Source organism: Scyliorhinus canicula, chromosome 15 (assembly GCF_902713615.1).
Source record: "Scyliorhinus canicula chromosome 15, sScyCan1.1, whole genome shotgun sequence".
In the NCBI taxonomy this organism is placed as follows: Eukaryota; Metazoa; Chordata; class Chondrichthyes; order Carcharhiniformes; family Scyliorhinidae; genus Scyliorhinus; species Scyliorhinus canicula.
This window is the reverse complement of record NC_052160.1, coordinates 13,836,228-13,902,452: the sequence shown is the minus strand read 5'-3', so window position 1 is coordinate 13,902,452 and position 66,225 is coordinate 13,836,228. Positions and strand designations below refer to the sequence as shown.

The window sequence follows — 66,225 nt, the reverse complement described above, 5'->3', positions numbered from 1 at the left end:
GTCTGGAAACCTTTTATCTCGGTCAATTTTGTAGTCTTTAGCATTCCTGAGTAATTGGGTCAATTTTAATATCCGTAAAGACGAGCAACTGTTGTGTTTTGAACAAGCCTTGGACAGCTTCCAATCAACTGGGTCGTTCCTATTGGTTCGAACTAATAGGGGTAGCACAGTGGTTAGCACTGATTCCAGGTTCAATTCCCCGCTGGGTCACTGTCTGTGTGGAGTCTGCACGTTATCCGTGTCTGCGTGGGATTCCTCCGGGTGCTCCGGTTTCCTCCCACAGTCCAAAGATGTGCAGGTTAGGTGGATTGGCCGTGCTAAATTGCCCTTAATGTCCAAAAAAGGTTAGATGCGATTATTGGGTTACGGGGATAAGGTGGAAGTGAGGCCTGAAGTGAGTCGGTGCAGACTTGATGGGCTGAATGGCCTCCTTCTGCACTGTGCTTTGAACTGCTGTCAGCTGAGATGCAATGTTTAGTTTGGCTTTTTTAAGGGGTTAGCATTCACTCTGTAATCAATATGATTGAATGTCTTTGTGGCAGGTTCATATTTACCAATTTTATTGCCAGGTGATTTACTTATCGAGGTGATTATTTTTTGCTGCATCATCATAGAATTTGCAGTGCTGAAGGAGGCCATTTGACCCTATCCCCATCAACCTTTTTTGGACACTTGAGAGCAATTTAGCATGGCCAATCCACCTATTCCGCACATTTTTGGACTGTGGGAGGAAACCGGAGCACCTGGAGGAAACCCATGTAGACACGGGGAGAATGTGCAGACTCCACAGAGACAGTGACCCAAGCCGGGAATCTAACCTGGGACCCTGGAGCTGTGAAACAACGGTGCTAACCACTATGCTAGCGTGCTGTTTAATAATGCATGTTGGTACTTTTATAGCTTGAGGGATTTGGGTTATGTTATTTGTATTCATGTATGTATTAAATAAGCTGCTTCTCATCATTTGAAGGTAATTTTGACTGACCTTGAAGGCGAACCCCTTTGATCAATATAGCTTGATGTTTAAATTGAGATTAATTTGATGTCGCCTATTGTGATTGATGAGCCATCGCAACTCTTCCCATATCTGCCCTGTCCTTGCCTGTTGCACACTGACCCAAACAACACAAGAAGCTTGAATAAAATTAAGATTAAAGAATTGGATAAAAGGAAATTGCTAAGGGTTCAGTTGCACGGAGTGCTTTTGATATGCAGATTACCAGAACAAGGCGAACAGATGTTTACTTAAGTGAGTTGGAGAACAATAGGGCACAGAATTGTCGGAGTTGAGGATATGCGAGGGTGGGGTGGTGGGGGGGGGGGAGAAAAGAGTTCAAACGGAGAGATAAAAATGGATATCGCACTTGCAAAACTAGTTGTTTAGATAGGACAAGATCAAAAGGGATAAAACTTATCCGTGGCAGGGTTTAGTCATGTACTGCAGGCACACAGCTGACGAGCAACCAAGATCAATGCCATGCCCAGCCGGAAACTGAGTTGTCCCGAAAGCAAGCTTCTGTGCTGAAAGCCAATGTTGAAACCTCAAAACTCTTGAGAGTTTCCCAAAATAAAGTCATGTGCGGTAATTATTTGCTAGATTTTCCTCCGAGCTAAAACTTGTAGGGTGTTGATTTGGGAAAGGAATATTCTCAGTTTGGAGAAATAGATGGATCTGGAATGAGGTTAACTCAAGTACATTGTGTGTGTGTGTGTAGCCATTATTGCAGTTGGTTGTAATTTTCTTCTTTATTGTTGCCTTGTATGTTTTACAGTTTAATAAATATTCTTTTATTTTAATGATTACAACAGGACTGGATCTTTCCTCGCATTTATGTACCAAATTGCTAAATAAACAATTAGGAACCGGATTTCCAAGTTACCCTTCTGGGTTAGGGGACGCCCTCGCATCAAACATCAGGTTCTTTACAGTGCTCTCAATTCCTAACTTCATATACAAAGCTTAAACGCTTCGCATCTCAACTGAAATGCTTCATTCAGTCTGCCTTTTCAGTCTGTCTTCACGATTGGAATTTTAAGCTGCAGAAATGTTCTTGATTGATTTTGTCCAATTAATCTTTCAAGATTTCCCACCGATGCTTAGTTGAAAGTGGTTTTAATGTTATCATCCCCACTATCAGAATAGAATCTTGGCCAATTCGGAGGAGGCTCCAAATTTGCAGGTTCAGCTAATCTGTACGTGAGATATCTGGCATCTTGCCCAAATAAAGGTTCTAACATGGACAATTTTAATGACTGTTGATATGCAAGTTTTTTAAGTTTTGAAGATTTTATGTTTGCTTCTGTAGTAGTGAGGATTTCGTTTTCCTGTTTTTTAAATACAATCAAATGCTTCTGGCTCCTGAAGTGAGTGGATATATGGGATTGCTTGATTTCTGAATGATGAGGACAATTCCCAAATCGGAAACTATCCCGAAACTGATTTTCTTTTTAATGGCCATATCAACTGAAGTCAGTTGAGTTTCCAGCAGGAGAGTACAATGTTCAATCAATGCTAATAAAGTGTACAAATCAAATAACAGAGTAATGTAAATTATGCACCAAATGTTTTGTTCATGTTTGTTGCATCTTTTGGGGATGAGGAGATATAGTTCTTTTGAATGACCTTCCCCAAGCCGTCCTCCCCCAAGAAGGGAAGCATGACTATGATGGAGACCATATATTTAGCTACCTTTCCTACGTGCCTCCTTCCTTCTTTTCCTAGCACAACTAACCATGAAGTCACATTCTAGTTTCTCTTTTACCTTCCCATATGTTCTCTCAAAGCTTCCCTTATTCATGAGACCTGCCTCCTGCTCTCAACCCTATTCCCACTGAGCTTCCTTTGCGGCTCCCATAATAGCTCACATTGGGCATGGACTACTTTTCTAATCTGTCATCATTTGTCCCTTCAAACAAAAAATTCACGCAACTGCTTTGTTGCAACTGCAACCCACTGTACTTTCCATCAAATCCGTGAATGTATTGTTGTCGCTCCAAATCATCTCCCTCTTTCCTACAGCTCCATGTTTGCACTCCTCCTCCAATCAGGTGTCCATCCTCACCACAGCATTGAAATTGCCCTCATCAAAGTAAAGCTGGTCCAGAACCTTAATCCAAGTCACTGAAATTGGCCCTCTTCTGGTTGACGTTCTTCACCTTTTTTTAGAATAGATCATAGTCCCTTTTCCATAAATAGGTACGGTAAAGTCGCCATAGTTCCAGATGACCATTGGCTGCTTTCCCCTTTGAGGGGAGAGTGCTGATTGGTGATTTACCCTGAGGGTCACCACACCTCAGGCAAGGTTGCGAAGGCAGGGCCTTCATGAATAACCGTAAGTACCATAAACCTAAAGTGACCAGTATTTTCCAAATGTACTCACTTCAATCCTCCAAACCCGACGTAGAACTGCTTCATTTTCCATTTGAGCTGGAAACATGCTGATCAGGAAAGATCGCTTGCACGTGCTGAAGAATTTCTCTCTCCTTCTTGCCCTTCACCTTTGTTCACCTATCTTAATTGGAATAATTAGCACTAATATATATATTATATCAAGGAATTTTGAAAGAAAAAGCCTTTTTAGAATTGGTTAATTTGAAGGGGGTGTGGGACAGTGAAGTGAGGGGAATGACGCTGCCTGTGGCTATGGCTCATGTTCAACCCAGTTCCCAGGTCAATTGTGGTGGCAACTTGTAACCCATTTCCACCCCCCACCCACCCCCCTTCACTCGAGTGAGAGGCCTCTGTTATCTTGTAGTTAGTTTGCCTGGCAGGCTAGGTAAAATTGCAGACACACTTTTCCCTTTGCGGCTTGGAATGTTGTCCTTGACTGATCAAACTTATGCTGCTTTGCCGGGTTCATCATTTGTCTAGTTCTACCTCACTTTCTCTGTACCGTGGACTTGTACATCAATCATAGGCTCATTGTGGTAACTTGAGCAATTATTCTGTACTTAACTCTGATTTTTATTTAATATGACTGAGTAATTGGCAGCCCAAATAAAGTTTGGTTCGTTCTTCCTTTCCATGTCTTGTTCATACTCAGCTGTTATGATTTTCAAAAGATTGGGAGTTTGAGTAGAATGTGCTCGCAAATGTTTGTATGGTGTTGTCCTATGTTAATTGTGTGTAACTTCACTGATCTGCTATGGTGATAGGAGATTAGTGCAGTTATGCTGTGCTGTATATTATTGGGTGGCACAGTGGTTAGCACTGTTGTTTCACAGTGCCAAGGTCCCAGGATCAATTCCTGGCTTGGGTCACTGTGCGGAGTCTGCACGTTCGCCCCGTGTCTGCGTGGGTTTCCTCCGGGTGCTCCGGTTTCTTCCCACATGTCCTGAAAGATGTGCTGTTAGGTGAATTGGACATTCTGAATTCTCCCTCTGTGTACCCGAACAGACGCCAGAATGTGGCGACGAGGGGATTTTCACGGTGACATCATTGCAGTGTTAATGTAAGCCTACTTGACTCCGAGAGTGAAGAGGGTTTTCCTGGAGCGAGGGAGGGATAGAGGCGGGCTGGCGCTGCCCAACCTTTTGGGGTACTACGGGGCGGCCAATGTGTCAATGGTGCGTAAATGGGGGGGGGGGGGGGGGGGGGGGGTGTGGAAAAGAATGGAGATGGCGTCATGTAGAGGTACGAGCCTGGGTGCCTTGGCAACGGTGCCATTGCCGCTCTCTCCTAAGAGGTATACCACGAGCCCGGTGGTGGCGGCGACCCTAAGAATCTGGGGACAGTGGAGATGGCATAGGGAGGAAATAGGGGGCTCGATGGAGGCTCCATTAGGTGGAAATCATCGGTTCATCCCAGGGAACACTGATGGGGGATTTAGGGGGTGGCAAAGGGTGGGCATCAGTAAATTGAGGGACCTGTTTATTGGCGGGAGGTTTGCGGGCCTGGGGGAACTGGAAGATAAATTAGGGCTCCCCCAAGGGAACATGTTCAGATACTTGCAGGTAAAGGTGTTTGCTAGGCGACAGGTAGAGTAGTTCCCTTTGCTGCCCTCGAGGGGGGCGATGGACAGAGTGCTTTCGGGGGTGTGGGTTGAAGAGGGGAAGGTGTCTGACATTTATCAGGTAATGCAGGAGGTGGAAGAGTCGTCAGTGGAGGAGCTGAAGGCTAAATGGGAGGGGGAACTTGGGGAGCAGATAGAGGACGGGACCTGGGCAGATGCCTTGGAGAGAGTCAACTCTTCCTCCTTAATGTGCGAGGCTTAGTCTCATCCAATTCAAGGTGCTGCACCGGGCCCACATGTCCGGGACTAGGATGAGTATGTTCTTTGGGGGTGAGGATAGGTGCACCAGGTGTTCGGGGAGTCCGGCGAATCATGCCCATATGTTCTAGGCATGCCCGGCACTGGAAGGATTCTGGAAGGGGGTGGCGGGGACGGTGTCGAGGGTGGTTGGATCCAGGGTCAAACTAGGGTGGGGACTCGCGATTTGTGGAGCCGGGAGTGCAGGAGGCGAAAGAGGCTGGTGGCCTGGCCTTTGCGTCCCTAGTAGCCTGGCGGAGGATCTTGCTGCATGGAAGGATGCGAGGCCCCCAAGTGTGGAGACCTGGATCAGTGACATGGCGGGATTTATAAAATTGGAGAGGGTCAAATTTGCCCTGAGAGGATCAATACAAGGGTTCTATAAATGGTGGCAGCCTTTTCTGGACTTCCTGGCTCAAAGATAGGTATCTTGGTGAAGAGCAGCAGCAACCCGGGGAAGGGGGGGGTGTTCCTTATTGTAGTTTCTATTTTTTTTACTATGGTTATGTAACTTAACATTGTGTTAATTTAAGTTGTTAATATATTGTGTTGGTCATTGAGGAGGGGCGAATGTTTAGGATTGCTATTATTATTATTGTTGGTATTTTATTATGGTTCGATGTTGTATAAATACAAAATTTTTCAATAAAAATTATTTTTTTTTAAATGTAAGCCTACTTGTGACAATAAAGATTATTATATCATTATGAATGGAGGATGTTAAAACTTGTTCAAATCATTTGCTTATCCATTATTAGAAATGGAAGTTAAACGGCTGTAATGGGTTAATAAAATAAACTTGTTTAAAGTTCACACAGTACAAAAGGTTTCAAGTGCTACTAACAATATGTCTAACTCTAAACTGAGTAACATAGTTATGATCAGGTAACACGTACAAATTATATTCTGTTGCTAACCTTTCTATATTTAAAAAAGTCTACTGTTCATAAAAGGCGTAATGGTTAAATGAGTAAGTTCGTTGATCTGTGTATTAACCACTTTTGTCCAAAACTATGTCCGAATTTTCTGAAGTCATGAAAATATACAACCTGCGTGAAATGTCTGGTCCAACTCGTCGATCCACCCGTTTTCCTGCGGCATACACTTTAACCTCTGATACAAGATTCTGCTTCTCCCATTCTGAGGTGCATTGTCTGTAAGCCTTTTGAATGCATAATGTTAAGGTACAATTGTGAATGAATCTTTTTAAGAAGAACTTTTTTACCTGCATGAAACTGGAAACTTTAACCAAAGTTTTTAACAGTTACAAACCGGAATTGACGGAACATGGAAATGGAAAAGGAGATGGTACAAAGTTAAGCAATGTGGGAACTGTTGCTCCATTGGTGAAGGTGGAAAAGGATACAAGAATGATTAGGCGTATTTAGACAGATGCAGAAATGAAAACCGAAAAGGAGGGTCGTCATGATCTGGAACATTGACCTTGTTTCTCTCATCACAGGTGCTACCTGACATGGAGAGTATTCCAGAATGTTGTTTTTAATTTTGGGAGTACCAGGATTTCTGCAATATGCCCAGCGTGGCTTTCTCCACCAGCATGCTTTCAATCTTAACAAGACCGTGTTGCATTTAATTCTAAAAGTTGAAATGAGCCAAGTACGTAATGAAAGAGCAGGGGACGTCAAAAACAAGTGACCATCGAAAATGAGATTTGGTAATTATTGACCAGGGGCAAAAACGGACAAAGATAAAAGTACACGACAGAAGACAACTGAACCAATGGGTTGATAAAACAATGGACAAATTGTTGGAAATCTTAATTATCTTCATGGTACAAACTGCAGTGCCAAAAAGCTGTTTCTGGAGTAGAGAAATTAAAAAGATGCATGACAAATTTCACTTGAATAACCAAGAAAATTAAGCTCAAGTACAGAAAATATAGAGCAGGAAAATAAAACAAAAGACTGAGCATGCATGAATTGAAAACTCGGTAAAGGAAGAAGGGTGGAGACAATTGACAACAAAGCCTTATTGAAGACAAATTAGGAAAGATACAGAATATATCTAGAACACATCTGTTCGTGATGTGTTACGGGAGGGGGCTGAGGGTCACTTTTTTTCTCTCAAAGTTCTGGAGTTTGCTAGTGGGCTGACTGACTTGGGAGAACATTCATGTTCTTTTACAAACCCTCAATTGGGCCACAGCTCTGTTCTTTTGGCCACCCTATTTGTTGAAATGGCATGTGAAGGCATACAGTGAAGGTTCACTCGGGTGATGCTAGGGAGGGAAATTATAATTGACAGACTGGCGAGGCAGGAACTATTTTCACGAGAGCAAGGAAAGCTAAGAGAAGTTTAATGGATACCTTTGAAAATAGACTGATTTTAATCGCTGAAGTATACTTCATTTAAGACCCTGCTCTGGATAAAGGCATTGGAGGAACTGCTTGCAGCTTCTCAGATAATGCAAAAATGCATGCAAATTCAAGGATTTTTTTTTGAAAGACAACCTCAATCCGATATAATGGGGAGCAACTCAATGTGGATGGAAGTGCTGTGTACAACCCCAAATGGGGCTAACACCCAGCGTGTGTGTGCCATGCAGGATTCCAAACTGAAGTCTACTGAAAGGAGAAAGATCCTTGGTGTCACCATAAATGTGCACAGTAAGAAGTCTTACAACACCAGGTTAAAGTCCAACAGGTTTGTTTCAAACACGAGCTTTCGGAGCACGGCTCCTTCTTCAGGTGAATGGAAAGGCTTCCTTGGCCTGAAGAAGGAGCCGTGCTCCGAAAGCTCGTGTTTGAAACAAACCTGTTGGACTTTAACCTGGTGTTGTAAGACTTCTTACTGTGCTCACCCCAGTCCAACGCCGGCATCTCCACATCATGGCTACCATAAATGTGATTTGAGGTCAGTTCAAAAATAAATAAGGTTTAGTATTTGTCCATGTAACTAGTTTTGAAGTTGGGTTAGAGAACTGGATGACAATGTAACTTGGTGTACAACTGGGTTTGATGTTGGGAGTTTTCTCTCTCCGCAGAATGTCATTAAACAAACCCTGGGTGTGTTCCTACGATCAATGAGTGCAGATTCAAAAGAGCTGGTCGACTTCAGAGCTGTGATTGGTATCGCAGCATTGTAAAAGTTGGTGAGTATTGTGTAATCTCATGATTTGTGATCTGAACTTGTTTTTGATTTGTCTTTGGGGACCAGAAGAGGAATTGCCCAGAACACCAGAGGGCTGTGGATGCTTAGTTGACTTTTGAGTGATTTAGATTTTATGGGCGCAAAAGAACTCGAGAAATAGGTTAGGAAAGGCAGGATTTAGAAGAGCAGCCCTGACCTTGTTGCATGGCTGAACAGGCTCGATGGTCAAATGGCATACTCTTATGCTGGTGGGTGAAAGCATGGCAGTCATGATGGTCAGTGGCATCATGAATATGTGGGATAGGCTTGATGGTCCAACTGGTCTTTCTCTGTAACTCTTTTTATACGTTTGAATGGGGCAATATAATTTCTTCTAGTTGCAAAGTTGGTGACCAGGGTTCACGGAGTGACAGAACAATTTTCTTTGTGCCGAATGCTGTTGCATTGTTTGCCATGCCACATCAGACGGTTGAAGCAGAGTTCACTGTATCTTGGGGGAACATTCGAATATGGGGTGGGGGGGGATCAGGTATAGTCTTGGATTGCTCTAGCCAAGGCTTGTACAGACATTGCGCTTGGTGATCTTTTCTGCAAACCTCTACTTTATAGGACTAAATTATTTCAAGAGTGCAAGTTTGCAACCTACACCAAAAGATGTCTAAACTTTGAGGAAAAATTAGATGGTGCATTTGAAAACAAAATGTACACTGGATGGCAGAACTTTCAAAGTGAATCGGAGTAGAAAGATTTATAAATGTTTAAAGTGGTGGATGGGTAGGAAACTAAAAACATATGCTTGTGTTTTTGAAATTAAACCATAATAGCAGAGCCAAATTTTAACCTAGACTCCAGCTAACAAAATGGAATATTGTAGTCTGTTTAGGTGTTGTACTTTCAGGAAGGGTGTCTCTGCCATTGAGTGGGTATGGATGACATTTATTTACAGCCACTCCTATCTAGTGCAACTTTATTTTAGAAGGGCTCTTTCTACTCAAACAAAAAATTGAAAAGATATCAAAGTTTTGATCATTTAAAAGGGGGGTTGGGGCTGGTGGGGAATCTCCTTGCTGCGGAGTATAAATTTATGATCACTAGGAGGGCAACGTTAGGGCGCTGGGTTAATGCAGCAAGTTGTTAGATGCAGCATGCCCTACCAGAATGCTAAGGGAAGCGCCAATAATAGTGTTTAAAAGGGAAGTAGATAAATATTTGCAAACGGGTAGAATCATTTGTTCAGGGAGATGGGTCTTGGGCATCTCTGAGCTCAGTGGTTATGTTGCAACATTCTACGTTGGCACAGAAATGGCTATTTTCTTCGCTAATGACTCACCCTGTCATTATTTGTTACAGCTTGATGAAATGAGGATATGTATTAAATTGCTTAGTCTAAAATTAAACAAGTTTCCAAACATTTTTAATACTGAAAATACAGTACAACCCCAATTATCCCCCAAAATGGAGAGGAGTCCGAGGAGCATGGTCCCTCTAGAAATTCCCAAGTGCCATGATTTGGTTAACTCCGTTATTGTCGGGACAAGCTGAATGAAAATCTATTGCTGTCAATTGGAATAATTGAATAATTACATTTTGAACATAATTGAGTCCCTTACCACCCCCCTACCCCCAAGCCACGAGCTCCTGATTGATCGATCAGCCATGATCATATTGAATGGCAGAGCAGACCTGAAGAGCAGAAATGCCTATTCCTGCTCCTATTTCTTTTCAATTCATAGATCCATTTTTAGCATTTGTAGGGAAGATCAATGTTTTTCCTTTTTATTTAATTTTATATCCTTGGCTTAAAGCTAAAAGTTCAGAGCGGTTTGGATAGTTGTCCATCTGATAGGGGCAGCACAGTGTCTAGCACTACTGCCTGACCGACACAGGGACCTGGGTTCAATTCCGGCCTTGGGTGACTGTGCGTTCTCCCCGTGTCTGTGTGGCTTTCCTCCAGGCACTCCAGTTCCTCCCACCATCCAAAGATGAGCAGGTTAAGTGGATTGGCTTTGCCAAATTGCCTCTGGGGAGGGTTACGGGGATAGGGTGGGGGATTGCACCTAGCTGGGGTGATCTTTCATGAGGGTCGGTGCAGACCCAATGGGCCGAATGGTCTCCTGCACCTTAGGGATTCTATACTTACCTGGCTGGATCAAGAACCTCGACGCGAGGTTGACATTTACTTAACCCATGTTTAGTTTACTGCCAGGAATTGGAGTTAATTACATGGAAACTACTGTAGATAATTGAGGTTTCACTAATTTTAATACCTTGGCAAGATGATGAATGTAAAGTATTAGTGTGAATGGGAAGAAAGAGGAAAATATCATCATAGATATGAACAATGAGAAGAAGAAATGGCAGATATTCTCCAGCTGCCATTACCCGTAAGAGCAGTTTTGGTGTAGGGTAGGCTTGTGCTATAGCCATTGCCACTGGTTGGGTGATCCTGTTGAGCTGCTGAAGCTGTTTTTTCCATAATTTCAGGAGGCCCTTTCCATCCTTATCCACTTTGACACCAGTGGACCACGTCCCATCAGGGCAGAAGGAGAAGGTCATTTTCTCGGTCTGCTTTCTAAACAAAATTTCTTGTCAAAAACAGTTGCTGTTGTGGTTTTAAAAACTTTTTGGTAACACATTTATTTTTCATTACTGTCTTTGAAATTGAATCAACGTCAATGCAGCATGGAATGAATCTGAAAATCTTATTCCATTAACTTCTTTATCGAAGCAGTAGAATTGGCAGAACTGTAAATAAGCCACCCATTATGATAACGGGCACCACCCGTTGACCACATACAAGATTAAGAGCAGGAATCCGGACTAGATACTAAATGTCATCACTAGTGAGGAAAAAATTAATTGTGTGTTGCTTGATCAACTGTTTGATTAATGGTTAAATATTCCTTCCACATCAACTGAATAATCTAATTGAATAAGCCAGGGTTTATCATAGAATCAACAGTGCCAAAGGAAGCCATTCAGCCCACCGAGTCTGCAACGGCCCTTGGAAAGAGCAACCTACTTAAGCCCACACCTCCATCCTATCCCAGTAACCCCAGCTAACATTTTTTTGGACACTAAGGGCAATTTATCATGGCCAATCCACCTCACCTGCATGTCTTTGGGCTGTGGGAGAAAACCGGAGCACCCGCAGGAAACCCACGCAGACACGGGGAGAACGTGCAAACTACGCGCAGGCAGTGACCCAAGCCGGGAAACGATCCTGGAGCAGCGCAGCGCCGTGCTAACCGCTGTGCTCCCATGCAGCTTACTTGGGGAAAATAACAAAGCCAGAGTTTGGGTTGCTTAAGTATTTTTATAAGTTCTTCCCTCAAATGTAATGCTATCTGACAAAGATTCCCTTATGGAACACCAGCGTTAATGGAGCATAAACAAGAGAAGAACAAGCATTGGAGTCACCCTTTAGTGCTGATTTTGATCTTACTGTATTCACATTTGCCCTACATATTTATGGCATTGGGTCAAATTCTGCAGCAGTATAAACACAATGGACCTCCTGACCCCAAATAAGTTGTACCAGTCATTTTCTGAAAAATGAAAGTTAGGCTATAATTTGTACCCAACAGAGAAATTAACGTTCTTCAAAGTAGCTGTTTTTAATAAAAACTGCGCCTCTCCATCTCTGGCGTACAGCTGTCGGTGGATATCTATACTAAAAAGTGAAGCTGAACTTACTTGAAAGGGCATCGAGCTATTGCCTTTGTGAGCGTCGCCACATGATCAGCAAACTGTTGCCAGTCATCCAAAAACCAAACTGTTGTGTGTGTTTGCAGCTGTAGGGCCACCTGCACCTGAACACAAAAAAACAGAAGCACAAGGACAAGCTAGACAAGAGCCAGACCGAAAAGAAGATGGACAGGAAGCTGCTGCCATTCCTCACTTCCATCTGCTGAAACGCGCTTAAAATATTTCAAAATGGAGTGATGGAAAGACAACAATTGCCTTTGATACTTGCAATTTACTGGATGCTTGATGTGCATTCCAGCAATCTGAGCTGACTGTAAACCGGACAATGATTAGATAAAATTAAAGCAATTTGTTGTGAATACGCAGCAACTTGTACATCTTGAGCACCATCGTTGGGCTTTCTGTTGCAGATTTAATGGTGATAAACATTTCAACTTGCTTCAAATTTGATGCATGAAGGCTATAAAAGAAATGTGGTGGGCCAAAGAATATCAGTTCCAAGTCACTGATTCTATGCTCGCTAATGGGAAGCTGTGGTTATGTAGGGAATGTGGGTCAGAGATGGGCTTGAAAATTGATCCTGACATTATAGTCCAAGTCTCCTTCAAGCTTGGGATCTTGCTGGGAATATGGATTTATTTTCAGTATTTGGCTGCCACTGTCATATGTATATTAACTGGCATGTAAAGAGTTAACAAGTTAATGATAATGATTCATACCACTAGAGGGAACCACAGAACAGTCATATGATATATATATCATATATGTGGATTCTGGGATTGGAAGATGATTAGGAGTTGAGTTAGGAAGAGTGTCAGGAATAGAGAGCAGTTATATCCTTGAGAGTTCTGTAAGTTAGAGATCGCATAGTTTTATACAATAACCTACTTTAGGAATGTGAACGAATCTTAGTAGTGTAATAAATTTATAGTTTTTTTCGTTAACAAAGCTTTGTGTTTTTTATTCAACACTACGCATCCGAGCCATCCAGGAAAAGCAGAATAGAGAACACATGGTACCAGGCGTCTTAAGAGTGGATTAGTAAGGTTTAGGGAGAAAGGAATCTCCATGCGAAGAAAAAAATATGCGAAGAAAAATCTCAACCAGACTCCAGTAACAATAAGACTCCAGCAACAACCAGAATCATCACAGAAAGGAATACCCAACCGAAACTTCATGGACTGTCTGCAGTTTCCAAAGACCATTCAGCATACCGGGTAATGTAGATGTAAACTGGAAAATATTCAAACAAGAGCTTGAACTGTATCTCTCATCCTCCAACCTCCAAACTGCCAGTGATAAGTGGAAAAACCGCTTTATTAATACTAATGGCTGGACAACAGGCTATAGAAGTGTATAACTCATTCCACTTTGAGAATGAAGGTGAAAAAAATAACTTTGAAGTAGTCCGTAAATAATTTTATCATTGTGAGCTTAAAAGAAATGAAAACGAACTGCAAAAGAAACAAAAAAAAATAAGGCTGGAAGATTCGATTAAAATGTCCCATGCGACTAAAGAATCTAAAAATAGAAGTGCCAAAACGGTGAATCAAAGTTATTTTTAAAAATTTGCCTCCGTGAAAGCTGTGGCGCAGTTAAAAGAAAAAATGTGCGATTCAAAATTTTACCGGTCTGCGCATGTACGGGACCGGTTTGCACATGGGCACATTGAAAAACGACATGATCCGTAAGAATATCTTTCTGCGCGCGCGTAGAAGATTGCGCATGTGCACTTGAAAATAGGGTGCACTCCGGACGAGGATCGATTTGCGCATGTGCAATCAAAGTTTGAACGTGACGTCACGGACATGATGACGTCAGAATGTTGTGGACACGCCCACTTATAGAAAAACTGCCCAGAAATCGGAAAAACAAGTTTTAAAGGCACAGAACAAAAGTTTTTTTTATGTTTGCAGCATGCAACAAAAAGAAAATGTTAACAAATCTAAAATTTAAGATAAATCCTACATTGAAGAATATTACTCAGATATTAGGTTACGATGATTATTCAGTTCGTAACAAGATTGAAAATCTAAATAGCACTCTACTAATGGTAGATGAATCCAATAAGTTGATAGAATTGAATACCGTTGATACATTGGATAGCAGTAACCTGACAAATGAAAGACCAGAAGAGGAAGATACCACAGAGAGAGCACTGAAAGACTCCAGAATGGAATCACTGAAAGACTAAGATTATGATGGTCTATCTGGTTTATTTGATTAATAAAACAAAGAGTATGAAGGTCTGTGCACTGTATTTGCGAATAGTGACAAAGTGATCATAAATAGTATACAAGCTGTGCAGGACAAAAAGCGAGACTGACACAACCTGAGATCATTCAGTGCAGTGAAACATCAGATAATACAAAGGACACTGATACTAAAAAGTTTGAAAATGGATCAAACAATCCAGCAGCAACAGATCTTGAGAAAGAGAAACTATGGAACAACAGACTGTACACGATGGTACGACTGAAACCAAAAGACAATTAAACAGCACAGCCCAATGCAATGGCAAGAAAATGTTGAAACCTGCAGTCACACTTGACAGACCATACGGTATGGAAAGAAGTCCAGATGGCAACAAAAGAAGGGACTGTAGACAATACAAAATTCACGCATAATGTCACCAATGTCAGGAAGAACAGGACGTTGTTTAGACAAAAAAGTCATGCCAACGAATTTAATGAGTTCTTTTTGCTCAAAGGCCAAAAAAAGCAAACCAGTTGTTAAGGAAAAGGACAAAATTGACACCACAAACACAGGAAAACAAGTTAATAATGATTCATATCACTAGAGGGAATCACAGAATATCATGGGGATTCTGGGATTAGAAGATGATTAGGAGTTTAGAGTTAAGAGAGAGCTAGAAGAGGGCCAGGCATAGAGAGCAATTGGATACTTAAGAGTTCTGTAAGTTAGAGATAGCATAGTTTTATATAATAACCTTCTATTTTAGGAATGAGAATCTTAATAGTGTAATAAATGCATAGTTTTGTTCGTTAACAACTTAGTGTTCTTTATTCAACACTAAATCATCCGAGCCATCCAGGTAAATCAGAATCGAGAATACAACAGCCACCAGTAATTGTCCATCCCTAGTTGGCCTGAGAAGGTGACTGACGTTCAAGAACAGCTGGGGGCAGTTTGATACAATAGAGTTGCTTGTTGCACCACGAGTCAACCATGTTGCTTTTTTTGGTTCTGAGCTTTATGCTGGGTTTGTAAATTCATGCTAAAATGTGAATTCTTTTTCAACAACTTGCCTACATAAGAGATACTTCCATCTTGCACTTCTACCTTTCGGTAATCTAATTACAACCCTTTTCCTTTTTTTTTTAAAAAAAAAATTATTTACATTTAACATCCTAAACCTTTGATTGTTACAGGTCAGCAAAATATGTTATGCACACACCGAAAGTATACAGAGTTTCAATTGAGCTTGTTTACAGAACAGGAGAGCACGACCCACAGTGTCTTAAAAAGAATAGGATGAAAGCAATTCAACATGAGGTGGCATATGAGTGTTTAAAGCATGAGGATAAATGAAACTCCGAGGAAAGCAAGTAGTTTAATTGTTGAGGTATTGAACAAGTAAGGTTTGATATGAAAAAAGTTGTTTAATTCAAGACACCGACCCTATTCCTCAAATGATTGTCAATGCTTCATGTATACACTCACAGCAACAGCATGGACCAAAGTCCAATCTTAATCCATCTGATGTAACATAATGTATGACACGCAAGGAGGTCATTTGGCCCATCGTGTATGCTGGCCAAAACAGTCATCCAGCCTAATCCCACTCTTGATCCTTTTGGTGCCAAATGTTACAACACTTCCAAGTGCATATCCTGATTTTTTTTTTTTTAATCTGATCGAGGTTTTCTGCCTTTCTGGTAGTGATTCCAGATCCCCAAAACCCTCCTGGGTAAAAAATTTATTTCAACTTCCTCCCTCTAATTTTTCTACCAATTACTTTTAAATTTCTGTGCGCATAGTTTATTGACCTTGAAGGGAAAATACAACCTTCCTATCCACTCTGTCCCTTTCTATTTTATACACCGCAATTAAATTCCCCCTCCTTCATCTCTGTTCCAAAGAAAACAACCCCAGTCTATCCAATCTTAGCTAAAATTCTTCATTCTTGACATCGTCCTAAACCTCCACTGTCCTCTCGAGTGGGATCATATCCTTCCTGTAATGTGACGACCTGAACTGAACACAAGTGCTTTAATTGGGCTCATATAGTTTGAGCATAATTTCTCTGCTCTCGTACTCCCTCAACAAAGGAAAGTATCCCATATGCCTTAACCAATTATCTACCGGCCTTACTACCTTAGAACATAGAACATGCAGTGCAGAAGGAGGCTATTTGGCCCATCGAGTCTGCACCAACCCACTTAAGCCCTCACTTCCACCCTTTCCCTGTAACCCAATAACCCTTCCTAACCTTTTTGGACACTAAGGGCAATTTATCATGGCCAATCCACCTAACCTGCACGTCTTTAGACTGTGGGAGGAAACCAGACCGCCCAGAAGAAACCCACGCAGACACGGGGAGAACGTGCAGACTCCGCACAGACAGTGGGGAATTGAACCTGGGACCCTGGTGCTATGAAGCCACAGTGCTATCCACTTGTGCTATCATACTGCCCCCAGTATCTATGGGCATGGTACCTCTTCAGTATCCTACCAATTAATGTATATTGCATTGTGTACCCTCCCCAGATGCATTACCTCACTGCATCCCCTGATATGAATTCAATTTAGTACTTCTCTGCCCATCTGACTAGTCCATTGATAGCTTCCTGTGGTCTACAGCTTTCTCCCTCCGTGTGGAGTGAGGGGTGTTATGGGAGAGCCTCATTCATTATTGGGAGAATGTTATCAGATGTAAAGATGCAAATACAGACCTCATCCAAATCTGCACAGGTTAATCCGAGTTCCCTGCTGACCCAGGACTCCGAATCTTCAACCCTATTAATTTCCGAATTCTTCGGTCGTTTCACAGGACTGTAAAGCCCCTTTTCCCTAAATAATTTGACAAAACAGTTACTGTTCTCTGGGAGGTACTCTTGTGGTGCTTGTATGCAGTCCTAAATGAATATATACTACTTGTAGTTCCAACAACACACACAGTTTTTGAAATTAAATCAGTCTTCAAAATATAGCTGAGGGCATTTTCTATAGAAAGGGATTTCCTCCAAGCTGACTGCCTTGGTTGTGAACATGTACTTTCCAAAGTAGTTATTGAGTTGTGTACTTCTGATAAAAATCAACTCGCACTCTCTCATGTATGGCTCCCTGTATGATATGGCCAGACGATCTAATTATGGAGCTTGTCACAACAGCACCTGAGCCTATCTTCTCCTGACATGTAATTCTGTCCAGAAATTGGGGTTTAAACCAGCAGCAGGAATCCCCAATTCATCCCCTACCATAGGCTGCAGATACTGGATCCAAATGTGTCACCTTCACACCGCACAAAATATAAAGCTAATCTCAGATCTTCCTGGTCTTTAAGGCTTATTTACATTTTGTCCTAAGATATCGGTAGGAAAGAATGGGAATCCCAAAAATATACAAAATTCCTCTCTGTAGTTGATAAACCCATTTTAAAAAAATAATCTAGAGTACCCAATTCTCTTTTTCAAGTTAAAGGGAAATTTAGCGTGGCCAATCCACCTACCCTGCGCATCTTTTTGGGTTGTGGGGACACGCAGACACAGGGGGAATGTGCAAACTCCGCACGGACCGGGATCTAACCCGGATCCTCGGCACCGTGAAGCCCCCACAAACACATTTCATGGCGGTTTCCTGCAAGGGTTGTGCGTGTAAACTGCTACCCAACACCTTTTGTGATTGCAAAGTGCCCATTTATAAAGAGAATGTATAATTGCACACAACATTCAATGATATCTACTTAATTTGGTTACGTGTATGAAATGTTGGGAGATTGATGGGCCGCTCTCAGCCAGGACAGCCCTAACGTGAGAAAGCTGATGTTGATAGAGGTCTGGTGCCAACACTGATTTGATTACATTAAATTCTTAATTCCACATGCTGGGGGAAGTAACGGTTTGCCCCATTAAAACTATAAATTAACAGTAGGCAAGTTAAAACGGGCGGCACAGTAACAGTGGTTAGCACTGCTGCCTCATCATGCAGGGACCCGGATTTAATTCCGGCCTCTGGTGACTTTGGAGTTTGTGCATTTGACTGTGTGCGTGTGGGTTTCTTCCGGGTGCTCCAGTTTCCTCCCACAGTCTAAAGATGAGCAGCTTGGGTGCATTGGCCATGCTACATTGCTCCCTAGTGTACAAAGGTTAGGTGGAGTTTACTGGGTTACGGGGATAAGGTGGATGCGTGGGGTTAAGTAGGGTGCCCTGTCCAAGTGCCGGTGCAGACTCGATGGGCCAAACGGCCGCCTTCTGCACTAAATTCTATAGGTTTGGTGTTTCAACAGTTGAAATGGCCATTTGTTAACCAGCCTATTCTGTGGGCTTTATATTAATAGAATGTTTCCACATGTAACATTTCATGTAACCTTTCTCCTAATTCATCAGTTTTAGTCCATTCTAGTTGTGTAAAATTGCCATGCCAAGGTAGCAGCTGGGGGAGACAATGGTGTAGTGGCATGTTGGGGCATAAAGGATATCAATCATTCCTCATCGTCGCAATGGAAAAGCAGAAAATCTCCATTATTCATCAAACCCAACATGGGTGCATTTAACTATCATGAGTTATGGAAAATGTCCTCCACCATTTTATGAAGCACAGGTCAAACATCACCCAAAAACCATGAAAAGTGGTAGATGTACCCGCTACACCAAAGCAGTTTTCAAAATTTCTAGAAATATTTTTATTCTATTTCCGTTTCAGTTTGGAACATGGGGGCTATCTGTAATTTTGGCAACAAGTCACCAATAAAGCCATCAGTTTCGTTCACTTTACCTTGTGTAAGTATCCAGTCCAATGACAGCTAATGTGGCTGCTCGACGAAGTTGCTTGTCCAGTACTCTCATTATAAAGCTATCAAATGTTTCACAAATGTTTTCTGTGAAAATTCCCTTCATTTTCTGACAAAGGAAGAAAACATTGCTTTAAACAGATTATTGTAAAATAGAAATGTTTCAAAAATAATGTGATGGTGTTTTATTTTAACTTTGTTTTTGAAGTTACCAAAGGAATACCATACTGGATAATAAGTGTTCCAACTTTTTAAAAGTTTTAAACTGTTGTTTTGGAGCCCTTGAATCTCCGCCACAATACGTAAAGCAGATTTGTGTGTATTTTACCCATTATATATTCAAATTGTTACTGATAATAGAAAACACTTTTGGCATTTGGTGCAATCTGCCCACCAGATTCCTATAAATTCAGTCAATGTTTTCTTTAATCCCAACCTTTTCCTCAAGAACTGAAATTTCTAATGTCCAAAATTTGAAGCCAGCTGGTTCCCTTTACTGTGTTTTGTTAACAGTTAGAAGAGGCCAATTCTATTAACCTATGCCAGGTGATTTATAATTTCTAGCTTCCATCAGAGATTGAGAGAGACGTACCTAGGAAGCAAAACAGCCAGTTCTTTTCAAAAATAAAATTAGACTGGGGGTAAACAAAAGTTGAACTTTTTAGAAGAGTCTTTGAGGCAAACCAATAGGACGGTAAAGTAAAAGGGCAGAATATAGAAGAAACTAGTTGAGAGCATTCTAGCCTTTGTCTACCTTTTAAGTGGTGTCAGCTACCCAGGTATCTGAGGGTCAATTGACTTTAAAGCAATGTGTAATGCTTTTTTAAAAATGTTTCCAATTAAGGGGCAATTTAGTGTGGCCAATCCACCTACCCTGCACATCTTTGGGTTGTGGGGGTGAGACCCTCATAGATACGGGAGAATGTACAAACTCCTCACGGTTAGTGACCCGGGGCTGGGATCGAACCCGGGCCCTCAGTGCTGTGAGGCAACAGTGCTAACCACCATGCCGCTCATGTACAATGCTATTGCACAGGTTAATGCATCTTTAATTGCACTGTTTATGAATTCATGACCCATGTCTTTTTAATTGACTTTCAGAACACGACAAAGCAAACCAGGAGAAAGAGAACCAACACAGCAGCATTTAAAGTGAGTTGAGCAAAGGTTGGACGTTAACTAGTAACAAGAACATGAGAGGGACTGGGGAGGGCCAAAGCCTCATTGGAATGCTCTAGAAAGAAAGAGCGCACCAGTTTCTTGGCTGAAGCCTGGGATAAGTTACTAATATTAGTTGTCAAGGATTTCATATCACCAGTCTACAACAAAAGCCTTTTTGTATTCCCTCAGGTGCAGCCATTAACTGTCCCAACAGTCGAAATAAACAAATGATCAGAACATTAAATACTTGAGCAGAAAGGACCATTGTGTGTGAGGTGCTATGACCAACTGCGACGAGGTGAAGTGGCTCCCTTCTCTTCAACCTTCTCCGCTGGTCACAACAAAGCTTTAAGGTTCTTTATTTTTCCCCACAAGGATGTGCCTTTTCCAACTCAATGTATTTAACTACTAAGTTGTGAGGAGGCAATTAAACAAGTCAAAGAGCAAATTTATTAGGCCCTAACCCAAAAAAATAATACAACATCAAGCTCTCATGCAATCATTTGGGCCCACAAACTCCAGTATTTATACCTGCATATATGTAGAAAGGGAATATAGAATCCAGAATCTCTAGGGCAGAAGGAGGCCATTCAGCCCATTAAGTCTGCACCAACACTCGGGAGAGTACGCTGCTGGGCCCAGCCCATCTCCGTAACCCTACCCAACCCGTACATCTTTTCAACTAAGGGTCAATTTTCGAATGGCCAATCCACCTAATCTACACGTCTTTGGACTGTGGGAGGAAACCGGAGCACCCGGAGGAAACCCACACCGTCACGGGGAGAAAGTGTAAACTCCACAAAGACAGTCACCCAAGGCCAGAATTGAGCCTGGGTCCCTGACACTGTGAGGCAGCAGTGCTAACTATTGTGCCACTATGCTGCCTCAATAAAACAGATAAAAGAATATATGATTAACTGTCTGTTGGTTGTTCTTGAAGCAGATTTTAAAAAGGTGTGGCTGATTTGAGTTCGCTGGTCTCCTGGATGTGGTCAGATGTAGATGTTGCAACAATTACAAGATCTCTTCACTAGTTGGTTTCTGGTAAGAGATTGCTTCTCAACCAGGTGATGCGCTTTTTTCCCCTATTAAGGGGCAATTTAGTGTGGCCAATTCACCTACCACACGGACAGTGACCCAGGGCCAGGATCAAACCCAGGTTCTCGGCGCCATGTGAGACAGCAGTGGTCTGGGAGATATTTTTTTTTTTTTTTTAAGTGTTCTCGAGCCACATCACAGGCTCCCGTGAATCACTCACAGAACATGTTTACAAAATCTAACATGGAGATTTACTGCCTCGGTTAAATCTCTCCTCGATTACTTTCACGGGCCCTCTCGCTGGGCGTCCATAAACCAATTTAAATGGAGTAAAACCAGTGGACTCATTGGGTGAGACCCTGATAGCGATCAGCAGAAAAGCTACTCCTTTATCCCAGTCATGGAGATACATCTGGCAGAATGCCTGATCTTCGTTTTTAGGGGTTGATGGTACTGCCTGTTAGTGCCGATAGTATGCTGATGATTTCAACTGGGTCACGTGCAGGTTATCCATGACCTGCTGGAATATTCAGAATTTGAAATTTGAGTTCCTGCTCTGACTACATTTTGACAGGCATTCCATACCATGTAAAGAATTGTTAACTTTGCCCCCAACCCCCACCCCACCCCCACCATTTTCACATAGTCTCTGGGGAATGGCCTCTGTGAAGAGGATATCCACATCAATTTTTTTTTTTAAACTTTTTTTATAAATTGAGTACCCAATTTTTTTTTCCAATTAAGGGGCAATTTAGCGTGGCCAATCCACCTACCCTGCACATCTTTGGGTTGTGGGGGTGAAACCCATGCAAAAATGCAGAGAATGTGCAAACTCCACACGGACAGTGACCCAGAGCCGGGATCGAACCTGCGACATCGGCGCCATGAGGCAGGCAGCAGGGCTAACCCACTGCGCCACCGTGCTGCCCTTGTAATCACATCCATGATGGTGGGAATTTACTGCAAGCTTCCTTTTTGTTTCGGACAGGGGCCCCCACTCAGTCCCACTGGTGCCTTGATCAAGGAGCAATACAGTAGCACAGTGGTTAGCACTTGCGTCACTGCACCAGGGACCCGGATTCGATTCTCGGCTTGGGTCACTGTCTGTGCGGAGTCTGCACGTTCTCCCCGTGTCTGCGTGGGTTTCCTCCGGGTGCCCCGGTTTCCTCCCACAAGTCCCGAAAGAAGTGCTGTCAGGTGAATTGGACATTCTGAATTCTCCGTGGACCCAAACAGGCGCCGGAGTGTGACGACAAGGGGCTTTCACAGTAACTTCATTGCAGTGTTAATGTAAGCCTACTTGCGACACTAATAAAGATTATTATTGGTTGCCCAAAAGTCAACATGGAAATCATAGGTTCAGGGTTTTATTGAAGGCTGTGGTTTACCCCACAACCTAGCAAGTTCTGCAAAACTTTACCACATCCTTGTGGAGGCGTGGCAGTATAAATGCTGGCTCATGTGGGCTTGGCCTTTTTGTATACAATTATGCCCCGCCATCAGGATTTTGTGTGCCATAATATTTCACCACGGTACCTGGTCAGCACCTGGTGGATCCCTGTCTACTCCTCGTTTGCAGGCCTGTAGGGTTATCCATCTGCAATGCCACTTCAGTCTCTGATGGAGTTTGGTCACAGTCCAGGTCACCCCACAGTCGGAAAGTGCCAGGCACTTTCTCCTGCAGCCATTCTGTCTCACTGACCTTGGTCAGTTTCTGAGAGCACAGGGGATGCTATCGCTTTTGATCCTGCCAGATCATTGCCGAGGAGCTAGGTGACCCTGCCCCAAACGCAAGCTGGCGGCAATTCCCACCATCACCAGTCCTGTGACAACGTTGCACTTTAGGTTCACCCCAGTATAAGGGAATGGGCATGTATTCCTTTACTCCACTCTCTGGTGGAATGAGACAACTTTTACTAGCAGTGGTTTCGCTGGCCCCTATATCCCTCAGTATCACTATAGGTTTTCCCGCCTCATTCTGGGGAAATGTGGGCAGCATCTTCCATTTGATACAAAACCCTTGTAAATGAGGGATTTAAGTCACCCACGCTGACAGCAGGGTATCTATAGGGATTTGCTGCCACAGTTGGAGCCATAGTCTTGTCTTTACACTTGTTATCTGACTTCCATTTTCTGCATGGGGTTTGTGTGCCCAAACAAATCCCACTGGCTTTTCCCGTAACATTCAGCCCGTGTCCTGCCTTGTAGGACACTGGCGTGGCTTCACTCCTCTTCCCAGTACTATCCTTTTTAACTTGGGGAGGGCCCCTCTGCACTTCCAACTGTTCCTTCTCTCCCATTCATGCTCTGTTTTCTATCGCTCTCCCACTTTCTATCCTCTTCCGTTGGATGGGAGTGATATGGGTCGAGTTTCCTTTGAGATGGGGGTTTGTGGACAAGCCCATCATTGTCAGCTAGAGTTGCTGCCTACCTGGCCCCTGTCACACTCGGTCTTATCAGGGAGGTTATGGAGGTTTTGAACTCCTCTGAAAACTATTTCACCAAGCTTTTAATAGGTGGCCTCCACTTTTGTATCCCCAGTGAAAAGCGAGATGCGTAAACTGTTTAAATTTCAGATGCGTCAGGCCATTTCCTAGGGGCATGAGATTTTGGATGACATGCCTCCGGCACTACCTGGTAACCCTTTTTTTGCTGCCTCATTGTTCATTGCACTTCCCCAGGCAAGATGGGTTAAACCTCGTGAACTTTTCCTGTCTGCTTACTCTGCAACAGCAGTGTAGAGCTGTTAGCAATAATAAGCCAACTAAACAAAGTTTTCTTGAGTCAAAGAACTCTTATTAACCTCTAAATCTGAGAAAAATTATAAATATGTAATGTCAAGCATTTGTACCTAATGCAAGTCTGAATCAGAAATAAGGGGAGTTGGAATCAATTTTTTTTTAAACAGGTAAAATAATATACAGTTAAGTGTCCTTTGTCCTTGAGGCATAGATTTTAAACCTTGCTGCTGATTTAGTTAAACTGTTTTTTTGGATGCAGCCACGTGTCGAGGACGTTGCAATTATTATAAGATTTTGGTTCACTGGTAGGGCTTTTGTTAAAGTTGGCTTCTCAAACAGGTCAACACACTTGTTGGATAAGAGAGGGAGAGAGAGCAGCTTTCAGCCTGTTTCCTCTGCTGAAGACTTCTTGGTACCACCTGTGTCACTTCCAATCTCTCAAATGGTTGGGCTGTCTTTCTCTGTAATACTTCACCCATTGTGTATTTCCACAAAGTTTGCGGTATGTTTATCTGTGGCAGTCGTTGTTTCAATATGCAGTACTTTGCATTTTTAATGGACCATAACTTCCTAGCTCCCCAGTGTCTCATTGGGGGGGAGGTGCACTGGGAATCCCTCTTGTAAGTTCGCAGATAAGGGTTTGCTTGGCAATTGTCCAGAAGGGCTAACTTCCCCTGGGCAATTGTGCTGGGCCGGGAACCATCCAGCAGAAACTATTTAAATCACTAACTTCAGAGGGTTCTACTAGTTTTGTACTCTTAGTTACTCTGAAAGAGTTGGAAGGAAAAAAGCACTTCTAACTTCAGAGTAACTATTTTAAACACCAGACCGAGCTCCGCATTGTACATCACCGCCATTCCCCCTGCCCCACCACCCATACTCCCCAGCGGTGTGGGATTCCCTGACACTCCAACCTGAACGGCATACTCCCGATATCTGAGCTGGTGCCATAAAAAGGCGGCGTGTCCTCCTTTACGCTGTTTGCACTCTGCCCCTGGATTCAACGACATGCTTCGTTTTTTCAGTCTCACCTGGCCTAAGTCGGGAAGGACTGGCGCTTTACATTTCAAGCGCAGCTAATTTTCCACTCCAAGGAAGTTACAGTCCACTGTCTCTTGCTCAGATAGAATTTTGATGGGCGCCTTGCTTACAGGAAATGTCTCTCTTCATACTCCCACAGAGAGTGATTTGTTTTCTCTCGCCTTCACCTTGGAATGTGGACTCGCCATTTAAGCCTTTTCTCAGTTCAAATTGCAAAATTTACTGTCGATTGGAAGTTGCAAAGTTAAAGATTCTTTCTTTACTAAAAGGGGCCTTGTGACAGAGGCATTGCCGTCATATTGTATGCCAATGATTGATCTATTGAAACTCCCATTTGAATTCTCGAAAGAGGTGAAAGAAGGATGTCAAAATAGACGTGAAAGAGTTGAGAGTTCAAGAGCCACTCCAAGGGCATAGAATCTGTGTGGATTTTACCCATGGTAATAATGGAGTAATAGAGCATTCGTACCTTGTAACTATTGTTCAGATACTGTAACACATCACTTGTGCTAAGTATAGTTTAATCACTGTTACGAATATGTGCCAAAATTAATTAATTGGTTATCATCGGTAATCAGAAATTTAATAGTAAAGAGCAAGTGGGAGTGGAAGGAGATTTAAAGAGTGACACCCAAACAAGAGGGAATTAGTCAGTTGAGCAAGTAGTTCAAAAGGAAGCGGTGGTGATCATGGGTGAGTGAAGGAGGAAGCAGGCGATTGTGTGGGGGGGGGGGGGGGGGGGGGGGAAGGAAAGAGACCCACCTCTGCAGATCCACTGTCATTCCTGGTTCCTGGCCCCAGCACACTGTGCCATATCTCGTGGCACTTATCGCTTCTTTGCCTTATGGCTAAGGTGAGCGTGGGATCAGGTGTAATGCCTGGGATCTGGTATCTCTCTTGTGGAGACCATGGTTTGGATTCAATTTGAATTGTTTTTTTGGAGCAGGCAAGGAGCTGGATTAGGGGTTCGCCCTGTCCACACTCTGAGCTCTGGCTTTGTAACTCCGATAAAAGTAATGGATAAAAAAATATACATACATCTCGCAACACTTGCCATTTGAAGGAAAATAAGAAGGCAACAGAAAAAGCAAGTGAAAAGCAGAAGGAAGAGGCAAGTCGTAAAAATGAGACAAAAACAAAAGATCATATTCTCTGACAAAAGTTCTGGAAACACTCAGCAGGTCTGGCAGCACCTGTGGAGAGAGAAACAGGGTTAATGTTTCAAATCTAACGTGACTCATCTTAAGAGCCATGTTCTCCAACTTGGCGTGCAAAACTGCAGCCGATTGATTTATTTATTAAAGGTCCTGGCTGGAATTCTCCGGCCATTCGCTGGCGGTGGGATTCTTTGGTTCCCCCCCAACGGGTTTCCTGGCGGCATGGAGTGGCTTCAATGGGAAGTCCCACTGACAGCTGTGGGAGTAGACAATCCCATCGCCGGTGACTGCTGGCCACCGCAAAACATGCGGTTGGATGGACAGAGAATTCTGCCCATTATCTGTGTGCTTCCTATTGACTTTTTCTAATAACCATTTTACGATCAGTACAGCAGCACATTAATGTGTTTTTTCTTTTTAGATTTTTATATGGATTGTAACACGCAGCTTAGACTCATCAGCAGTTGTTTTTCCACTATTGTCGTTAATAATCAGAGTATAAAATCTTTCTCTAATGTGACAATGCAGGCAGTTAATATGTGCTCAAAATGAACTTTAATCTTTACCTGCTTATGTGACCAGACCATCCTGAGAAAGTAATTTGGTGAAAGCAGCACCAAAACTTGATTTTCTTCCTTGGATTTGTACATGTTTCTCGTCTGAAAGCATAAATCACTTGTTAGCACCAATTCAAATCTCCATTTAGCGTTTGAAAATATGTCTTGATTATCTGAGTTACAGAGCAGACCCCGGATAACGTTTCCACAAACTTCCTCCGTGTTTCATCAGCTGCTGAAGCCAGAAAATTGAAAAAGGAGAGTTCAGTATGCAGAAACCCCTGAACTGAATCATTCTTTCCTCAGTCTTACAAATAATCTAAAATATTGGGATTTTGTTCAGTATCTTGCTAGGATCTGGTCTGGGATCGTAATAATCCTGAAAATGCTCATCTTATCCCAACTCTCTGTCTACTATCAATTAGCCAATCCCTTATGCACGCTAATCTACTATCTCCAACACCATGTGCTCTTATCTTATTAAGTAGCTTTTTGTGGGTTTTTTTCATTTCCTTTATGGGATGTGGGTGTCGCTGGTTAGGTCAGCATTTACTGCCTGTCCCTAGTTGCCCTTCAAAAGGTGGTGGTCAGTTTGCTCCTTGAACCGCTGCAGTCCCTGAGGTGTAGGTACACCCACTGCTGTTATGGAGGGAGCTCCAGGATTTTGACACAGCAAAAGTGAAAGAACGGCGATTATATTTCCAAGTCAGGGTGGTTAGTGGCGTAGAAGGGAACCTCCAAGTGGTGGGGTTCCCAGGGTAGTGCTGCTCTAGTCCTTCTAGATGGCAGTGGTCGTGGGTTTGGAAGGTGCTGCCTAAGGCTCTTTGGCAAGTTCCTGCAGTGCTTAATGTAGATGGGTACACACGGCTGTCACTTCATCGTTGATGGAGGGAGTGAATATTTGTGGAAGGGTGAGCAGTCAAGGTTGCTTTGTCCTGGATGGTGTTGAGCTTCTTGAGTGTAGTTGGAAATGCACTCATCCAGGCAAGTGGAGAGTATTCCATTATACTCCTGACTTGTGTCTTGTAGATGGTGGACAGGCTTTGGGGGGTCAGGAGGTCATAGAACATAGAACAGTACAGCACAGAACAGTACAGCACAGAACAGGCCTTTCGGCCCTCAATGTTGTGCTGAGCCATGATCACCCTACTCAAACCCACGTATCCACCCTATACCCAACAACCCCCCCCCTCCCCCCCTCCCCCCCTCCCCTCTCCCCCTCCCCCCTCCCCCCTCCCCCTCCCCCTCCCCCTCCCCCCTCCCCCTCCTGCTCCAAGAGCCACAATATTAATATGGCACCTTATTGAACACTTTTTGGAAATTCAAGTATATTGCATCTACTGATTCCCCTTCATCTATCCTGCTCATTAAAACCTCAAATAATACTAATACATTTTACATAGAAGACAGTGCAGGAGGCCATTCAGCCCATCGAGTCTGCACTGACCCACTTAAGCCCTCACTTCCACCCCATCCCCCTAACCCAATAACCCCTCCAACCTTTATTGGGCAATTTAGCATGGCCAATCCACCTAACCTAACCTAATTTGTCAGGCATGATTTCCCCTTCATGAAGCCATGCTGATTCTGCTTGTTTATATTGTGCATTTCTAAATGCTCTGCTATTACATCCTTTATAATGGACTCTAACATTTTACCAATAACAGAAGTTAAGCTAACTGGCCTACAGTTACTTGCTTTTTGTCTCCCTCCTTTTTTGAATACAGGTGTTACATTGGCAGTTTTCCAATCCACTGGGACATTCCAGAATTCAAGGATTCATAGAACATAGAACACAGAACACTACAGCGCAGTACGGGCCCTTCGGCCCTCAATGTTGCGCCGACCAGTGAAACCATCTGAAGCCTATCTGACCTACACTATTCCATTTTCATCCATATGTCTATCCAGTGACCACTTAAATGCCCTTAAAGTTGGCGAGTCTACTACTGTTGCAGGCAGGGCGTTCCACCCACCGACTACTCTCTGAGTAAAGAAACTGCCTCTTGGAGGATTACTGCTAGTGTATGAACTATCTCTGTAGCTACTTCTTGTAATATCCTGGGATGTAACCTCCGGTCCAGGGGACTTATCGGCCTTTAGCCTCATTAGTTTCCCCAGTACTTCTTCCCTAGTGATTGCTGTTGCATTTATTCCCCCCCCCCCCCCCCCCCCCCCACCCTCCTTCTGCTCCTTGATTATTTATTTTTGGAATGTTATTAATATCTTCCACCTTGAAGACTGACACAAAGTATTTGTATAACTCCTCTGCCATTTCCTGATTTTCCCATTATATTTCCCCAGTCTCATTCTCTAAGGGGCCTATGTTCACTTTGGCCTCTCTCTTCCTTTTTATATATTTAAAGGAACTCTTGCTGGGTTTTTATATTACTTAAAGTAATATTAACATCATAGTTTATCTTCTCCCTCTTTATTGTATTTTTGCCATCTTTTGGTTTTTAAAACTTTCCCAATCCTCTAGCTTACCACTAATCTTTTCCACATTACATATTTTTTCTCTCTGATTAATATTCACCTTCACTTCCTTGGGTTAACAATGGTTGATTTATATCGCTCCTGCACACTCTGGACTCACCTCATCGGACAGGTCGGTGAGCATGGCCTCAGGAAATTCTCTTCTCCAGGTGATAGTGGAAGGGACTGACTGAGGTTCGATGCTGTATTCTGATCCCAGCGAGTTCAGGACTTCCAGCAGGATGTATCCAGCCGTATCTTCTAGGATAGCTGCGGGGTGGGGGAAGCGTTAATTAAAATGCAAACATGATTTATTGGAATGTCAGGTAAGCTTCACAAAAGGTCTCACTGACGAAGAGGGAGCGTAACCTTCAATTTGCCTCCAGCACCTGTATGTTTGTGTCTCTCTCTCCCACATCCATTGATTCTACACACAGGTAATAATCTTTATTATTGTAACAGTGCAATGAAGTTACTGTGAAAATCCCCTAGTCGCCACATTCCGGCACCTGTTTGGGTACACAGAGGGAGAATTCAGAATGTCCAATTCACCTAACAGCTTGTCTTTCGGGACATGTGGGAGGAAACTGGAGCATCCGGAGGAAATCCACGCAGACACAGGGAGAACGTGCAGACCCTGCACAGACTGTAACCCAAGCCGGGAATCGAACATGGAACCCTGGTGCTGTGAAGCAACAGTGCTAATCATTGTGCTACCATACTGCCCGAAAGGAGCTATACAAATGGAAAGATGGTCTCTTTTTTTCTTAGTGATACACAAAGCAGCATTAGGGCGCATTCCCCCACCCGCCCCCCTGTTGGGACAGATCGGGATGTGTGTAATACTGTCACCACTGCCTCTCTGTACTCCCAGTTGCTGTCAGACATGCTGAGTTTCTGCAGCATATGGTGATTTTGTTGTTGTACAGTCACTGGAATGGTGCTGGGTCTTGTCCAGCAGCACAATGCTGAGCCCAGGGTTGAAGGGGGCTGTTGTTTGTTCTGTGCCTCACCTGGGTCCACACACACACCCTCGCCTGTCCCCACACACACACCCTCACCTGGGTCCACACACACACCCTCACCTGTGTCCACACACACACACACACACACACACCTGGGTCCACATACACACACACACCCTCACCTGTGTCCACACACACACACACACACACCCTCACCTGTGTCCACACACACCCCCACACACCCTCACCTGTGTCCACACACGCACACACACCCTCACCTGTGTCCACACACGCACACACCCTCACCTGTGTCCACACACGCACACACCCTCACCTGTGTCCACACACACACCCACACACCCTCACCTGTGTCCACACACACAGCCTCATCTGGGTGTCCACACACACACACTCACCTGGGTCCATACACACCCTCATGTATTTGACGCACTCCTCCGGGCGAATATATTTAAGGGCGACGTCGGCCGCCCTGCGATCGGCCCTCTCCAGCATCTCGCTCTCCTTGGCTGCTTTCCGCTCCCGCCGGAGGATCTCCGAGCCCCAGCTGGCGGCGCGGATCTCGGCGGGGCTGCGCTGCTGCCCGGGGGTGGGGGTCCCGGGCTCTGCCCGCCCGGGGGTGGGGGTCACGGGCTCTGCCCGCCCGGGGGTGGGGGTCCCGGGCTCTGCCCACCCGGGGGTGGGGGTCCCGGGCTCTGCCCACCCGGGGGCCGCTCCCCACCCGCCCGGGCCCCAGCCCCCGGCCGCTGCCGACGTTCCCTCCCCCGGCCCCCCGCCCCGGTACCGCTCCCACTCACTCAGCGGCCCCCAGCAGGAGGAGCCGAAAGCCGGGTACATAATCTCGGTCCCGTCCCCAATAAACCCAGACCCGGGGGCCGGGGCCGCCTTTCCAGCCCAGTCACCGGGCCGCTGGAGTGGGAGAAATGTCCGCTGGTCAGGAGCCCCCCTCCCCGCACACCGGCGGCAGCTGCAGCCCACCACCCACTCCCCCCGCCCCGGCCCCTCACCCACTCCCCCCGCCCCGGCCCCTCACTCTCCCCCCCCCCCCCCCAACACACCCCACCGGCAGCAACCCAGCCCCCAACACCCTCACAACACCCCCCCCCCCCACCCTCCCCCCCACAACACCTCCCCCGGCCCACCCACCCTCCAACACCCCTCACCCACTCCCCCGCCCCGGCCCCTCACCCACTCCCCCCGCCCCGGCCCCTCACCCACTCCCCCCGCCCCGGCCCCTCACTCCCCCCCCCCCCCAACACACCCCACCGGCAGCAACCCAGCCCCCAACACCCCTCACAACACCCCCCCCCCCCCCCCCACAACACCTCCCCCGGCCCACCCACCCTCCAACACCCCTCACCCACTCCCCCCGCCCCGGCCCCTCACTCCCCCCAACACACCCCACCGGCAGCAACCCAGCCCCCAACACCCCTCACAACACCCCCCCCCCCCCCCCCACAACACCTCCCCCGGCCCATCCACCCTCCAACACCCCTCACCCACTCCCCCGCCCCGGCCCCTCACCCACTCCCCCCGCCCCGGCCCCTCACTCCTCCCCCCCCAACACACACCCCACCCCTCACCCCCCCACCCCAACACACACCCCACCCAACACACACCCCACCCACACCGGCAGCAGCCCAGCCCCCAACACCCCTCACAACCCCCCCCCCCCCCCCCACAACACCTCCCCCGGCCCACCCACCCTCAAACACCCCTCACATACCCCCCCCCCCACCCACCCAACACACACCCCACCCCCACCCCGGCAGCAGCCCAGCCCCCAACACCCCCCACCCACCCTCCAACACCCCCCTCCCCTCATAACACCCACCCCTCACAACACCTCCCCCGGCCCGCCCACCCTCCAACACCCTTCACACACCCCCCACCCCTCAACACCCCCCAACATCTCACCCTTCACAACACACCCCACCCCAACCACATGCCCACTCACAACATCCCCACCCCTCAACACACCCCCACCCCTCACAACATACACCCCCCCCCCACACGAAACATCCAGCAGGAAAACATAAAGGGGTCTCTCCCCCGGCCCCTTCCGCTGAAGGAAAACAATCCCACCCCCTTCACTGGAGGAGGAGGCTCACTGTCAATCCTCTCCCTCACCCCCGCTCCCCTCTCTCCCTCCCTATCCCCGCTCCCCCTCTCCCCGTTCCCCCTTTCCCCCTCCCCCTCTCTCCCTCCCTCCCCTCTCCCCCATCCCCTTCCCCCTCCTCCTCCCCTCTTTCCCCTCTCCCCCTCCCCTCCCCCCCTCCATCCCTCTGTGAGGAATGTTTCACCGGGAGATTGCAGAACTCTTCTACCCCCCTCCCCAGGGAATAGTTATGGGGAATTGACCAGGGTTAGCGAAGTATATGAGGAGGGATGGGGGGTTGATGTATAAAAGATTCGGGCCTTTGGACTGAGCTGGAGGTGGGAGGGGCATTTACCCTCAGCAAAGTCCATCTGAAGCCATTGGTCGGTTTCTGTGCTGTAAATGCTAGGCAATATATTCCATTTAATGATGCCAGACTGGTTTTAGCCAAACAAATACCTTCTTTAATAAAAGCAAAATATCACAGATGCTGGAAACAAGAACAGAGGATGCTGGAAAAACTCAGCAGGTGTGGCCGCATCTGAGAGGAGAGAAACCGAGTTAACGTCCCGAGTGCTTCTGACTCTTCATCAGAACTGAAGAGAGGGAGAAATGTGTTGGATTATATATTGTATGAAGTAGTCAACATACCCCCAGATGACCATAGGCTGCTTTCCCCTTTGAGGGGGAGAGCTAACTGGTGGTAATTTAACCTGAGGATCATAGAATCCCTTCAGTGCAGAAGAAGGCCATTTGGCCCATCGCATGGCACCGGCCCTCCGAAAGAGCACTCCACCCAAGCCCATATCCCCACCCTCTCCCAATAACCCCTTAACCTAACCTACACATCCCTGAACACTGAGCGGCAATTTATTATGGCCAATCCACTTAACCCGCACATCTTTGGACTGTGGGAGGAAACCGGACCACCCAGAGGAAACCCACGCAGACCCCCTCCAGTTGCTTCCCGTTTTATTTTTCGAAAACCTATTTGCCCTAATGGCTGGTCGCGATCAATAAGTTAAATCATTAATGCTTCCCAAAGTCTAAACATCTCTTTTCTTGCCACAAACCCGTCGATGATTGTTTCCAGCCTGAATCTTCGTCAACAGTTCTCACTGGTGCAAAATTCTTGTTTAAAATTGATCGTTGTTTACTGCCCGAATCCTCATCGCCAGTTTTCTCTTCTATTATATTTATGTTGTTAGCCGCAAAGAGAAAAAAAAGTAGAGGTGCCACATTCTTACGTTCGTGCAAGCACAATGCATGGTTTATTTAGCGAGGTTGCTTCTACAGGGTAAGATGGTGAGCTGAAAGCCCACACAAAACACTCTTAATGCCATGGCAGATCACGTGATGTTCCACCAGCAGACAGCATTACCTGAACACGTAACACTGCCGCCCATCCAAAGTTCAACCACCCGAGCAGAAGGAGCTTCCAAGTACTGAAACAGAATCATTCTATCTTTTCAATAAAATGATTCTGCATGTACAAATTTCATTCGACCATAATCTACCACTAAAGGGATAATCAGTGAAACAAAATCACTATCACAACGCAACACATTTCAAAATGTTCACTCGTTTTATCTGCGTCTGTTATTTTCGTGAATGATTTACATTTTTAGATTTAAATCTAGTTCTTAATGTTTACTCCCCTCCTCCTCTGGAGCCACGTTGAGATACAGTTCTACTGATATCAGCACTGATGTCAATTTAAGATGAAATTGTTATTTTAGAAAACTATTACAGGCAAAATTGCAACGTACTCCTTCAGTTTCATCAAATAGAAACATTCAGATTATAATGGAGCACCTTTCTGCTGCTCATTAATAAGGTTCCATTTTTTAAACATTATTAGTTCCTGAATATGTACATGTTGAGGATAATTTAGATCATGATTCATGGGCTGCCATCAGTAGAATATTTTCCCTATTTTTTTTAAAATTTGAAACACTGTAATGTAGGGACAAGGCCCATCCAGACAGGCTATCTCCAAGCTTGCAAAGAGTAATGGAGAAGGTTTGTTAACTAGGTTTGTAGATTATAATGGATGCGATTGAGCAGTCTCATTACGCCCAACTTGGGGTTGGGATGAGGCTGTTGAATCTTTCAAGACACCTCATGTGAGATAATAATTTTGTAACAAATAGGCTTACATTAACACTGCAATGAAGTTACATTGAACCAGAGGACACCACCTCAGACTAAAAGGACGATCCTTTAAAACTGAGATGAGGAGGAATTTCTTCAGCCAGAGGGTGGTGAATCTGTGGAACTCTTTGCCGCAGAAGGCTGTGGAGGCCAAATCACTGAGTGTCTTTAAGACAGAGTTAGGTAGGTTCTTGATTAATAAGGGGATTAGGGGTTATGGGGAGAAGGCAGGAGAATGGGGATGAGAAAATATCAGCCTTAATTGAATGGTGGAGCAGACTCGATGGGCCGAGTGGCCTAATTCTGCTCCTATGTCTTATGGTTTTACTATGAAAGACCCTAGTCGCCGCATTCTGGCGCCTTTTCAGGTACACGGAGGGAGAATTCAGAATGTCCAAATTACCTAACAATGCATCTTTTGGGACTTGTGGGGAAACCGGAGCACCCGGAGGAAACCCACGCAGACACAGGGAGAACGTGCAGACTCTGCACAGACAGTGACCCAAGCCGGAATCGAACCTGGCACCCTGCCACTGTGAAGCAACAGTGCGAACCACGACACTCGAATCATCTCGCCACATTCAACAGAATTTCGCAAGACGTCATGATCTGGATCTTGCCCTCACTGGGTGTGATCCAGATCAGCATATTTGAATTAGACTATGAGGCTCATTGAAAAATGTGTTCACCAGATTCACTCAGCGCCAGGGACTCAACATCCTCGCTTGGGCAACCTCGCCAGGGCGCCGTTTAGTACTGGTCCACACAAACCTGGACCAGGTATAACAACGGCACCTGGGAGGGGGGGGGGAGCGTCTCCCAGGTCATTCGAGACCCTCGGGAGGTTGGGGAGAGGGCAGGGTGGCAACCAGGCACTCCCTCTGGCACCCAGGCACCTTGGCAATGTCAGGTTGGCAGTGCCAGGGTTTGGGCCTGTGTTTGGACCTTGCCGGGTAGAGAGGATGCAAGGGTGATTCCCAGGGGCCTCCCCAAGGTTGGGGTTAAGAGGGTGGTCAAAAGCTGAAGGGGGGGGGGGGGAGGGGGTGAATGATCTGGGCTCAGCAGCAGGAAATCCCTCTATGTGCGGCCTCGTCGGAGAGAATCACCTGAAGGCCATAAAACACGGCACAGCGTTGTTGAATAGCACGATGTTTCTCGGTGCTACAGCTGCTGAGAAACACTCCGCTAAACGTGCCATTCGCCGACTTTAACATCAGTCTGCTGAATTGCGCCCAATATCATTGCAATTAGCAGAGAACAGAGGGACTTGACAGATGAGTGGGGGAGGAAAGGGGAGAAATGGACTCGCCTTATTTTGAAACAGAACTCATTTAAAGTTCACTTGTTATCGGCCGTTAAATCACGAGTGAAAACAATCTTCAATGTATCACTGCTGTGAAGGGACCTCAGAGTTCCAACAGAGGGAGCATGAAATGCTCATTGTTTCCAATCGCTGACGTGCTACCGCACCTAAAACTATACAGCATCGTTCAGCATTATTTCAACCTGCAAAAAGGTTGACAATTTTATAAAACTGGCCAAATGTATTATATAAAACTGTAGATTCTATAAGCTGTTGCAGCTGAGCTGGCAAGGACGGTGTCTAATACAAGAAGGAAGTTCGGTGTACCCGGCAAGGCTGCGTATGACCTATGACTCGAAAGACTATTATTTTGAGATGCCGGAGAAAGCGGTGACCTTCCTAAAAAAGCATGGACTGCAAGAAACTTCAGAGGGTCGTGAATGCCGCCCAGTCCATCACACAAACCTGCCTCCCATCCATGGACTCCATCTACACCTCCCGCTGCCGGGGGAAAGCGGGCAGCATAATCAAGGATCCCTCCCACCCGGCTTACTCACTTTTCCAACTTCTTCCATCGGGCAGGAGATACAGAAGTCTGAGAACACGCACAAACAGACTCAAAAACAGCTTCTTCCCCACTGTCACCAGAATCCTAAATGACCCTCTTATTTATTGACTGACCTCATTAACACTACACCTGTATACTTCATCCGATGCCAATGCTTATGTGGTTACATTGTATATCTTGTGTTGCCCTATTATGTATTTTCTTGTATTTTCTTGAATTGTGTTTAATTCCCTTTTCTTCCATATACTGAATGATCTGTTGAGCTGCTTGCAGAAAAATACTTTTCACTGTACCTCGGTGCACGTGACAATAAACAAATCCAATCCAATCCAATCCAATGTGAATTGTGCTGTGTGAGGTGTTTGATTGCTTTGGCCGGGGAAAGGTGTTGGGGCATTTTGTAAATATCTGGTGGTATTTCTTTGTTCTTGGGAAGGTTGTTTTTTTCACATGGTGTTTGTTTATGAGGGATATCACGTTATGTAATATTATTGGGAATAGAAAGCTCCCATTGGAAATCTGTTTTCTGTATGGGGAATGGTTTATGTTTAACTGTTTACATTCTTAGATGGGTTGTCCTTTCGGAGGTGGAGATACGGGAGAAGCTCCATTCAGTCCGGAGGAGATACTAAAAGGTATGGGACTGATGCAAACCGGTAAAGCTCCCAGCCCCGATCGGATCCCTACCCAGTTTTATAAGAAGTTTGCGGGCCAGTTGACTCCATTGATGGCGGACATGTTCAATGATTCCTTGTCCCGGGATTTGTTGCCCGTCAGGCTTTCGCAGGCGTCCATCTATCTAATACTGAAGAAGGACAAGGACCCCACGGAATATGGGTCATAACCACCCATATCGCTATTAAACACAGACACCAAACTATTGGCCAAGGAGTTGGCATTACGACCGGAGCCCTGTCTCCTGGAGGTGATTGCGGAAGACCAGACAGGCTTTGTTAAGGGTTGGCAGTTGTCTACACAATATTCAACGGTTATTGAATATTGTTCTCTTCCCCCTCTCCAATACCCAATCCAGAGGTGATTGTATCCTTAGATGCCAACCGAGAAGGCGTTTGATCGGGTGGAGTGGGGGTACCTTTCTGAGAACCTTGGGACGTTTGGTTTAGGGCAAAAGTTCATTTTGTGGGTTTGGTTATTGTCTAGGACCCCACTGCTAGTGTCCAGACTAATGCCTTGAGTTTGGGGTATTTTCCGTTAAACAGGGGTATGAGAGAGGGGTATCCACTGTCTCCGCTCTTGTTTGCATTAGCGACTGAACCTTTGACCATTGCATTGAGGTCTCATCCGGTAAGTGGAAGGTGGTAAGGCAGGGTGGGATGGAGCGGGGTGGGATGGGGGTTCGAACATATAGGGTGTCTTTACCCGCAGATGACCTGCTGCCTTATATCTTGGATCCAATCTCCAGTATGGACAAAATAATGATGCTACTAAGGAATTTTGACTTCTTCTCGGAGTACAAGTTGAATCTGGAGAAGAACAAGTACTTTCAGGTTATTCACCCGGGTGGGGTGGGGGAGCCAATCTGGCCGTGTTACCTTTTCACCTTGCCAGTTCTAGCTTCTATTATTTGGGATCCAGGTGCCCCACGCCTGGCTCCTGCTCCATAAATCGAACTCCGTCAGTCTGGTGAATGAGGTTAAGTCCGACTTGCAAAAGTGGGATAACCTGTCCCTGGCCTTAGCGGGCAGGTCCAGTCTATCAAAATGAATATCCTCCCGAGATTTCTATTTCTTTACAGTGTCTCCCCACTTTTCTCCTTGAATCCTATTTTGTTAGGGTCAATACGTTGGTAGCTTCCTTTATATGGGCATGTAAGACTCCCAAAGATTCATAGGGCATTTATTCAAAAGGGCAGACAGTCAGGGGGTCGAGAGTTTTCCAATTTGCTTTTTTATTATTGGGCAGCCAATATTGAGAATGTTTTGGGGTGGTTCAGTGGTCCGAGTGCCATCTGGGAGCGGGTGAAGGTGAATTTGTGTAGGGGCTCTTGTGTAGGGTGCACTGCCATGGCCTTGCTGACATTGGGCGGGATTCTCCCTTTGGGGGACTAAGTCCCCCACGCCCGCCTAAAAGCGGGCGAGAATCACTACGGACTTTTTCCCCGAAAGTCCGGGGTGATTCCCCATTCTCCAGGGGGCTAGCAGGTCTCCGGCATGCGTCCCGCAGCTCTGGCTGCCGGCGGGGCCCTGCTGGACAGACAACGCAACTAGGCATGTGCACGGCGGAGGCAAGCGGATCCGCACATGTGCGCGGGGCCCACCTCGGCACGGGCGGCGCGACACGGCGGAGCCACACAGCGGGCCCGCGCGGAGGAAGATAGATCGCGATGGCCCACTGATCGGTGGCCTGCCCATCGTCAAGCCCCCCCTCCCCGGTGTCCGATCCTCACGCCCCCCCTCTTTTCTCCCCCCCCCCCCCCCCCCCCCCCCCCCAACACCATAACGCCCACATCAGCTGCGACTCAGAGTTCACACTGGCTGGAACTACATTAGAAACACGTCAGCGGGACTCAGCGGGCACTCAGCCTGTCAAGCGCAGAGAATCACCCTGGGGGGGGGGGGGGGGGGGGGGGGGACTTTTCCAATGGCCCACGGCCAGCGGTGTGTCGATCGCGCAAACGCAAATGGCGGTGATTCTCCGGTCACCGGAGAATCGCGTGCCGGCGCGGGTGCCTATTTTGGCTAATTCTCCGCGCCGAGCGCGATTTCGGCGCAGAAGGTCGGAGAATCAGACAGTGACACAGCGGGGAATTGAGCCTGGGACCCTGGCGCTGTGAAGCCACAGTGCTAGCCACTTGTGCTACCGTGCTGCCCATAAGAGATCTAGGGATTTATTCGTGGAGAGACGGTTTGCAAGTCTGGAGGAGCTGTCTACAAAGTTTCGACTCTCAGTTGAACGGATTTGTTCCGATACCTCCAGATCCATAATTTTGTGTGAAATATCTTTCCGTCATTTCCAATGGCACTATCGATGTCCCTGCTGAGGAGGATTCTATCTTTAGCAGAATCTGGAGGGGGAGTATTTCAGGTATCAATGGGCGGACACTGTCAGCGGATTCAGCCCCATTGGATGGGGATAAGGCGCATTGGGAGGGGGAACTGGGACCTATTTTGGATGAGAAAGTGTGGAGTGAAGCCTTTCACAGGGTAAACTCCACATTCACCAGTGCACGGCTCAACTTTCTCCAACTGTATCTGAACAGGCGCCGGAGTGTAGCGACTAGGGGCTTTTCACAGTAACTTCATTGCAGTGTTAATGTAAGCCTACTTGTGACACTAATAAAGATTATTATGAGATTATTATTAACTAAGGTTAGTATAATGGTTTCTTACCTAATAGAAGAACAGGATGCTCGGGGGGTCAGCTAATAACACCTATGTGTTCTGGTCGTGTCCCCAGCTGGTAAGCTTTTGGATCTCCTTCTTTAACACCATGTTAGCGATTCTGAACATCCATCTGGACCCTTGTCCTCTGGTGGCCATTTTTGGGGCGTCAGACTTGCCGGGGCAGCAGACGGGGGTGAAGGCGGATGTCCTTGCCTTTGCCTCATGTGATGAATGATATCTGTACCTTTACCTTTAATACGATGACCCCTTTAAGACCGGGCTTAGAACCCTGGAGGACTCCGCCTCTGGCTCCGCCCCCAGGAAACTGTATATAAGGTTACGCTTAGTGGGCAGCATGCTGTGAGCACACTTCTCGGCAGCTGTCTGGTTCTCTGGTAATTAAAGCCTTTGAATTACCAATCTTCTCTCCTGTGTCATAATTGAGGGTATCACAATTTAATTACCAGAGTCACTGGGACCTCCACCCCAGCAAAACCTGCCTCCGGATTATTAATGAGGTGTGATGAATGATATCTGTACCGTGGTTGGGTGACCTTATGGAATATCTTTACCTGGAGACGATCAAGTACACCGTTTAGGGGGTTTATATTGTATTGTGTAACGTCTGTCTTTTGGGCTGTCAGTTTGTTATAGTTTTGTTTTAAATTGAAAATCTGTCATTAAAATATTTTTTAAAAAGCAGAGTGAACCGCCAGGAGCTTGTACGTAGCACCAAAGGGTGCGCTTAAAGTACAGACTGCAGCAACGGCGGTTTGAACCAGGCCGCCCCGATCCCGAGGGGGCAACCCCCGAGACAAGTAATTCTCCACTACTGCCCCCAGCCTGGGCAGCCCGCCCCCCCCCCCCCCAGGCAGCCACACTCCCCCAGCAAGCCCGACAGTTTTCAACAGTGTTTCAGTGTTTGATTACACCTCGCGCTCCCCCTCCACATCCATGGCGCTCACTCCAGGTTTGTCAATAGTAATTCAAGCCCGTGGGACTTCCACCTGAGAGGGGCGGAGCATCATGTAAGGGCGGAGCATACTGTGTCCAACTGGCTAATCAGATTTAAATGTATGCAAATACAGGTTTTGCATGACCTGCATATCTTTGGACTGTGGGAGGAAACCGGGGCACCCGAAGGAAACCCACACAGACACTGGGAGAACGTGTAGACTCCACACAGATAGTCACCCAAGGCCAGGACCGAACCCGGGTCCCTGGTGCTGTGAGGCAGCAGTGCTAACCACTGTGCAATCGTGCTGCCCAGATGGAAGCTCAGGGTTTATTTGTAAAATATGGCTAATGCCCAATAGCATTTGTTGCGTGCTTACAAACTGCACACAGTTTTAAAAGTAGATAAAAATCTACAACTATTCAAGTACTTTGTTTTATTGATTCAAGGGATGTGCATCACTGGATAGGCCAGTTTTTGTTACCCATTCCCAACTGCCCTGCCACCTTCTTGAACCGCTGCAGTCTAACTGGGGTAGGTACACCTACAGCACAGTTAGGAAGGCGAATTCCAGGTTTTATGACCCAGTTAATGCAGAACGATGATTCACCTGTGGGTTTGGGCATTTGATTCTGGCGATCAAAGTTTGGGGAGAAACCGATGACAAAACCATTTACACATGCTTAGATGTGGCATATAGAACTAATGGCATGATTTTAACATGCTAACATCGTGTGACATCCAAGTTATTTGTATCAACTTTCAAAATGTTTATCTTTCATAGCTTGACTTTACAATAGACTTGTACATATACATTATTCTACTCAGCATAATTTACATGTAACAAGCAAAGTTATGTATTCTCATAATCTGGTAACTAAAATAGGACCGGCATGTTCCTTTTGCGATCATTAATATTAAGTATGATATATGTAGAATTGGAGTAAGACAAAAAAATATATACATGAAAAAAGTGACTTGAAACTTACAGCAGCAAGTACAGTCGAAGTGAAGGAAGCTTTACAATTTCTTAAAACGTTGCCCATGTTTCTGCTCTAACAACATTTTGGAATGAATAATTATCAATCCTTTCTTTCGGCAATCTTTGTGAATATAATAGGATATTTGGTTCGGTGTTAGAAAATGTATCATTATTGCTGTCAATTTCACGTTTCTAAATGGTAGCCGATGTTAATATGGAGAAAGCAAAGTAACGCAGCTTTTTAAAAAATTTAAAGTACCCAATTATTTTTTTTCTAATGAAGGGGCAATTTTAGTGTGGCCAATCCACCTATCCTGCACATAGAACATAGAACATAGAACATAGAACAGTACAGCACAGAACAGGCCCTTCGGCCCTCGATGTTGTGCCGAGCAATGATCACCCTACTCAAACCCACGTATCCACCCTATAGCCGTAACCCAACAACACTCCCTCCCCTTAACCTTACTTTTAAGGATACTACGGGCAATTTAGCATGGCCAATCCACCTAACCCGCACATCTTTGGACTGTGGGAGGAAACCGGAGCACCTGGAGGAAACCCACGCACACACGGGGAGGACGTGCAGACTCCGCACAGACAGTGACCCAGCCGGGAACCGAACCTGGGACCCTGGAGCTGTGAAGCATTTATGCTAACCACCATGCTACCGTGCTGCCCACTTTCGGTGGTGGGGATAAGACCCACGCAGTCACAAGGAGAATGTACAAATTCCACACGGACACTGGGTGACCCGGGGCCGTGATTGAACCTTGGTCCTCGGCGCCTTGAGGCAGCAGTGCTAACCACTGCGCCACCGTGCTGCCCGTCAAAGTAAGGCAGCTTGTAAGTGTATCTTTCTTAAGTGTCTCCTTCTGGCTGTAAAACGATGAGGTCAGAAATTGAATCTTCAAACAGCACCCACGGTAAAATATCATAAAAATAATATCTGGCTTCAATGCAGCCTTCCCCAGTTGGTGACTTTGGGGGAAGTACGTTCAACAAACAGAAAAGAAAATACAGTAAACATGGACCTTTCTGTTTAGGCTTACCTGCCATCTGGCGAACATCTATCATCTAGCCAACCTATCACACTAGTTTTCTTCGAAACACGCCACATATACCTATTTCATTTTCCAGATCTTCGTTTTTCTTTCAATTGCAAACTAGTTACCTTTTGCAACATCCTACATATAAATGCTTTATTCACTCAGAATTGACTCTATTTCTTCACTCAGAGGGTGGTGAATCTTTGGAATTCTCTATCCCAGAGGGTCGTGGGGTCTCAGTCAGTGAGCATGGCTCGCAAGGAAAATGATGGGGTTGGTAAATAATCAGCCATGATCTGTTTGTGAGGCGGAGCAGGCTCCAATGGTCAAATGGCCAACTTCTTTATTCCTCTGTGCGCACTATGGGATGTCAGAAAACAAGAAAACCTGGCACTTGAGAATCATGTTTCATTAGAGGTTCAATAGGTATAGATGTGCTAAATAGTGAAGTAACCCGACATGTTGAACTGTTACCCTCCATGGAATACGAGACACTGTGGCTCAAACATATTACATATTTAAGAGTTTCATTTAACTAAATAACAAATGTTTTTCTTCAGATTTATATCAGGCATACAAATATTAACATCAAAACAATTTGCACTTGGGGCGGATAAAAAAAAGGGCAACTCCTGTTGGATTGACTTGAAAGCTGTGTGTCTCATTGGAAGTGAGAGACCCAATCAGCTTCTTGCCAAAAACATCATAGATGTTGTAACCGAGCAGACAATCCTCAATAAAAAGAGCAGGCAGGCTCAGCCTGAAGGATCTAACGTTCCCATCAGTGGCTGTGCAGAGAAAGGCCACAGCAAATTGTCCATCAGTCAGGTTCCGCTTCCAGACTTGGAAATCATGGTCCTACAAACAAGAGTAAAGCACAGAAATCAACCTCCACCTGAATAGGGCACATACAGGGCTAAAACAAGGTCATGAATTCAGGTGACCCCGCATTAGAGTCACATTGGTGATCCGTGCCTCAGCCTGATCTCATTGGGCCTGTCGGGGAGGCAACAAGCTGAAGGTAATAATAATAATAATAATAATCGCTTATTGTCACAAGTAGGCTTCAATGAAGTTACTGTGAAAAGCCCCTAGTTACCATAGAACTACCATAGAACAGTACAGCACAGTACAGGCCCTTCGGCCCTCGATGTTGTGCCAAGCAATTATCACCCTACTCAAACCCACGTATCCACCCTATACCCCTAACCCAACAACCCCCCCCCCTTAACCTTACTTTTTAGGACACTACGGGCAATTTAGCATTGCCAATCCACCTAACCCGCACATCTTTGGACTGTGGGAGGAAACCGGAGCACCCGGAGGAAACCCACGCACATAGTTGCCACATTCCGGCACCTGTTCGGGGAGGCCGGTATGGGAATTGAACCGCGCTGCTGGCATTGTTCTGCATTACAAGCCAGCTGTTTAGCCCACTGTGTTAAACCAATACAATTTTTTTTTTAAAAATGTTTTTATTGAAGTTTTTCATTTTACACACTGTATAATCAACGAGGGTGTGGGCACGGGTGCAATATACAAGACATTTCCCTTGACACTGACCCACCCTTCCCCCTCTCCCCTCTCCTTGGAACCCCCCGCCCCCTCCTTTTGTTGTTTTAAGATCCTTTCTTAAGTCACTTGCTATACAGTGGGCAGTTATCCTCTACTTGTATTTTTTGACAATCTTTGAAATTCTCCATCCCAGAGGGTTGTGGATGTTCCACTTTGAATTACATTTCAGGCTGGGATGGGCAGATTTCTGGTCCTTCAGAGAAATAAGGGAGATGGGGAGAGGGCAGGAAAATGGGGATGACCTTCCAGATCAGCCATGATCGTATTGAATGCTAAAACTACACAAGGCATTAGTTAGACCACACCTGGAATACTGTGAATGTTTTTCGTCCCCTTATCTAAGGAACAATATATAGGCATTGGAGGCAGTCCAGAGAAGGTTCATGACATTGATCCTGGGTTGGAGGATTTTCTTATTAGGAGAGGTTGAGTAGGTTGGGCCTGTACTCATTGGAGTTCAGAAAAATGCGAGGTGACCTTATTGAAACATATAGGATTCTCAGGGGCTTGACAGGGTAGATGCTGAGGATGTTTCCTCTTGTGGGCAAGTCTAGGACCAGAGGGTATAAGCTCAGGAGTAAGGGGTTCGCCCATTTAAGACAGAGATGAGGAGGAATTTCTCCTCTCAGAGGGTAGTGAATCTGTGGAATTCTTTACCGCAGAGAGCTGTCGAGGCTGGGTCATTAAGTGTGTTCAAGGCTGAGAAAGACAGATTTTTAATCAGTAAGGGAATCAAGGGTTATGGGGATAAGGTGGGGAAGTGGAGTTGAGGATTATCATATCAAGTCAGTCGTGATCTCATTGAATGGCGGAGCAGTCTGGATGGACCGAATGGCCTACTTCTGCTCCTAGGTCTTATGGTCTTATGAAATGGTGTAGAAGAGGTTTGATGGGCCGAGTGTTCTCAAGAAGGGAGAGAAAAAAAATCTATTTCAACTTCATGGCGGCAAGTGTGGCAAGATCAGTTTGTGTGCTATCTTTGGAAGCAAGGAATTGGGAGCACCAAAAATGTCAAACAAATCAAATGGACAAATGAAGCAAACTATTTGATGTCTCTATAAATGCAATAACGTAGGGGGAAATGTTAAGTTGGCTGTTTGCAAGGTAAGGAAGGTTGACATGTCCATATCAATAGAGCCATCGTAAAAATGCTTAGGCCTGCTCAGCATTGCACCACTTTCTATAAAATGGTTATTACTGATCTGCTTTGAGAATACTAGTGACATCTAGTGGCAGTATTACAAAACAACCAAAATTCACACCACCTCCATTGGACCAAACCTTAAAATGTTGCTATTCAATTTATTGCAGGCCTTAAACCTTTGTGATAAATTGTAATTCTCCAATCCCTCTATCATTTGAATGTAAATGGTAATATACAAAATGATAGGGCCTGTTTTTCACATAAATTTAGAGTACCCAAAGAGCAAAGAACAAAGAAAAGTACAGCACAGGAACAGGCCCTTCGTCCCTCCGAGCCTGCGCCGACCATGCTGCCCGTCTAAACTAACTAAAATCTTCTACACTTCCAGGGTCCCTCTATTCCCATCCTATTCATGTATTTGTCAAGATGCCCCTTAAATGTCACCATCATCCCTGCTTCCTCCGGCAGAGGGTTCCAGGCACCCACTACCCTCTGTGTAAAAAACTTACCTCGTACATCTCCTCTAAACATTGCCCCTGGCACCTTAAACCTATGCCCCCTAGTGATTGACCCCTTTACGCTGGGAAAAAGTCTCTAGGTCCAGTACCCAATTATTTTTTTCCAATTAAGGGGCAACTTAGCGTGACCAATCCACCTTACCCTGCACATAAGAACATAAGAACTAGGAGCAGGAGTAGGCCATCTGGCCCCTCGAGCCTGCTCCGCCATTCAATTAGATCATGGCTGATCTTTTGTGGACTCAGCTCCACTTTCCGGCCCGAACACCATAACCCTTAATCCCTTTATTCTTCAAAAAACTATCTATCTTTACCTTAAAAACATGTAATGAAGGAGCCTCAACTGCTTCACTGGGCAAGGAATTCCATAGATTCACAACCCTTTGAGTGAAGAAGTTCCTCCTAAACTCAGTCCTAAATCTACTTCCCCTTATTTTGAGGCTATGTCCCCTAGTTCTGCTTTCACCCGCCAGTGGAAACAACCTGCCCGCATCTATCCTATCTATTCCCTTCATAATTTAAAATGTTTCTATAAGATCGCCCCTCATCCTTCTAAATTCCAACGAGTACAGTCCCAGTCTACTCAACCTCTCCTCATAATCCAACCCCTTCAGCTCTGGGATTAACCTAGTGAATCTCCTCTGCACACCCTCCAGTGCCAGTACGTCCTTTCTCAAGTAAGGAGACCAAAACTGAACACAATACTCCAGGTGTGGCCTCACTAACACCTTATACAATTGCAACATAACCTCCCTCGTCTTAAACTCCATCCCTACATCTTTGGGTTGTGGCGTGAGACCCACGCAGACATGGGAGAATGTGCGGTAAGAGAATCTCTTAACAAAGATACTGAGGGGCAGCACGATAGTGGTTAGCACTGCTGCCTAACGGCACTGAGGTCCCAGGTTCGCCCCAACAACCCAAAGATGTGCAGGGTAGGTGGATTGGCCACGCTAAATTGCCCCTTAATTGGAAAAAATGAATTGGGTACTCTAAATTAAAACAAAAACAAAGATACTGAGAAATGACAGGTTAGCCATTTATATTTTTTAACGGTAGCTCAGAACAAGAGAAAATGTATTTTAAATTTTCATTCCCCCACCTCTCCCCTCCGCACCTTTTCCCACTTGCACTAAATATGTAGATTAAAATGTAACTACAGGTACCTTCTCAATCCTTTCACCTTGCAGCCCCAGATGGTCCTGGTCGATGTGGATAAGCAACCTGTTCTGCAGAAGAGTCTTGGCTTCGTCGGAGATCGTACGGAGATCATTGGACATAAAGAAAGGAGCTGCCAACATTGCCCAGAGGGCTAACTGTGACTTGGATTGATCGTGATTCAGTCCAAAGTCACCGACAATCAGCTGAAAAACAACAGAAGTGCCAAAGGCCATTTAGATGCTTTAGATTCAGACCCTAAAACTTAAATTTTTTTTGACTTCACGTGGAAATATATGTTTCTTCTCAAAGCCTGGGAAGTTGACATTTATAATTATTTTTAAATAAATTTAGAGTGCCCAATTCATTTTTTCCAAGGAACGGGCAATTTAGCGTGGCCGATCCACCTGCCTTGCACATCTTTGGGTTCATTGATAAACCATTGATGCACAACGTGCAAAGGTAACATTCATTTTGCCTGAACTTTTGTTTTCCCAACAAGAAAGGTAATCTGGATAAGTCAATCAACAGTATTGATGATATGAACTTCGTGGGGGGGGCGAAACCCACGCAAACACGGGGAGAATACGCAAACTCTACACGGACAGTGACCCAGAGCCGGGATCGAACCTGGGACCTCGGCGCCGTGAGGCAGCTGTGCTAACCACTAGGCCACCGTGCTGCCCTGGCATTTATAATATTAATATAATCATTTGTTTATTGGCCACGCATCCCCAAACTCCCTCCAGTTTCCTGCTTGCCCAGGAGTGCACTGTGTTTCCTCTTCCCCAGTGCCTGGGAGGGGAGGAATGAGTGTGCTTCCAATAGTTTATATCGTACCATATCTGGGTCGTTCCATCGTCCTGGACCAGCGACGGGCTGTAACACTTTCTGGTTGTCTCCAAACCAATTTATAATTGTTAGCACGGTATTCCATGAATCATCGACATCTTCATAATTTCTCCAAAGATTACAGAGCTCCCCAATTAGTGTGTAATTCACCTAAAACAAAAGATTTTTTTTCGTGCATTGGTGGGTAGCAAAGGAATTCAATACTTGCCTTATAACAATAACGTCATTTATATGTGTCTTCAATATAGCAAAATGTTACCAATTTACTTCAAAGGAGTAATTGAGAGGAAAAGAGGCAAAAATGTTTCAGGTGGGATTAGGCCTTAAGGCCTAAGTAGCTGAAGGCATGTCCACCCCACGGTGAAACGGTTAAAATTAGGGATGGGCAAAAAAGCCAGAATTGGAGCTGATCTGTGATCACAGAGGGTTGTGGAGCCAGAGAGGTTGCAGAGATTCGGAGGGGCAAGGCAATGAAGGGATTTGAAAGCAGAGCTGTGCGGGACGGTGGCACAGTGGTTAACACTGCTGCCTCACGGCGCCAGGGTCCCGGGTTCGATTCCAGCCTTGGGTGACTGCCTGTGTGGAGTTTGCACGCTCTCCCTCCGTGCCTGCGTGGGTTTCCTCCGGGTGCTCTGGTTTCGTCGCACAGTGCAAAGACGTGCAGGTTGGGTGGATTGGCAACACTAAATTATCCCTCAGTATCCAAAGATGTGTAGGTTAGGTGGGGTTATGGGGATGGGGTGGGGGAGCGGGCTTAGGTAGGGTGCTCTTTCAGAGGGTCTGCGCAGGCTCAATGGGCCGAGTGGCCTCCTTCGGCACTGTAGGGATTCTATGATGAGAATTTTAAAACCAGAACATTGGTGGGCCAGGACCCAAAGGAGGTCAGCAAGGACAGAGGTAATGGTTGAATGTGATTTGGTGCAAATTAGGATACTGGCAACAGAGGTTTGGATGAGTTCAAGTGATACTTAGCTTCAGTTTCCTGTCATAAAGTCAGATAGTTAGTTTAACCCTGAAGTTGTTGTGTATTAAAACCTCCTACTCTTCACATTTATAGAAGATGCTGGACCTAATGAAATGTTCCATGGTACTTTACTGGGAAAACCTGGGACTGAGCAATAAATAGATGATAAGAGATGACTGGAGCCTCAATCAAGGAGAAGAATTTCGTGGAGATTTTTTAAGGAACAGAAAATATTGAAAATTAAGTTGATGACTAGGGCTGACTGACTGGAGCTTTTTAAATGCTTGACTCAAACCGGTCTTAACGCACAGAGGCGCAAGTAATTTGTCTTCAGCAATGCTAAGCATCAGAACTATCAGCCACTTGGTGTTCCAGGCAACAGGCAATTGAGGTCCAACTCTGTGCCCCTCTTCCATGGTCACGTTTATGCCCGGGTGTCCACGGAGAGGGAGCACATGTTGTCCAGAGGTGCGCTTGCGGCACTCTGCAACTAGTGGGCACTGTAGCGGCTGGAGTGCATCATCAGTCCCTGACATCAATTTTTTTTAAAGCATTTTTCTTGGTTTTCACATGGGGCTGGTTTAGCTCACTCGACTAAATCGCTGGCTTTGAAAGCAGACCATCAGCACGGTTCAATTCCCGTACCAGCCTCCCCGAACAGGCGCCGGAATGTGGCGACTAGGGGCTTTTCACAGTAACTTAATTGAAGCTTACTCGGGACAATAAGCAATTTTCATTTCATTTCATTTCATATTGCATAACCGCGCAAAAAAAGGGAAAATTTAAAAAAAGACAAAGACAAACCAAAATCAGAGTATATTTTTACAGGCAATTGTCTTCCCTCCTGCGATGGCCATGATCCCCTATTTACAGTTTAATGTGGGATTCAGCCTGCCCTCAGGCCCGTCCCCTGAAGATTTGTCCCTTGTCCCTCTCGCCTACTTTGCGTGCCTTCTGCAGCTGTGGGTGGGGATGCCGATCGCCAGCCAAGCAGGATCCTCCGACGGGCGAGCAGGGAGGCAAAGGCTAGTGCGCCGGCCCCCTTCCCCTTAAAGAGTTCTGGTTGATCTGAAACCCCGAAGACCCACACTCTCGAGCACGGCTCCACCTTCGTTCCCACAACCCTGGACATTGCCTCAAAGACGATCGCCCAGAACCCAACAAGTCTGGGGCAGGCCCAGAAAATGTGGGCATGGTTGCCCAGGCCTCCTTGACACCGTTCACATTTGCCCTCCACCTCCGGAAAGAATCTGCTCATTTGGGTTCTGGTTAGGTGTGCCCTGTGCACCACCTTTAGCTGTGTTAGGCTCAGCTGGAGGTGGAGTTCGCCCTGTGCAGTGCTTCGATCCAGGGTCACCCCCCTACGTCTATGGCTAGTTCTTCCTCCCATTTTTGCGAACACCATTTTAATGTATTTACCTACGTTTCCTTTGCAAGTGATCTTTTTGTTACATTGCCCCTTTAAGCAGCTCTCAGCTTTGTTAAATGGTTTATTTTATGGATTTTCAAACGAGCATATAAATAGAGAACAGCTGGGGCACTGGGAGAGAGAGGAGAGCTGTGAGACTGGCCAAAATCAATAAACTCTCTCAGTAAAGAAAAGCTCTGCGTTTTGATTTTGTCATCAATAACTTGCTTCTATTCTATTAACAGGCTGCCTCATGGCGTTGGTAAACTACTGGCAAAGTAGATCATTAACATTGAGCCATGTCAGTCATAAATACATAAGAGATGCTTAACATTTTTACAATGTGAACAACAGAGGAAACGAGGCTCCTTTTGCCCACCTTGGGCGGTAGACCTTCTTCATAAGCTGGCCAGCTACAAGAATATATGATTGGCCTTCCTGTAGCGTTGAGAGCATGGCTCATCTTTGGATAGCCTAGGGAATAGAATACCGAGATTAGAACTGACAAATGGAAGAATCATAGAATTAAAGTCATAGAATTTACAGTGCAGAAGGAGACCATTCGGCCCATCGAGTCTGCACCTGCCTTTGGAAATAGCCCACATCCGTAACCCTGTAACCCCACCTGACCTTTTTTGACACTAAGGGCAATTTAGCATGGCCAATGCACCTAGCCTGCACATCTTTGGACTGTGGGAGGAAACCGGAGCACCCGGAGGAAACCCACGCAGACACGGGGAGAATGTGCAGTTTCCCCACGGACAGTGACTCAAGCCAGGAATTAAACCTGGGACGCTGGAACTGTGAAACACCTATGCTACCCACTGTGCTGCCGTACTGCCCCGAGTGGTACAGTGGTAATCAAAATGCTGCTAGGTTTCAGGTAAGGAACATTAGATAGCATAATACCGTGTAAGCATTTTAAATAGTTTTACAAGAATATTCCCGCTTTTGTAATCGGCAACGTCGCTTAATCTTCATCAAATAGTCTGGGAGGAATTTGTTTGCTTTGGGTGAAGAAGAAAATCAGGTGGGGCATAAAACAGGGCCAATTTGTTACTGCTTATTTTGTACTTCCAAATATCTTCATGTCTGAATAAAAGCAGATCCTCCCTTTAATTAATGGAAATGAGGTGAATGTGATATTTGAAGTATACTCCCAAGCTTTGTTAATTCAATTTTGTCTCCTCCTGGAAACTAAATTAACTTGAGTTTACTTAGTTCATAGTTTTCTCAGGCCAGAGTAAGCACAGGGAAGCCCTCCTTTGTCCTCAACAGCTTTGTGGCAATAACCAAGTTCAGACGTACCAGCAAAATATGAAGCTTTCAACTGAGAAAATGTTTTATTGAGCAAATGGCGCAAAGTAGTCAACATAACCTCAGGGCTATGAAGTTAGGGATTTGACAGGGGCATCATGGTGGGTTATTTTAAGCCCCCAGAATGGTTAGCTTTGGGTTGGGCGGGTCGTTAATATGTTAGCTAGATCAAATGCACCTAGCCTGCACATCTTTGGACTGTGGGAGGAAACCGGAGCACCCGGAGGAAACCCACGCAGACACGGGGAGAACATGCAGTTTCCCCACGGACAGTAACTCAAGCCAGGAATTAAACCTGGGACGCTGGGACGCATGGTGGTTAGCATAAATGCTTCACAGCTCCAGGGTCCCAGGTTCGATTCCCGGCTGGGTCACTGTCCATGCTAAATTGCCCGTAATGTCCTAATAAAAGTAAGGTTAAGGGGGGGGTTGTTGGGTTACGGTATAGGGTGGATACGTGGGTTTGAGTAGGGTGATCATGGCTCGGCACAACATCGAGGGCCGAAGGGCCTGTTCTGTGCTGTACTGTTCTATGTTCTATGTTCTAAATACGACCTGACCCAGGTCCAAGTCACCCGCTTTCAATTTCACTGGATGTCAATGGGGACAGTCAACTAACCTGCTCTCAGCAGCCAGGTGAGTCATTGAGAATTCTTAAAGAGGCTCCATTTAATAAGGTTTCTGCTTACACTTATTGTTGTTTGGGTTTCTTTGGTCTTGGGGAAACCCGGTGAGTAAAATTGAGTGGAGACGTGCTGGATATAGCAGTTTGCAGGCCAGGGGGAACTGGAATGTTTCCTCTAGGTCCAACAACCCCCACGCCCCCATGATCTGTCTGACCTCCACCACGATCTCGAATCCCTGGTCACCCACTGCCTGCAGTTCCTCATGAAGCCCCATGATCAGCGATACTCCCAACTACCCTCCTTGGAGCTGTCATTCCCCTTGACTACCCTGTGTGATTACCAATCTCCACCTGCCTCAAACCACATGGTTTAACCACCTGCCCAGCTGCCCAGGCAATCTCTCTCCTTCGCTGCCACTAACCCACCTGCTCCTCCCATTCAATAGGTGTCAGTCAAGTTAGTTGGTAGGCGCAGGACTTGGCGTGAAAAGTTCAAACACCCACTTGATTTAAAACTCCATGGTGTTCCGGGAAACCTGCACCCCTGAGTTTATGAACCATAACCTAACATACAACTCCAAAATCCCGACCCAGACTATCAGGACCTGCGGTCACACTCACCAAACTACGATAAAGAAATTCAAACTAAAGAAGCAGAAAGAGAAGACAGGAAGGAAGTATAAATACCCCGATCTCCTTCAAGTGAGAAAGATATGATGATGCACAAGTAATGAAGTGACTCGCTACTTCTACTACTAATGAACTTGAGAACTGGTGTGAATTTGAACAACTAACAATTCTTAGATCTTGTCAACTAACTACATATTGCACAGGGCGAAAGAGAGCCACTCTTGCAACTTCAGTTCATGGACTATACGTACAATTTCACTAACATAATAGGCGAGATTGACATCAACAGTTAAAGAGAGAAGAAATACTCATCACAGGGTAAATATTGCATCAATGGGGAAGAGGTTCTCTGTCAAAAATAGGTGGGAAAGCAAGTGGTGAGGATGACACACAGAGTCTACAGAGGGATATAGACAAGTTAGGAGGAATATAATGTAGGAAAATGTGAAGTTATGCACTTTGGTCAGAAGAATAAAGGAGCAAAATATTATTTAAATGGAGAAAGACTGCAGAAAACAGCAGCACAGAGGGGATTTGGGGATCCTCGTGCATAAATCAGAAAAAGCTAGCATGTAAATTCAGCAGGTAGTTGGGAAGGCAGATGAAATGTTGGCCTTTATTTTAAAGGCAATGGAGTATAAAAATAGGGAAGTCCTGCTGAAACTATATAAGGCACCAGTTTTAATAATAATCTTTATTGTCACAATTAGGCTTACATTAACACCGCAATGAGGTTTCTGTGAAAATCCCCTCGTCGCCACACTCCAGCACCTGTTTGGGTACACAAACATTCAATTCAGAATGTCCAAATTACCTAACAGCACGTTTTTTGGGACTTGTGGGAGGAAACCGGAGCAGCAGGACGAAATCCACGCAGACATGGGGAGTGTGGTGAATGTAATCTAGATGTATATATGTTAATTCACACTGTCTTTGTAAGCGCAGTAGCGCTATCCTACCACTAGGGGGAGTAGCGCTGGGAGCACTCAGGAACTTGTACTGGGCTCCACCCTTGTCTGCCCATGACTCCTCCCCCTAGTGCAGCTGTATAAATACCCTTGTCCAGAGTCAGCCTGAGTTCACTACGAGTTCATCGACAGGTAACAGGCTGGCTCTGAAGTAAGTCGATTAAAGCCTAGATTCACATCGGAAACACGTGTCTGGTGAATTGATGGTTCCATCAGGGAGAACGTGCAGATTCTGCACAGACAGTGACCCAAACCGGAATCGAACCTGGGACCTTAGCGCTGTGAAGCAAAAGTGCTCAGCACTGTGCGACCGTGCCACCCAGTAGTTAGACCACACCTGGAATACAGTGAACAGTTTTGATCCCCATATCTAAGGAAAGATATACTAGCATCAGAGGCAATCCAGAGAAGGTTCACCAGGTTGATCCCTGGCATGAGGATCATCACATCAGATCAGTCATGATCTAATTGAATGGCGCAGCAGACTTGCTGGGCTGAGGGGCCTACTTCTGCTCCTACATCTTAGAGTCGATTTAACACTTTTTCATTCTTCAAAATTTCTTAAAGCAGTCAAATCCTTCCAGCAAATTCCTCTCCTTTTCGTTCCCTGAAGGCGTTTTTCCTTTTTATGCTTCACTGTTCCACAAGAACCAATTACCTTCCTCAGGTGACCGTTACACATTTGAGAGTATTTCACAGCCGGACCCATCTCTGTCCTCCCCCCCCCCCCCCCCCCATTCATGCTTTTAGCAGAAGTGACCGAATATTGGTCAAGAACGGAGATGGTTTCTCCCATCTTCATCTCAGGGGCGCTGGAGAACAATTCTTGTGCTCGTATTTGTGAGACTAGCCAATTCCAGAAATTGGAGCTGAGCTAATCACATCTTTTCGGTCACTGAGTTATTGGGGGGAAGCCTGTAATTTCAAGCCCTGTTAAATTGGTTTTCAATATGGTGGACAGACCTCTGAAAGGAAGGAATTCAAATTTTATTTACAAAATTTCAAACTAAGTCAAAATTGATACAATAATAAATGGGAGTATTGAGCTATATATTAATACAAAGACAGGAGGACTAGAAAATGTTGTGGGCTGGAGGGTTCTATATTTTTGAATTTGAGAATTAAAATTTGTACTTTTAAAATCCTGGATTTTTGATAGACAAGGAAGTCAAGGGTTATGGGGTCAGACAGGGAGGAGGAGTTGAGACCACTATCAGATCAGTCATGCATTGCTGTTTGCATTCGCTGGGGTTGAGAATGAGAGGTGACCCCTTTAACGTGTACAAAATTCTTATTGGGCTGGACAGGGTAGATGCAGGAAGGAAGTTTTCCCTGGTTGTGGTGGGGTTGGGGTGGGTTGTCTAGAACCAGGAGACACGGTCTCAGAGTACGAGGCAGGCCATTTAGGACTGAGAGGAGGAGGAACTTCCTCATTCAGAGGGTGGTGAATGTTTGGAATTCTCCACCCCAGAGGGCTGTGGGAGCTGTCAGTGGGTCTGCTCAATGTCGAGGTCGATAGATTTCTAGATACCAGGGACACCAAATGATGCGGGGATAGTGCATCAGCCAGGATCTGGTTCAATAATGGAGAAAGGTTCGAGGGGCCGAATGGCCTACTCCGATGCTCCTATGATCTTATCGAATGGGGGAGCAGATTCACATGGCCCACTCCTGCTCCGAAGTCCGATGTTCCTCTGGTTCCAACTAACCTGTGAATTATTCAGTTCTGTCCTTGTCAAGGGGTGAATGTTGCATTCAATAGTCTCTTACCCAGATTTATCCATTTATTCAACAAGGTAAATGAAATGCTGCATTACTGTTACATGATGTCAAGAGAGGTGGTACCTATCGCTTTCTCGGTGGAGTTAGAGTTGCAGCCGTCAAACTTCAGCATGTCTATCTCCCATTCCGCAAATGTCTTGGCATCAGTGTCAACATTCTCCAGCGTGGTGCCTGGAAACCCACCACATGTTGCAATACCTAGGTCCCCGTAAATCCCAAGCTTCAGCCCTTTGGAATGAACCTAGCATAAATAATGCAGGTCAAGGAATAAGTAGCTCAAACTATCAAGACAAAGCACGAGTAAACATGTCACTTTGCAAAGTTCTATTTGCATATTTATAGTTAGAACATTTCTACATATTTCAGTCATCACTTCAATGGCAACATATAATCAATATGGTTTTCCAAATCATTCTCGCTACGGCAAACAAAATGCAATTTTAGACGTTTTTAAAAGGGGCTCCTTATTTTCATTCTGAATGTTTCCTAAATAATTGGAATGAAGTGCTTGTTCTCAATGACTTTAGTGTAAAATGTCTCATGGAATGTATGGATGAACCTCAGCACCTTACAATGGACTGGTGTTACAAATGGTTGATGCTATTAATAATCTTAAACTGCACCTCATCCTTAGCTGGCCTCACAAGGAAAGCAAAAGCAATGGCTGGAATTTGAGGCTGTGATCACAGTGAAACTGCCATCAGGAAGGCAAAGGTAGTATTAAGGTATTTATATTTGTATTGGTAAACATTAGAAATAAGGTATGGTTGTAAGTGGGTTTATTTTAATGAGTCTATGCCTGGAAGGGTCAACATGCATGTGCATGTTAACTAGGGCCTTGTAAAATAGAAAGACTTTTAAGTTTTAGTTTAGTTAATTTTGGTGAAGTTGAAGATAGGTATGTAGGGAGAGAGAAGGCAGATCTCATAGCTTGCTCGAAGCAATTAGTTTCGCAGGCTTGAGAGGGAATATCTCTCTCAGCTTTGCTAGAGGAAAATCCATACGCTGGAGTAATGGTTTAAAAAAAACAAATGCAGTGATCTGAAGAGCAGCTAGTTAAGGAAACTATAGAAACAAAGAGAAGTTTCCAAAAAGTCTGAGGTTAAAGGGACTGGAACAGAGCATTGTTCAGAAAAGACAGACTGAGCTGAAAATAAAGCTGAGGCACCAGAAAGATATCGGAAGTGATTTTCAGGTTTGAGAGACTTTACTATAGCCTGTGGAATGTGAGTTGAAATAATTATGGAAGTCGGTGGCTGGATCTCGAAGTTTGTGTAAAAGCAGTTAAGACAAAGGAAATCCGAAAAGGAGTTGGCGTAATATGCTGGACTGAATTGGCTGTTAAAAGTGGAGTAGAAACTTTGTTTAAAAGTGTCATCTGGAAAACATGGTCTCGATTACTGAATGCAAACCTCTGAGGGAAAGCATAATTATGAGCAAAGATCTTAAAGTGTATTTTTGCGGGTGGAGTTTGGATTCTAAGGAAACATCCACAAACATTCACTTGAGGTTTAAAGTGGAGAGTGTATTTGCCCACAGTCACCTTGTGTACTTAAAAGGGACTTTATGTAATGACACCATTGTTGATTACATAATCCATGTTAATCCTACAACCTGTGTGTAATTGTTCAGATAAGGGGGAAGTAAAGATATATTGTGTCATCATCCAATATTTTCATGTTTAATAAATGCTTTTCTCTTGTTGTTAAAATTAATTAACGGTCGCATGACTCTGTTCCTCCATGTTTTATAAAAAATATAAGTTATGGTCTACTGTGCCAGGGTCCAATTCTGGGATCTTCCCGTCCAGTTATAAAGTCAACTGGGACCATAGAGGGCCGAAGGGCCTGTTCTGTGCTGTACTGTTCTATGTTCTATAACACATCACTCTGTCATTACTGTGTAAAAAGGACAGCAGCCTCTGTAATCCGCAAGGTGCTGTTACTAATATCATATAAGGTGTGCTGTTGCAGTCTTCACAGATTCAGTCAACACAGACTTGATATGAGCTTTAACTTTTTATGAGCTATTCTAATGAAAATAAGCCTGGTTCAATAAGCAGTAACTGAATTTTTAAAGTATATTCACTCGGGTTTTACATTTTAGAAGCTGACACACATCAAAGATATAAAACAATACCATGCATTAAAAAAGAATAAGTGCAGAAAATGATGCAGAGAATCGGCATCCAACCCACATCCCGAACTTCTCAGGCAGTTTTCCCAGAGACAAGAAAGAGGAGGAGAGGGCAGCCAGCATGCAATAAAGGGGGAGGGGAAATCACACCTCTCCCAGGAGAGGAAAAAAAGATGTCTACTAAGTACAGCCCATCCCTAACTCTCCATGCATCCAGGGAACAAACCCAGCTGCATATCAGCCAAGGCACAGGGCCTTGCTTAGCCCAGCACCATCCAAAAAGAAAACTCAGGAAATTAAACCCCCTGGACCTTCCGCGCACCCCAACATGCCTGTACCCACCAAACCCCACCCAGGGCAAAGCACCATTCCACTCACACAGAGAGAGAAAGGATAATTGCTCTAACCTCAGTCAGGAGGTTCGATTCCGGCTTGGGTCACTGTCTGTGCGGAGTCTGCACATCCTCCCCGTGTGTGCGTGGGTTTCCTCCGGGTGCTCCGGTTTCCTCCCACAGTCCAAAGATGGGCAGGTTAGGTGGATTGGCCCTGATAAATTGCCCTTAGTTTCCAAAATCGCCCTTAGTGTTGGGTGGGGTTACTGGGTTATGGGGATAGGGTGTTGACGTTGGGTAGGGTGCTCTTTCCAAGAGCCGGTGCAGACTCGATGGGCCGAATGGCCTCCTTCTGCACTGTAAATTCTATGAGAGTATCCCAGTCCGGGAGACGGACCGATAAGACACCCACCAATTGGGCATCCTCAGAGGGAGGGCCGCCCCCCCCCCCCCCCCCCGAGAATCCCCCCCCCCCCCCCCCCCCCCCCCCCCCGCTCCACTGGGCCAGACCAGAACCAGGGGTGGCACAATGCTCAGCCAGATGAAAAGAAAATCCCCAGTAAGGGGATGCCCTACCCATTTGGAGAGCGGTACAGACACAACGGCACAGAAGGGCCTCCTGTAACAATTCTGTGACTCTGAGATTACCATTCAGGCATTTTGCCTCCTCCATAAAGAAGAGAGTTTTAGCTTTCAGCTGTTTGTCAGGTCATTGGCCTTTCTGAACATAATTCCAAGGCGTTACGCAATAACTCGCTGAAACCCCATTAAAGGTGCTGCCATTTGGTGCACTCTTCCACGGTCAACACTACACCATGTGTCACATTGGACAGCAAGGTAATAGACATTTTTGAAAATCCACAGGCTGTGTGATATGTGACAGGTGTGCCTTTGGAATTTGAAAGCGTTACTCACGTAATCGGCCAGTCCTTTAATGCCGTTTGGGAATCGTACTGGATCTGGCTGAATCTTCCCATTCGCATCTCTCATCGTGGCTGACCAACAGTCATCAATGTTGATGTATTGATAGCCCAGATCTTTCCAGCCATCCTCTACAAGCTTGTCAGCCATCGACCTGAACAAGCTTTCACTGTCACAGTGAAAAGCCAAGAAGGTGACTGGTCCAGCAAAGTGGTTCATTTACAGCTAGCAATTTTAGTTGTTTATTATTAAATACACACTCAAATATGAGGAAAAAATTGGAGACTGTCTAAACAATTAATTCAGAGATCGCCCCCCCCGTGCATGTGCGGATGACATGAATGTTGTAGGGATTCTCTTATGATGACCCATATCCTGAGCTCCTATCCTAATAATAATAATAATCTTTATTAATGTCACAAGTAGGCTTACATTAGCACTGAAATGAGGTTACTGTGAAAATCCCCTAGTTGCCACACTCCGGCGCCTGTTCAGGTACACAGAGGGAGAATTCAGAATGTCCAAATTACCTCACAGCACGTCTTTCAGACTTGTGGGAGGAAACTGGAGCACACGGAGGAAATCCACGCAGACATGGGGAGAACGTGCAGACTCGGCACAGACAGTGACCCAAGCCGGGAATCGAACCTGGGACCCTGGAGCTGTGAAGCAACAGTGCTACCCACTGAGCTACCGTGCCCCCCTAAAACAGGTGTGTCCAGTTTTATCCTATTTCAAGATGATGTGAATTGAGTTGCTTCCCTGAAGGAAAGCGAGGGTAAGGTTCACAGGACAGCACACAGTTAATATGCTATCTGATATCTAATGTATTTCTGGTGTGTTATCCGAATACAATATATAGCAGTACATTACAATGCAGTTCTCAGAGGATATTAGAAACAAATTCAACGACTGTCCAAATGGCAAAATGCATTTGTGCCTGAAAATACACTCCTAGCTGTGTGTTCTCAAGTATGTTCAACAACCTTTGAAGGAGTATCTTGTAACGTTAAACAGTATATTGTCTAAAACCGGCACCATGGTGTATCAGCTCATTTATTCTAACAATGGCAAAGGAAAGTAATTTGACAAATGCACACTATGACGACCTTTGGCCCAGAAACAGTAGAGTAAGGAAAGTTTGGAATTTCTTTAACATGTCTGTGGAACAAGAGGACATCAGCAGTCTACAAAACGATATAGATGGGTGAAGTGAGTGGGCAGAGTTCTGGCAAATGGAATATAGTGTGGGAAAATGTGAAATTGTCTATCTTGTCAGGAAGTATGAATGAGAAGCATATTATCTGAAGGATGAGATTGCTGAGTTCTGAGGTACCGAGGGATCTGCATTACTAACCAGAGTTGCGCAATAAACATAAAACAAGGTTAACAAGAAAACACACCTATTAACTTAACCCCAAAAAACTAAACTAAAAGCCCTTAATAACTAGCTCCCTAAAGAAACAAAATGAATGGCTGCCACCTCAGGTAGGATGGCTTCTACCGATCCCCTAATGGTGTAGTTGACCTTCTCCAAATGTTAGAACGACATGAGGTCATCCAACCAGCCAAGGCACTGGGCGGAGTAAGAGGCCATCATATAAGCAGAATCTGTCTCTGGGTTATTAATGAGGCAAAGGTGTTGATGTCCGTCTTCACCCCAGGGAGTTTGACACCATGAAAATGGCCGCCAGCAGACATGGCTCCAAATCAGCATTGCGTATCCCTGACATGGTGTTGAAGAAAAGAGACCCAACAGCTTTCCAATTTGGGGCAAGACCAGAACATATGAGTGTGGTTAGCTGACCCCCGAAAACAACGTCCTCCACCCCAGAGAAGAATCCGCTCATCCTCACTTTAGTCAGATGAGCCCTGTGCACCACCTTGAATTGGATCAGACTAAGCCGAGCACGAGGACCTGGCGTTGACCCTGTGAAGAGCCTTTCTCTACACCTCATCATCCGGAATGTGCCCCAACTCAGCCTCCATTTCACTATCACCTCATTCAATGGAGCTGACTCTGTCTGGATATGCACTAAATACTCCCCCCAGCAGACCCAGCCAAATACAAAGTCCTCTTCAACAGGGAGGAGGATGGTTCCATGGGGGAAAGAAGGAAAAGCTTTGCGCTAAAAATCGTGAATCTGAAAGTATCTGAGAAGACTGGAACCAGGCAGTTGGAATTTCCCCACCAACTCCTTAACACTGGCAAACCTCCCGCCCACATACTGGTCCCCAAACCTCTCCAAATCCTTCCCCTCCCATGTCCCACTTCTGTAAGTCAGATTTGACACCATTAATCAGACCAGTAGAATTTAATTTATGTAACGTCCCCAGATGGGCTCTCCTCCCTGGGGGGCTTGGGGGGGGGTTAACCGGGAAGCATTCAGTCTTAACCAAGTTCAACTTGTACCCAGAGATGGAGCCAAAACTCCCAAGCAGCTTCATTATCTCGCCTACATGTGACTCCAGGCCCACAGCAATGTGGTTGACTCTTAAATGCCCTCTGAAATGGCCTCACAATCCACTCAGTTCAAGAACAATTAGGGGCTGGTTTAGCACAGTGGGCTAAACAGCTGGCTTGTAATGCAGAACAGGGCAGCAGCGCGGGCTCTATTCCCGTACCAGCCTCCCCGAACAGACACCAAAATGTGGCCACTGGGGGCTTTTCACAGTAACTTCATTGAAGCCTACTTGTGACAATAAGCTATGATTATTATTTATTAGGTATGGGCAATAAATGCTGGCCAGTGATGTCCACGTACTGTGAATGATGTTTTAAAAAAAACTTCTCGGCCAGATCAGGTAAGGACAGCAAATTTATTTATTTAAAGGAACCAGATGTGTGTTTAGGACAAATACGACAATGGTTTATGAGTCCACGACACCACCAGCTCCCCAAAGTTGCTGAATTACTGGATGGAGGACCCCACATCATTAAAATGTTCTTTGCCAAGGGAGGGGAGATGCAAATGCAGAGAAGTAAACTTTAGAGCTGTTCAGTGACTACATGGAGGGTGGAATGGGAGAAAAATGAGAGAAAAAATTAAATAAAGAAAGAAGTCACAGAGTTTACTGATGTCGCGGTAATATTTAAAATACATACCTAATGCAGTTGTCAGGGTACGTGTCGCAATCTATGGTACATCTGAAACGTTCCCAAGCTATCCAGCCCATTGGAGGAGTTCTTGCCAAACCATTATCCAAGGATTGACATGGTCCACATAGTATGGGTAGGAAGGTTATGAAGCGAGAAAGTATTCTGCAATGCATTAAGAACCTTCCTGGGGGAGGGGAAAAATGACTTTTTATCCGCATCACTTTTAGAATCCATTAATACGCATTTCTATAAGTTATTTTTTAAAATCTGAGTCAAATGTTAAACACCAAACAACTTTCTGAAATGTATAATTAAATCTGTATTCCAATCTTCTAGCCTACAATGTTTCCTCATATATCTGAGCACAGGTCTGTTGATTTTTGCTGTTTTTCCTGTCCTTTCAAGAATATCAAAAAACGCACTTGTGCTCGAAGCACATGATCAACCATGCAAACCCTCCCTTTCGACCCCGCCAAATAGCAGATTGCCCCAGGTATAGGTGCAAAAAGTAATGTTTCCCCCCTTATGAGAATTCTTTCTTTTGCCTCTTGCTCACCATGATGTACATTTTGTTCCTCATGCCTGATTAGATTGGATATCAGTCACTTCAGAAACCTAGACAGCCTCTTTAACATTTTAATAATAGTATTCACAATATTGCAGAGATATTAATTAACCTGTGGGCAAAGGGAGCTTTACAAACCTCCAATCAGCCAGTGTCTTGTCCCCCGCTCGAGTTCCTGAGGGGCGAGCACCCTGGTACAATTCGGTCACAGTCCTAGAAGCAAAATGCAAAGGAATATTTATGGTGCGAATGCAGACCAAAATGCAGGCTCCAGAGTTTGCCTCATTGAAAATGCTCTAAGAAGGTTTCATTTCAACTGATAATGAAATGAAATGAAATGAAAATCACTTATTGTCACAAGTAGGCTTCAAATGAAGTTACTGTGAAAAGCCCCTAGTCGCCACATTCCGGCGCCTGTTCAGGGATAACTGGGGGGGGGGGGGGGAGGGGGGGGGGGAGGGGGGGGGGGATGGACCCCAAGCTCTTATAGCCTGTAATTTAATAGTCAATACAGAATTCAGCCACACTAAACAATTGGAAGAATAGCTAGCCTCCTTTCCCCTGCCAGGTAGGAAAATCCATTTTCTCCCAACTCCATTCGATCCCCAGGGTCTAAACCAGTTTTAAGCTAAATGTTGACCTTGCCCTGCAAGGTAGGTGCATGGCTAGTATGATTAATCCGAGAGGCTCTGTTCATCATTAGAAGTCATATCTATTTGTGTCGGCACAATATTTTGCAAGAAATTTTTTTCAATCTTCAAGACGCATGGGAAGATTGGGAAATAGAAGGAGTTTTGTTTCCGAATTCCTTTGGTAATATAGAATTGAGACCGTGCTGGAGAAGGGGCCAAAGTGGATCGGTATCTGTAACATTATGGAAAATTTTCAGAATACAAAGGGTTAATGTCATATCATAATTAACCACTAGATGGAGCTAGATGCAAAACTACCGTATATAAAGCACTGACTCACAGGCTTTTAGGAGAAGACTGGAGAAGGCAAGAGAGGAGAGCATAGGAGCAGTGAGAGAGATCGGAGTACAGTTATTGAGAGTTTAGAGACTAGTGTTAGTAGAGTGTCGATTGTAGATTACTAGATTATTGTTTACTATAGGAGTAATGAAATGAAAAAATGAAATGAAAATCGCTTATTGTCACAAGTAGGCTTCAAATGAAGTTACTGTGAAAAGCCCCTAGTCGCCACATTCCGGCGCCTGTTCGGGGAGGCTGGTACGGGAATTGAACCATGCTGCTGGCCTGCCGTGGTCTGCTTTCAAAGCCAGCGATTTAGCCCAGTGTGCTAAACCAAGCTTTAATAAGTAGTGTAAATTAATGTTAGCTTCATTAATGAAATTCGCTTCTATAGTCTTTGTGAACACTACACAACATCTATCCTGATAACAGAATCACAAAGAACACCACAGTAACTTTTTGATGTCCGGCCAAATGACCAACAATACAGACAGAGATGGTGTTTGTACTTTGAACATGGACCTTCTTCCTGCCTTCTTTGGTGTTGCTAGCTAGTGTCAAAAACAGTAACAATATCACTTTTGTCCATCATTTGCACTGTACCTGGCCTGGGGCGGTGAGGGATAGCTCAGGGGTGGCTTCCTGGAATGGATTCGAGTCTAAGGTATTTCCATCCTCTCTCCGGAAGATTGTGTGTGTGTAAGTGTTTATCAGGAACTTTGGACAACTCACTTTGATCTTAACGCGAAGGAAGAGGGACGGGGGGAAGAAACCCGCAGGAAACTAGTCTATGATGTCACTTTCTCATTGTGATATCAGCAGAGTGGAAATTGTATTTTATTCCCCTTTTACGATAAAGGCCAAACTTAAATCATACTGCATTGCTTTAGCTGCCAGTGTATCCCCCTCTGATACACTGCACAAGCAGATCATTTCCATATCTGACGAACCTGTCAATTCCCCATGGGTTTATTCCAGCATTTGCTGTTAAACAAGACTTGTTTACAGTAATAATGTTCTCAGAAAAGGAACGAGACTTGTTTACAGTAACAGTGTTCTCAAACAGATTTTCCAACACGCTTTACAGCGATTCCTAAAGCCATCCGGAAAGACACGTGTGTGTGTGTTTTTTGCTCTCGTTATTCTCTCCCAGTTATCACAGAGTTGTTATTTCTAACGTCCACCTGCTACTTGCTGGCGTAAACTTCGCCCCCTGCTTCACGACGAGCGAGGGGGAGCACATTTAACATTCACAACTTTAATCCTTGGTAGAATCGCAAGTGCAGCCTCCAACCAGAGCCACCGAAAGCCCAAAGTGTGGGTCCGATTTCACCAAATCCAAACGCCTAATTGTGAAGAGGGAGTTGACACACGTCAGGCTGAATGACGATCATTTTGCCCCTTTGTGCAAAGCAACGACAGCATTTACACTGACTTGCAAACAACCCATGGAGTTCAGTGATAATCCCGCCCAAATTTAACCCCTGCTTCATGACAATATGTGATCAATGGCCTGGTGGAGGAGAATGATCTGATGAACTGCACCTGATGGTGACACTCACCTGGGGTCACCTGGTGATGTGTGATGTCAGGGGAAGGAAGGCTGGGTGGGTGGGTGAGTATATTGTTGAAGTATGGGGAAGGGGGCAGTGGTCGTGGATAACCACATACTCTGCTCCTGTGGAGGGAAGAATGGGCAGCACGGTAGCATTGTGGTTAGCACAATTGCTTCACAGCTCCAGGGTCCCAGGTTCGATTCCTGGCTTGGGTCACTGTCTGTGCGGAGTCTGCACATTCTCCCTGTGTGTGTGTGGGTTTCCTCCGGGTGCTCCGGTTTCCTCCCACAGTCCAAAGATGTGCAGGTTAGGTGGATTGGCCATGCTAAATTGCCCTTAGTGTCCAAAATTGCCCTTAGTGTTGGGTGGGGTTACTGGGTTATGGGGATAGGGTGGATGTGTTGACCTTGGGTAGGGTGCTCTTTCCGAGAGCCGGTGCAGACTCGATGGGCCGAATGGCCTCCTTCTGCTCTGTAAATTATATGAGATGTTCCCTCTCTTCATAGAGGCTGCAAGACCTGCTGACTATTTCTGCCATTTCCTGTTTCCATTTCAGACTTTCCGCATCTTGCTTTTGTACTTGGTCTTGTATTCCCTTTATTCTTTCACAGGCGGTTGACATCGCAAGCACCAGCATTTCGCTGTTTGCCCTGGAACTGAGGGCAGTTAATGTCACCCACACTGCGGTGGTCTGGAGTCACATGCAACTCTGAATCAGCGGGCAGCACGGTGATTAGCACTGCTGCCTAACAGCGCCAAGGACCTGGGTTCAATTCCGGCCTTGGGTGACTGTCTGTGCGGAGTCTGCACGTTCTCCCCGTGGGTTTCCTCCAGATGCTCCGGTTTCCTCCCACAGTCCAAAGATGTGCAGGTTAGGTGGGTTGGGCGTGTTAAATTGCCCCTTAGTGTCCAAAAGGTTAGGTGGGGTTATGGCGAGGGTATAGATAGAGTGCTCTTTCAGAGGGTTGGTGCAGACTCAATGGCCACCTGCACTGTATGGATTCTATAATTAGTGAACTGGATGGGTTTTTACAACAAGCGATGATAGTTACCAGA

At 45.3% G+C, this 66,225-nt stretch overlaps 2 protein-coding genes across 4 annotated transcripts; both read right to left on the bottom strand.

Moving 5' to 3' along the window:
• Positions 1-5,834: 5,834 nt before the first annotated feature.
• Positions 5,835-31,153, bottom strand: LOC119978800 (probable crossover junction endonuclease EME2). The gene is made up of 8 exons (XM_038820674.1): positions 30,593-31,153; positions 29,333-29,481; positions 26,746-26,838; positions 19,026-19,150; positions 16,985-17,102; positions 12,057-12,172; positions 10,743-10,932; positions 5,835-6,411 (listed from the first exon to the last, which is right to left on the bottom strand). Exons 1-8 carry the CDS (start codon positions 31,029-31,031, stop codon positions 6,241-6,243), a joined length of 1,401 nt encoding a protein of 466 aa, XP_038676602.1. The 5' UTR covers positions 31,032-31,153; the 3' UTR covers positions 5,835-6,240.
• An 11,730-nt stretch (positions 31,154-42,883) lies between these two features.
• On the bottom strand, positions 42,884-65,113 carry LOC119978577 (alpha-N-acetylgalactosaminidase-like). 3 transcript variants are annotated; one of them, XM_038820334.1, is made up of 9 exons: positions 64,798-65,113; positions 62,781-62,855; positions 62,084-62,261; positions 58,972-59,146; positions 55,652-55,829; positions 50,646-50,740; positions 47,883-48,044; positions 47,051-47,248; positions 42,884-43,505 (listed from the first exon to the last, which is right to left on the bottom strand). In XM_038820334.1, the coding sequence occupies exons 3-9, from the start codon at positions 62,248-62,250 to the stop codon at positions 43,236-43,238; spliced, it is 1,245 nt and encodes a 414-aa protein (XP_038676262.1). In that variant the 5' UTR covers positions 62,251-62,261; positions 62,781-62,855; positions 64,798-65,113; the 3' UTR covers positions 42,884-43,235. The 3 variants fall into 3 exon arrangements, with proteins under 3 accessions (XP_038676262.1, XP_038676261.1, XP_038676263.1); XM_038820333.1 differs by lacking the exon at positions 64,798-65,113 and adding an exon at positions 64,217-64,361; XM_038820335.1 differs by lacking the exons at positions 62,781-62,855; positions 64,798-65,113 and having other exon boundaries at positions 58,972-59,174; positions 62,084-62,169.
• Positions 65,114-66,225: the final 1,112 nt, after the last annotated feature.

Excerpts from the sequence above, each read along its gene's own strand:
- LOC119978800 (XM_038820674.1), bottom strand. The coding sequence starts at position 31,031 with ATGTACCCGGCTTTCGGCTCCTCCTGCTGGGGGCCGCTGAGTGAGTGG. Across the intron at positions 19,151-26,745 it reads TGGTCTGGTCACATAAGCAG|AAAATGAAGGGAATTTTCAC; the intron begins GTAAAGATTAAA and ends TTCCTTTGTCAG. Across the intron at positions 10,933-12,056 it reads ATAGCTCGATGCCCTTTCAA|AAAGCAGACCGAGAAAATGA; the intron begins GTAAGTTCAGCT and ends AATTTTGTTTAG.
- LOC119978577 (XM_038820334.1), bottom strand. The coding sequence starts at position 62,250 with ATGCATTGCAGAATACTTTCTCGCTTCATAACCTTCCTACCCATACTA. Across the intron at positions 55,830-58,971 it reads TTAAAGGACTGGCCGATTAC|GTTCATTCCAAAGGGCTGAA; the intron begins GTGAGTAACGCT and ends TATTTATGCTAG. Across the intron at positions 50,741-55,651 it reads CTCCACCGAGAAAGCGATAG|GCTATCCAAAGATGAGCCAT; the intron begins GTACCACCTCTC and ends TCTATTCCCTAG.